The sequence below is a fragment of the Bufo bufo genome, chromosome 1 (genome assembly GCF_905171765.1).
Source record: "Bufo bufo chromosome 1, aBufBuf1.1, whole genome shotgun sequence".
Classification (NCBI taxonomy): Eukaryota; Metazoa; Chordata; class Amphibia; order Anura; family Bufonidae; genus Bufo; species Bufo bufo.
In genome coordinates, this window is record NC_053389.1 from 152014831 (window position 1) to 152086919 (window position 72089).

Below are 72089 nucleotides of genomic sequence, written 5' to 3' on the forward strand. Positions count from 1 at the left end.
GTAGCGTTCCCATTACGTACTGTTTTTTGTATATTTTTAACTGATATACCATATAATGTTTTTGGATATCCAATAAAGGAAATAATTAAATTATAGTGGTTCTCTGTGTGGTTGCTCTTTGAGCTGTGTAGGTGGTAATACGAATAACTCCATGCGAGATATTTATGATACAAGTGTTTTTTTGGTGTTTTAATTAATATATTGTCTTATATTGTATTCTTTCTCATCCACAGGGTTGACAAATGATTGGCATTTCTTCACGAGGGGACAAAAAACACTGTCCCCGCAAGGGTAAGTATCCACCACTTTTGATGCTAGCCAGGTTGTATTAGGCGGTGTGGGCTGATAAAAACTGTGGACCAAGGTGTCCTTGAGGTTTTTTCCTCTACGGTAGGTGACACTTGGTTTCTTGGTAATTACTGTCCTCAAGCCATTATCAGCCCACAAGACATGCCAATGTTTGTTCAGGATTTGATAAATTTGGTTATTTTGGGCGTCAAAAGTGCCAATACATCTGACAACCTGTTCAGTAGGATTTTTGGGCTTAGTTTGTAGTAATTCCGTCCGGTTGGTATTACTTGCCCTAGCATATGCTTGATGTAGGACTTTTTTGGGGTAACCCCTAGCCCTAAAACGTTCATATAGTGTTTTGCACTCCTTGGTAAATCCTGCATCATCAGAGCAATTCCTACGGGCTCTGATATATTGTCCCACAGGTATTCCCTTTTTGAGTGGTTTTGGGTGGTAGCTCTTCCACTGCAAAAGGTTGTTGGTAGCTGTGGGTTTTCGATAGATCTCAGACTGGATGTGGCCACCAGAGTCCATTGTGAGCCTTAAATCAAGAAAAGTGATGGTTTATGCACCTTGGGGATAGCATAAATAGTGGCCGTCGTGGGGTGCTTCTTGAAAAGGAACTTGAACTCATCTTTAGAGATGAGTCCAGAGTCCTTAGCTGCGGACAAAATCAGTTTTAATTCAGCCAGGAACTTTTCGGTTGGATTGTGGTCTAACTGCTGGTAAGTGTCAGTCTGTTTCACTAGATCTTCAACCATTTTTTTATAGTCGGATCTGTCCATAAGGACAACATTTCCACCCTTGTCCGAGGGTTTTATTACTAGCTCGTCATTTTTCCTCAATTCTGTGAGTGCCTGTTGTTCATCGGCCTCCAGATTAAGCTGTGAAGTTGGTACCCTAGTATTAAGGGTTTTTAGATCTCTCGTCACAAGTTGCACGAAAGTGTCTATGTTCCCATATTGGGAAAAAGACGGCGTATATTTTGATTGCGGCTTTAAAGAGCCCCAAACAGTAATAATGCCCCCCCCATAGTGGCTCCAGAAGTAATAATGTCCCCTATGGAGGCCCATAATGTCCCCCATAGTGGCTCCAGCAGTAATAATGTCCCATATGAAGGCCCAAAATGTCCCCCATAGTGTCCCCATCAGTAATAATGTCCCCCATAGTGGCCTATAATGACCCCCATAGTGTCCCCAGCAGTAATAATGTCCGCCATAGTGTCCCCCAGCTGTAATGTTTCTTTTTAGCAAATAAAAAAAATCACTCACCTCACTCCATTTGCATACGCAGAGGTAGTTGCTCCTCTCTGGATTGTGAAGGACCTGCACTAAGTGTGGTCACATCAATGCACCCTCGCAGAATGATCACGTTGTGACGTCTAGCGCTGAGCACATGATCCTTCGGCAGGTCCTTTTCAATCAAGAGAAGAGCGACTGCCTCTGTGAGTGCAAATGGGTGAGGTGAGTGATTATTATTTTTTTACTCCATAACCATATTGCACTAGAGTACCCATTTCTAACGGCCATTAGACAGGTGCACTCTTGTCTAAGCAACCATTGAAAACGGTCCCATTGAGAAGCGTTAAGTGTAAAATTACAAATTTTCGCATAAAACCTGCTTGCGTCAAAGTTTGTGACTCTTAGTATGCCAGAAAACTAGTACAAAATAAATCCTCCAATTAGGTAGTTATCCATCCACTAGTGATATCTCCCAACCCTTAAGGATATGTGCACACGGCCTTTTTTAGACATAAAGCATATATTTGGCATGTATTACGTTGCAAAATCCAACTGAAATCCACCTTCCAAAGTTTTCAATGGGAACTCATGCTGCCGAATTGCATGGGGCACAAAGGAGGACATTATTATTGTATGGGGCACTAAGGAGGAAATTATTATTGTGCATGAAGGGGGTATTATTCCTGCATGAAGAGACAAAAGGGACGTAATTTTTGCTTTTGTGTACAAAAGGAGACATCATTATTTCATTGTGCACAAGGGTGGATTATTATTGCATACCTCCCGACTTTTATAAAGCCCAAGCAGGGAGAATATTAGCGGCACGCAAAGCGTGGCATGAGAAATTTGTTTTACACTAAGTCTTACCTCTAACTGCACCCAATGCCTATATTTACACCTACACAGTATAATGCACCCTTAGTACCCCCCACATCGTTTTTATGCCTCCTTAGTGCCCCCACACAGTAGAACGTCTTATTGACCCTACACAGTATAATTCCCCCTTAATGCCCCCATAGTATTTATGCCTCCTTAGTGTCCCCATATTAGTGTGACAATCTGCAACAGTCCTGTATATTACACTGCACCCCATGTATAGTCCTGTATATTATACTGCACCCCATGTATAGTCCTGTATATTACACTGCACCCCATGTATAGTCCTGTATATTACACTGCACCCCATGTATAGTCCTGTATATTATACTGCACCCCATGCATAGTCCTGTATATTACACTGCACCCCTTGTATAGTCCTGTATATTACACTGTCCCCAATGTATAGTCCTGTATATTTCACTGCACCCCATGTATAGTCCTGTATATTATACTGCACCCCATGTATAGTCCTGTATATTATACTGCACCCCATGCATAGTCCTGTATATTACACTGCACCCCATGTATAGTCCTGTATATTTCACTGCACCCCATGTATAGTCCTGTATATTATACTGCACCCCATGTATAGTCCTGTATATTATACTGCACCCCATGCATAGTCCTGTATATTACACTGCACCCCTTGCATAGTCCTGTATATTACACTGTCCCCAATGTATAGTCCTGTATATTTCACTGCACCCCATGTATAGTCCTGCATATTACACTGCACCCCATGTATATTCCTGTATATTACACTGCACCCCTTGTATAGTTCTGTATATTAAACTACACCTCATGTATAGTCCTGTATATTTCACTGCACCCCATGCATAGTCCTGTATATTTCACTGCACCCATGTATAGTCCTGTATATTACATTGCACCTCATGTTGTATAGTCCTGTATATTACACTGCACCCCTTTTATAGTCCTGTATATTACACTGCACCCTGTGTATAGTCCTGTATATTATACTGCACCCCATGTATAGTCCTGTATATTATACTGCACCCCATGTATAGTCCTGTATATTATACTGCACCCCTTTTATAGTCCTGTATATTACACTACACCCCATGCATAGTCCTATATATTACATTGCACCGCATGTATAGTCCTGTATATTACACTGTACCCCATGTATAGTCCTGTATATTATACTGCACCCCATGTATAGTCCTGTATATTACACTGTACCCCATGTATAGTCCTGTATATTATACTGCACCCCATGTATAGTCCTGTATATTATACTGCACCCCTTTTATAGTCCTGTATATTACACTACACCCCATGTATAGTCCTATATATTACATTGCACCGCATGTATTGTCCTGTATATTACACTGCACCCCATGTGTAGTCCTGTATATTATACTGCACCCCATGTATAGTCCTGTATATTATACTGCACCCCTTTTATAGTCCTGTATATTACACTACACCCCATGTATAGTCCTATATATTAGATTGCACCGCATGTATAGTCCTGTATATTACACTGCACCCCATGTGTAGTCCTGTATATTATACTGCACCCCATGTATAGTCCTGTATATTACATTGCACCCCATGTATAGTGTGGCAAATCCAGCCACATTGAGAACCTATTCAAGTGAATTTTGGATATGTTATCCTCAAGTTATACTGGTTAAATTGATATAAGTTTTATGTATGTAACCTGTAAACTCACAAAGTTGTAAAAATGTATAAGAGAAACTTTCCAGCTTAGGAGATAGTTGAGAAGATACAGTGATTGACTCAATTAGCTCCAAACAGAGGGGAGGAATATGTGTAGGGTTGTAACTACAATGTTATTGGTTAATGTCTGATACTGTGTGTGTCCCTCTCCTTCATGGGAGGAGGTAATAAAAAGGGCTGCAAGCTAGCAGCCAGTTAGTTCACCTCCAAGCTATGTGTCGTCTAGTTCTTGGAGGGATGGGATATATACACGCTACCTGCATTTCATTCTGATTGTTCCTGTCTACCAGCGGAGATACTGCACTTCACCCTGCCTCTCCGCTACATATATCCTTTGTATAGTCCTGTATATTACACTGCACCCCATGTATAGTCCTGTATATTACACTGCACCCCATGTATACTCCTGTATATTATACTGCATCCTTTGTATAGTCCTGTATATTACACTGCACCCCATGTATAGTCCAGTATATTACACTGCACCCCATGTATACTCCTGTATATTACACTGCACCCCATGTATAGTAATGTATATTACACTGCACCCCATGTATAGTCCTGTATATTACACTGCACCCCATGTATAGTCCTGTATATTATACTGCACCCCATGTATAGTCCTGTATATTACACTGCACCCCATTTATAGTCCTGTATATTATACTGCACCCCGTGTATAGTCCTGTATATTATACTGCACCCCTTTTATAGTCCTGTATATTACACTACACCCCATGTATAGTCCTGTATATTACATTGCACCGCATGTATAGTCCTGTATATTACACTGCACCCCATGTATAGTCCTGTATATTACACTGCCCCCCATGTATAGTCCTATATATTATACTGCATCCCTTGTATAGTCCGGTATATTATACAGCATCCCTTGTATAGTCCTGTATATTACACTGCCCCATGTATAGTCCTGTATATTACACTGCACCTCATGTATAGTCCTGTATATTATACTGTACCCCATGTATAGTCCTGTATATTACACTGCGCCCCATGTATAGTCCTGTATATTACATTGCACTAAAAGTATAGTCCTCTATATTATACTGTACCCCATGTTATCCTGTATATTACACTGCACCCCATGTATAGTCCTGTATATTACACTGTACCCCATGTATAGTCCTGTATATTATACTGAACCCATGTATAGTCTTGTATATTGCACTGCAATCCATGTATAGTCCTGTATATTATACTGCACCCATGTCCCATCCTGTATATTACACTGCACCTCATGTATAGTCCTATATATTACATTGCACCCGATGTATAGTCCTGTATATTATACTGCACCCCGTGTATAATCCTGTACATTACACTGCACCCATGTCCAGTACTATATATTACATTGCACCGCATGTATAGTCCAGTATATTACACTGCACCCCATGTATAGTCCTGTATATTATACTGTGCCCCAAGTATAGTCCTGTATATTATAGTGCACCCCATGTATAGTCCTATATATTATACTGAACCCCATGTATAGTCTTGTATATTGCACTGCAATCCATGTATACTCATGTATATTACACTGCACCTCACCTAAGTATAGTCCTGTATATTATACTGCACCCCATGTGTAGTCCTGTATACTTACACTGCACCTCATGTATAGTCCTGTATATTATACTGCACCCCATGTTATGTCCTGTATATTACACTGCACCCCATGTATAGTCCTGCATATTACACTGCACCACATGTATAGTCCTGTATATTATACTGCACCCCATGTTATGTCCTGTATATTACACTGCACCCCATGTATAGTCCTGCATATTACACTGCACCACATGTATAGTCCTGTATTTTACACTGCACCCCATGCATAGTCCCTGGCTCGGACTGGCCCACAGGGTTACAGGTGAATCCCCCGGTGGGCCCCTGAGCAAGGTGGCCCCTAGTTTCTCATTCCCTGCACAAGTGGCACATAACACAGTAGACTTACTGCACTACATACATATATTCAATGTACAGCACCTCAACCAGTCTATGTTCATATAAAACATTTGATAGATTATTAAAGAAACTCCCCAGTTTATTATTATAGACACGATCAGAGATGAGATGACTTCTAGGTATAGGGGAAAGCTGCTAGTGTCCTCTTCTCCCCAGGACCTACCTTCTCAAAGTTGCTGCAGGGACCCCCATATTCAATCATCTGGTAGCATCTTGCTGCTGTGTGAGCAGGTAATATTTGAATGTATCCATACGGTGGGCCCCCAAAATACAATTTACTGGTGGGCCCTAGGCACCCCAGTCCGACACTGATAACAGTAGGGGGCATTATAAATTCTGGGGGCACTGTGGGGGCATTTTAAATCCAGGAGACATTAGACGTTCTTATTACTACTGGGGGCTCTAAAGGAGGGACTTATAAATCCGCATTATTTCTACTAAGAGCACTGTGGGGGTCTTATTACTACTGAGGGGTCAGTAGATAGCTTTATTACCACTGACGGAACAATAGGTGGGCCTTATTTCTAATAGGGGCTCTGTAAGGGCATTATTAATACTGGAGGGCTTTACAACTAATGGGGCACTCTTGGGGAGCATTATCACGGTTGAGGGCACTGTAGGGGGCAGTATTACTAATGAGGGCATTCTAGAAGGGAATTACTATTGGTGGGACTATGAGGAGCACTATTACTATGGGGGGCACTCATTTTTCTTCAGGATAGTATTTGGGGTACAGAAAAATGAGGAAGCTAAGATGTCTGTGTGTCACACTCTGTAGAGACAAGGCGCGGCTGAGAGAAGTTGTCCGGACGGAATGGAGAAGATGATAACAGAGAAGATCTACATCAGAGGAGACGTCACCTGGGAGGAACTGGATGTGAGAGGTACGTGCTGCTGTATAGCTATAGAGGGCTTAGGGGTTGGTTGGTCGACTTAGAGAATTGGGCCATATGCATTTGGGCTTGGGCCCTGGATCTTTTGAGACTCTAGCAATGCCCCTGCCAAGGACAGACAGCAGCAGCGGGAGTAGGAATTCTTTTCAACTAAGCCATGCCTCTAGCTGCACCCAGTGCTCCACCTAGTACCGCCACACAGTAGAATGCCCCCTTTGTGTCTCACACAGTAGAATGCCACCAGTAGTTATGCCATCTTATTGCCTCCACACAGTAGTGATGCTCACTAGAGACCCCTTCAGAGTAGCTATGCCCCCTTAGTTCCCCCTCGCAGTATGAATGTTAGTGCACAGTAGTTATGCACACCATTCAGTACTGCCTCATTATAATGTTGACCCATTAGTGCCCCCATTACATTAATGAAGCTGCTGTACTGTTAATAAAATTGAAAAAAGTGATACCCACCTAGCCCCATTCCCCCCATGAACAAAGCACATAAAGCCCTCCCCAGCAACAGGTGTGAGGTAAATGCGCCTGCTGAGTTAGGCCTCCTGCACACGACCGTATGGCTTTTTCAGTGTTTTGCGGTCCGTTTTTCACTGATCCGTTGTTCCGTTTTTTGTTTCCATTGTGTTTCCGTTTCTGTTCCGTTTTTCCGTTCTGTTTTTCCGTATGGCATATACAGTATACAGTAATTACATAGATAAAATTGGGCTGGGCATAACATTTTCAATAGATGGTTCCGCAAAAAACGGAAACGGAAGACATACGGATGCATTTCCGTATGTGTTCCATTTTTTTGCGGACCCATTGACTTGAATGGAGCCACGGAACGTGATTTGCGGGCAATAATAGGACATGTTCTATCTTTAAACGGAACGGAAAAACGGAAATACGGAAACGGAATGCATACGGAGTACATCCCGTTTTTTTTGCGGAACCATTGAAATTAATGGTTCTGTATACGGACCGTATACAGAACGCCAAAAAACGGCCAGTAAACGGGAGTAAAAAACGGTCGTGTGCAGGAGGCCTTAGGCCTAGTTCACACGAACGTATAGCTTTTATAGTTTTTTGCGGTCCGTTTTTCACGGATCTGTTGTTCCGTTTTTGTGTTTCCGTTCCGTTTTTCTGGTCCGTTTTTCAGTATGGCATATACAGTATACAGTAATTACTTACTAAAATTGGGCTGGGCATAACATTTTCAATAGATGGTTCCACAAAAACGGACCGGATACGGAAGACATACGGATGCATTTCCGTATGTGTTCCGTTTTTTTTGCGGACCCATTGACTTGAATGGAGCCACGGAACGTGATTTGCGGGCAATAAAAGGACATGTTCTATCTTTCAACGGAACGGAAATACGGAAACGGAATGCTTACGGAACACATTACGTTTTTAATGCAGAACCATTGAAATTAATGGTTCCGCATACAAAACACAAAAAAACGGCCCGTACACTCGCAAAAAAAAATGATTGTGTGAACTAGGCCTTTAGGAGAGCACACAGGTCAGTTTTCCTGGCAGGGGAATGATCCCCGGCCTCAGCCTGTGCTCTCTCCTCCACAGCTCGGCAGTCGTGATGACATCACCACATCGTGCCTGCTGCTGGGCGGTAGGGAAATGATGGAGCAGAGAGCTGATGGCTACATTCAGATGTATCTGCATCCTCAGGACACAAAAATAGGGACGTACCTCAGACGTTGTGGGACAGCTGCTGAAATCCGGGACTGTTCTGCTGAATCCGGTCAGGAGGCATGGTAGTGATGCCCCCACAACAGATCTGATTGTTGCAGAAGATTTTTCCCTTCACTCATGACAGCACCATAGTGAGATGGATCAGCCCCCACAACTGGACAGGAAGCCCCAGAGCAATCAAAAAGGGAACACCCACTTCCTCCCTCAGTGTGGTGTCCTGTCCTCCAGACAGAGGAGCCTGGAGCCTCCAGGGCTGTGAAACAAGGAACATCTTATGGATTGAACTTAGGTTATACAGCGAATATTTGTGTGTGTTCCCCCCCCCCCCCACCATCTCTTAACCCCTTCCCAACACATAACATACTATTACGTCATGGAAGCCAGTGCGTTCCCGCATCATGACGTAATAGTACGCTATGGTTAACTCCGGTCACCGCGCTGCATCGCGCGGTGACCGGACTGAGATAGCTAAACTAATCGGCAGGCAGCCATCTTAGCTGAGGGCGAGAAAGAGTTTTCTGCCCCCTGCAGCCCCGATCTCAGCGATTGGCCGGTTAGTGAAGACCGGTCCATCGCAGCGCCGGCAATGTATGGTGCTGCAGGGGGGCTTGGCTAGAGGTGGGAGGGGCTGATGATATCAGAGTATGTCACCTCCTAGGTCAGGGAGGGGACACCAGACACAGGTGTCCCTTCCCAGCGCTGCGATTGGCTGGAGCAACGCTTGAGCGGCGCGATATGGCTGCGCGGCCGGCCCACCCGCGCCACTTAGACGTAAGGGAACAATGACTGCAGGGGCCAGGGGGGTCCACAGGCGGCCGGGCCCCTGGAGTGCCGGGCCCGGTTGCAACTGCGACCCCTGTATGTACGCCACTGCCCATGTTACGTCTGAGGTTAGGGAGGGGACATCAGACACTGATGTCCCCTCCCAGCTCTGCGATTGGCTGGAACAACGCTCCAGTCAATGGCAGCGCTATATAGCAGAAAGAACTGTTGGTGCCTCTCTGCAGACAGCCATTCTGGCTTGGTGACTGCTTGCAGAGAGGGCTTGTTCCCCACTGTGCTGCTGGTTGTCGGCTGGGACTTGTGGTACTACCACATAAATCAGTGCTTTTCACTCAGTGCTTTTCAGAATAAGAACATCTGGATCAGCTGTAGTGATCTTTGGCTTTTTTTTTTTTGCTTTTCCAGCTCTGCACCAGCTCTGCACCACTTTTTCTGTGTGCGAGCTGTGACTGGCAAGTGCTGATCAGCACTTGTGTTTCTTTCAGTGCCAGCTAGCTCTCTATCTCGCGCTCTCTCTCTATATATTTATATATATATATATATATATATACAGTACAGACCAAAAGTTTGGACACACCTTCTCATTCAAAGAGTTTTCTTTATTGTTATGACTATGAAGGCATCAAAACTATGAACTAACACATGTGGAATTATATACATAACAAACAAGTGTGAAACAACTGAAAATATGTCATATTCTAGGTTCTTCAAAGTAGCCACCTTTTGCTTTGATTACTGCTTTGCACACTCTTGGCATTCTCTTGATGAGCTTCAAGAGGTAGTCCCCTGAAATGGTCTTCCAACAGTCTTGAAGGAGTTCCCAGAGATGCTTAGCACTTGTTGGCCCTTTTGCCTTCACTCTGCGGTCCAGCTCACCCCAAACCATCTCGATTGGGTTCAGGTCCGGTGACTGTGGAGGCCAGGTCATCTGGCGCAGCACCCCATCACTCTCCTTCATGGTCAAATAGCCCTTACTTTCAAAGTTTTCCCAATTTTTCAGCTGACTGACTGACCTTCATTTCTTAAAGTAATGATGGCCACTCGTTTTTCTTTACTTAGCTGCTTTTTTCTTGCCATAATACAAATTCTAACAGTCTATTCAGTAGGACTATCAGCTGTGTATCCACCTGACTTCTCCTCAACGCCACTGATGGTCCCAACCCCATTTATAAGGCAAGAAATCCCACTTATTAAACCTGACAGGGCACACCTGTGAAGTGAAAACCATTTCAGGGGACTACCTCTTGAAGCTCATCAAGAGAATGCCAAGAGTGTGCAAAGCAGTAATCAAAGCAAAAGGTGGCTACTTTGAAGAACCTAGAATATGACATATTTTCAGTTGTTTCACACTTGTTTGTTATGTATATAACTCTACATGTGTTAAATAATAGTTTTGATGCCTTCATAGTCATGAAAATAAAGAAAACTCTTTGAATGAGAAGGTGTGTCCAAACTTTTGGTCTGTACTGTATATATAATAAAAATCTTTTTTCTATTTTATATATATATATATATATATATATATACATCCATATATATGTAAATTTTTGTTAGTACTTGGTTCGATTTTCAAACCCACACACATGCCGTCTGCATGCGTGGGTCCTGCACCTGCTGGGCACTGGTCAGTTGTGTCAATCACTTCCCCTTTTTCTCTTTTCCTTCTTTCTCTTTTTTTCTTTATGGTAAATATTATTTTAAATTCATTACAAGCCCCCTCAAGTGTTAAATCACTACTTACACCCCCTGACACTTTTCATTTTACACACATCAATAAAAATAAAAATGTCCCATACGCCATCCTTGCCTCTGAAACGGAGTCTGCAAGTGAGGGAGAAGAGGATGCCACATTCCTCTACTCCTTCATCATCATCATCGTCATCCGGTGATGAGGGACCCTCAAGGAGACGCCCCAGGAGAGATGAAGTAGGCCTTCCCCCTCCAGTGATCCCCTATGGACCACACTGCCTGAGGATTATGAGCCCCAAATTCCAGAGTTTGTGGGAATCTCTGGAATTCAGATTGACTGCACGGGCTTCACAGTAATAGATTGGTAGGTGACAGGTCTGTGCGGCGCATTGCTTAATGACCTGTCACTTACCAGTAGGAGGAGCTCCCGGCCGGACGCAGACATCGCAGCTCGCAGGTAAGTATAATGGTTCTACAAATTGCTAAGTAACCATGGCAACCGGGACAGCAGTAGCGTCCTGGTTGCCATGGTTACCGATCGGAGCCCCAGCGATTAAACTGGGACTCCGATCGATACTCTCCGCTGCCACCAATGATAGGGGGGGAGATTTTAATTAGGAGGGGGAGGGAGGGGAGAAGGCCCACTGGCCACCAACGAGTTAACTACAGGGGAGGGAGGGGGGGGCCCACTGGCCACCAACGAGTTAACTACAGGGGAGGGAGGGGGGCTGGCCGCACTGGCCACCAACGAGTTAACTACAGGGGAGGGAGGGGGGCCCACTGGCCACCAATGAGTTAACTACAGGGGAGGGGGGGGCGGCCGCACTGGCCACCAATGTGTTAACTACGGGGGGGATGCCCCCTGCTGCCTGGCAGCACCTGCCAGGCAGCAGGGGGCAGTCATGTACACAGTTCTTTTAGTATATTCTAACCTGAAGCGTCCCCATCACCATGGGAACGCCTCTGTGTTAGAATATACTGTCGGATCTGAGTTTTCACGAAGTGAAAACTCAGCTCTGAAAAAGCTTTTATGCAGACGGATCTTCGGATCCGTCTGTATTAAAGTAACCTACGGCCACGGATCACGGACACGGATGCCAATCTTGTGTGCATCCGTGTTCTTTCACGGACCCATTGACTTGAATGGGTCCGTGAACCGTTGTCCGTCCAAAAAATAGGACAGGTCATATTTTTTTGACGGACAGGATACACGGATCACGGTCTCGGCTGCAAAACGGTGCATTTTCCGATTTTTCCACGGACCCATTGAAAGTCAATGGGTCCGCGAAAAAAAACGGAAAACGGCACAACGGCCACGGATGCACACAACGGTCGTGTGCATGAGGCCTAAAAGGGCTAGTCCACACCTGACACCCCAATCATTCACATGTCCTGATTAAACTGACTCAGAACATGTGTCAACCATGAAGGGAGGGCAGGGAGGAAAAGACACACTTGAAATACACATGAAAAGATACACATTAAATATATTGAAAAACATAATGACAATGTTTAAAATTGGCAATGTGTAAAAAACATCAATGGCAGGCAAACGTGAAATTAATATTGTAATATGAGATCATGTCTCTTGTTCAGACCTTCAGGATATCGCGTGGCTAGTAAAAACATCCAATGAGCCTCTCTATTAAGCAGCTTTCTCCTCAGGTCGCCACCTCTGGCTGGAATAAAGACCCTTTCAATGCCTTGGGCTCTCAAATGGGTCACTTCACCACCATGTATAACTGCAAAATGTTCACTAACTGCAGATACGTTGCGATCTCTGTAATGGGGAATATCCGATATGTGTTTACGGATTCGCGATTTTATTTGGTTGAAAGTGCAGCCTCCATATTGCAACCTGCACATTTGGCAGGTCACTAAGTAGATGGCATTTTTTGTGTTGAAATTCAAGTAGCTATTAATACAATTTTTTTTGCCATTAGCCATAGAATAAAAGAACTGGCTTACTTGAAAATAATCACAACAAATGCATCTATTGTGCCCGCACTTATAGCTCCCCTTCGTTGAAAGCCAGGTCAGTGTCACATTACTTTTCTCTTTGTATAAACTGGGACTGATGAGACTGCCTAATGTGGGAGCTTTTTTTGCAGCACATCTAATACCTCCCGCTATTATTTCTGACCACTTTTCATCAAAGCTGAGGACTGGTAGATGTTTTTTAATAATTTTGCATATTTCCCTGTATTCGCCACTGTACTGAGTGACAAACGTAATGGGAGTGTGGCTATTCACTTTGCTGTTGCCCGCTGTATCCGTGGAGTTTGTATCAGGAAAGATCAAAGATTTGCGGTCCAAACTCTGAATGATTCCGTGAATAGGCTCTAAGAGCCAATCTATTCACAATCTTATTACTTTCCTGTTCAAAAGACGAAATGTCCGAACAGTTACGCCTGGTACGGATCAGCTCGTCTTTTGGAATGTTGTATATTACATGTGGCGGGTGACATGATGATGCATGCAAAATAGTATTGCCAGCTAGCTCTTTCCTAAAAGTGGAGGTGTTCACACTAGAACTAGCAGAATCACTGCTCAATTTTAGATACAAAAAGGAAACCGACCTGGTGTCAAAATGCAACGTGAAAGAAATAGAGGGTACACATGAATCAATGTATTCGCCAAACAGTGGTATGGACGCCACATCCCCAGACCATACAAACAGCAGGTCATCGATGAAGCGCCCATACCACTGCAAGCGATCGCAGAAAGGGTGGGTGTCGATGAGGAGGAAGCTCCTCTCCCACCATGCCATAAATATATTAGCAATGGAGGGAGAGAACTTAGCCCCCATCGACACCCCCGATACCTGCAAATAATAACATCCATTGAACATAAAGAAATTATGTTTCAAGAGAAAGCTGACCGACATCTCCAAAAATTCTTGCAATTCACAGGTATAGTTGCTATAGGTATTAAGGAACCAACACAGAGATCTCAGCGCCAATTCATGTGGTATATTCGTATAAAGTGACACCACGTCTGCAGCAATCCAAACATAATCCTCTCTAAATTGGAAAGACGACATGGCCTGTAACACAGATCCAGTGTCTTTTATGAAACCAGGGATGAGGGGAATGAGAGGTTGCAATAGCGAATCTACCCATTCAGACAAACGTTCTGAAAAGCTACCTATACCCGCCACAATGGGCCGCATTGGTGGAGGAAACACATCTTTGTGGATTTTCGGCAGAGCATGAAAAATAGGGCTGACCGGGCAGGTAACATAAATATAATCCTTTTCTTTTTGCAATAAACAGACAGAATTAAGGCCAATGGATAATAAATCTGCAAGTTTCTTCTGAAAAGAGTGGAGCGGGTTGTCCTGGAGTGCCCTATATACAGTACAGACCAAAAGTTTGGACACACCTTCTCATTCAAAGAGTTTTCTTTATTTTCATGACTATGAAAATTGTAGATTCACACTGAAGGCATCAAAACTATTATTTAACACATGTGGAATTATATACATAACAAACAAGTGTGAAACAACTGAAAATATGTCATATTCTAGGTTCTTCAAAGTAGCCACCTTTTGCTTTGATTACTGCTTTGCACACTCTTGGCATTCTCTTGATGAGCTTCAAGAGGTAGTCCGATGAAATGGTTTTCACTTCACAGGTGTGCCCTGTCAGGTTTAATAAGTGGGATTTCTTGCCTTATAAATGGGGTTGGGACCATCAGTTGCGTTGAGGAGAAGTCAGGTGGATACACAACTGATAGTCCTACTGAATAGACTGTTAGAATATGTATTATGGCAAGAAAAAAGCAGTAAGTAAAGAAAAACGAGTGGCCATCATTACTTTAAGAAATGAAGGTCAGTCAGTCAGCCGAAAAATTGGGAAAACTTTGAAAGTAAGGGCTATTTGACCATGAAGGAGAGTGATGGGGTGCTGCGCCAGATGACCTGGCCTCCACAGTCACCGGACCTGAACCCAGTCGAGATGGTTCGGGGTGAGCTGGACCGCAGAGTGAAGGCAAAAGGGCCAACAAGTGCTAAGCATCTCTGGGAACTCCTTCAAGACTGTTGGAAGAACATTTCAGGGGACTACCTCTTGAAGCTCATCAAGAGAATGCCAAGATTGTGCAAAGCAGTAATCAAAGCAAAAGGTGGCTACTTTGAAGAACCTAGAATATGACATATTTTCAGTTGTTTCACACTTGTTTGTTATGTATATAATTCCACATGTGTTAATTCATAGTTTTGATGCCTTCATAGTCATGAAAATAAAGAAATCTCTTTGAATGAGAAGGTGTGTCCAAACTTTTGGTCTGTACTGTACATCCGGATCACTCAGCATTAGCAATATTTGGGACTTATAAACGCCACTATCCAAAATGACAACCGCTCCCCCCTTCCCAGATAAACCTGGCCTCTGCATAAATGATTGTTTCCGAATTTACCACTCATCCATGGATTTTTAATTTTATCCTTTATGCTCCCTGTAATATTTCCACTTTATATCCCTGATTTAGTCCACCTCGCTTGCATATCCACTTTCCAACAGCCACTACATATTCTTTTCTTTGAGACAACTGTTAGGTCAAAAGTGCCCTTACCACCCCTTAAAATATTCGTACAGGGGTGCTCTTTCCAAAATGGGGTCACTTCTTGGGGTTTTTCATTTATGGGGACCTCAGGAAATTTATTTATTGCCACATGGCACCTAAAATCCATGTCTGCCAATTCAGGCCTGCAAAAACCATATTTTGCACTTTGCCTGTAGAGGCCTGCTGTGCGCCAATACAGCAGGCTACAAGCACATATGGGGTGTTTGCGAAAAGGGGAGAAAATGGGGAACATATACTGGGGTGCATTTTCTCCTTTAACCCCTTGTGAAAGTGAAAAATTGGGGTCTGCTAGTAATTTTTCATTTTTACAAATGAGTGGTTTGAAATGCTTTCTCAAGTATATCTGTCTTTTGTGAGACACCTGTTTGCTGATAAGTACCCTTTCTACCACTTAAAATGTTCGTACGGGGGTGCTTTTTCATAAGTGGTGTCACTTTTTAGGGTTTTTCATTTCTGGGGACCTCAGGAATTTATTTAATGCGACATGGCACTTAAAATCCATGTCTGCCAATTCAGGTCAGCAAAATTCATATTTAGCTGTTTGACTCTAGAGCCCTGCCATGCGCTCATACATCATTTTTTGAGCACATATGGGGTGTTGGCGTATTGGGGGGGAAATGGGGAACAAAATGTGGGGTGCCCTTTGTCCGGTTACCCCTTGTGAAAGTGAAAAATGTGGGTGTAAAGTAACTTTTTGGGGAAAAAATGTAAATTTTTCATTTTCACAGCCAAGCGTTTCCTAATTCTGTGAAACGCCTGATGGGTCAAAGTGCTCACTACACACCTTGAAATATTGAGGGGTGTAGTTTCCGGAATGGGGTCACTTTTTGGGGGTTTCCATTGTAGGGCCACCTTAGGGTGTTTTCATATGCATCCTAGCTCCCAATTACCATTCCAGCTAAATCCGCTCTCCAAAAGCCATATGGTGCTCCTTCCACTCTGAAGCATGTTGTGCGCCCATACATCAGTTTTTGAGCACACATGGTTTGCTTCTGTAAACTCCAGATTCAGGGTAATTTATTTTGAGTTTTGTTAGGCTGTTAACCCTTGATGTGTTGAAGAAAAAATAGATTACAATTTAAAATCTGCTAAAAAAAATTTAAATTTTGAAATTTCATTCCCATTTTACTTTAATTCTCGTGGGGCACCTAAAGGGTTAACATAGTTTGTAAAAATCAGTTTTAAATAGCTTGAGGGGTGTAGTTTCTAAAATGGGGGTAATTTATGGATGGTTTCTAATATGTAAGCCCCAGAAAATGACTTCATAACTGAACTGGTCCTGAAAAAATTTGGTTTTGGAAATGTTGTTAAAAATTTAAAAATTTGCTTCTAAACTTCTAAGCCTTCTAATGTCCCAAAAAAAAAAAAATGTAATTTTCAAAATGATCCAAATATAAAGTATACATATGGGGAATGTAAAGTAATTACTATTTTTGGAGGTATTACTATCTATTATAAAAGTAGAGGAATAGAAATTTGCTAAAATTTTTGATAAATTTGGTATTTTTTTTTAGGAATATGACATTTTTTTTACTCATTTTTACCACTGTCATGAAGTACAATATGTGACGAGGAAACAGTCTCAGAATGGCCTGGATAAGAAAAAGTGTTTTAAAGTTATCAGCACATAAAGTGACACATGTCAGATTTGCAAAAAATGGCCTGGGCAGGAAGGTGAAAACTGGCCCGGGGTAGAAGGGGTTAATGAACTGGGGTATTTTATTTTTGGCTATGACTTCGGCAAATGGAGGGGAATTAGATTTCTTCCAGTAGCTAGCTATTTTTAATCTGACAGCAATTATTACATAAATAATCACCGTTCTGATCTCGTATGGAAACGGAATCTAATGGTACTTTCACACTTGCGGCAGAGGATTCCGTCAGGCAGGATTCCGCCGGATCCAGCAATACGGACGCAAACTGATGGCATTTGCCAGACGGATCAGGATGCTGATCCGGAAAAACGGATCCGGCATTTATTTTTTTCACATTTTTTTTTCGGTCTGAGCGTGCGCAGACCGCAATGCCGGATCCGTTTTGCCGGAACACTCAGGGCCGGATCCGGCATTAATGCATGTCAATGGGAAAAAAGTGTTCCGGAATTTTGGACGGAGATAAAACGGCAGCATGCTGCGGTATTATCTCCGTCCTGAAAAGGCAAAAAGAATGAACTGAAGACATCTTGATGCATCCAGAACGGATTGCTCTTCATTCAAAATGCATGGGGATAAAACTGATCAGTTCTTTTCCGGTATTGAGCCCCTAGGACGGAACTCTATGCCGGAAAAGAAAAACGCTAGTGTGAAAGTACCCTAAGTCTACTGACAAAAGGGCTTGTTGTACTGAGAGAGATATATTGTAACTCCACATACCTGCGTCAGTAGCTAACCAAAGAGCTTTAATCTCTTTACAATCCCACCATACATGAATCATGTCTGCCTCCAACATTTATTAGACGTACCAGGATATAAGTTATTTAGCCTGGACGGAGAAAGATACCATCTGTATAGAATCTTTCTTGAGTTTTCTAGGTGGTTCATACACTTAGATAAGCTGGGTGCTACTGAGAAAGACGCTTGCCATTGATCTGGAGTGATAGAGCTGTTCATGTCTTTTTCCCATTTACGACGATATGAAGCTAAGGGGTCATCCATGGCTTCTAACATATAGTTATATGATAGGGACAATGTCCTGAGATGATGGGAAGAGTTATATAGTAAATGAGAAAGTTTTGAAGAATCAGGCAGTGGAGACATTTTCTTCGATAACAGGTGTCTTATCTGCAGGTACTTGTAAAATTCCTTATTGGGTATATCATAGTTATCTCGAAGTATACTAAAGGGTAATAAATCAGCATTTTCAAATAAGTCCTCTATATATTTAATGCCGGCGTGAACCCATAGTTTAAGATTCAAATCTGGAATACACCTCTCCAATACTTTTAGGTGGACCTTATAGAAATCCACATCGATGACTTTCAGTTTGGTGGTTAATAAGTTCCATAGTTCTAAATCTGCATCAGTTGTAGGGGAGAGGTGTGTTTTAGGCTTGAGTTCTGTCACTGAATGGAAGTAAAAGAATGATGATGGATTACATGTTCCCATTAGATGTTTCTCAATGAAGATCCACGGTCTGTCCTCCTCACCTTTCCATAGAAATCAAAGAGGTTCAAATATGCAGGCTCTATAATATCTCACAATAGACGGGCACCCTAACCCCCCTCTGGAGAGCGGTAAGTATAGCACTTCAGCTTGGACTCTCGGATTCTTGTCTAGCCATATATATTTAGATATAATAGATTGCAGTTCCTTTAGTATTTTCATAAGAAAGGATATTGGTAAAATACGGAACTGTTGTGGAAAACCACTCAGAAAATGCATTCTTCAGGAAGAATAAGGTTTATTGCGGCTAGCCGGGAGCATTAACAGCTTCAATCGCACAAAGGAAAATGCTCAAAGGGGGAGAGGCCCACACTCACCTTATACACATAACCTAAACTTTACATACTTGTCTTATCCTCATTGGATAGGTTAAACTCTCTCTACAACCCCATTGGACATCTCTATATATGGATAATGCGTGCTTGCTTCAGGTTCTTCTTGGCCAACATCTGTTATTCATTACCAATGCTTGCTTCATCTAATCTATAGCACCTCACCCAAGTGAGCCTACCCCCCATCTTAGGAATGTGTACACACACATAAGATTTGGGAATGTAGTGTCTGGTATAATCAGGCGCATTATACTATATATTTTTCATTTTCTCCTTCATTCCCCCCTGTTGTTGGTTTTCCCAACACATACACACACACACACAGATACTGACATTTATACTACGCACAATGTCTCTGGCTTTCTGCAATTCAATATATGATGTTCTCCTCATCCAATTAACAAACTTCACAATCCTGATCCTTGACTTCCTCTGTAGCAACAGGTGCGTAGGTGAGCATCATGGTGGCTTTCAAGAACAGATTTTTGCAACACAAAAACAACAATAGGCCTACAAGACACAATAACAGTACTGGAGCACATACAAGCATGACAGTCTTCAGTAATGGAAAGAACCAAGATGATGGAAGATTCAAAGATCACCCTGAGAACCAGTCACCTGTAGCTCCAGCTTCATCAATTATTTGTTTATTCAAGGAATGGAGGTGCTCGATGGCCCTAACAAGAGTCCCATTTTGCTCATCATTCGCTAGGATGAAAGTACAGCAAGAGTCTCCAATAACTGTAAAAACTCCTCCTTGAGAAGCGAGAATCATGTCGAGAGCATATCGGTTCTGTACCGTTGTCAATCTCAGACCTCTGAGCTCCTCCTTCATGGCATTCAAGGCCTCATCTGTAATATTTATAAACTCTAATAGCTCATATCTGTTTTTCTGGATCCATTTCGCATTTGCTGCTGCTTGTACTCCAGGAGTCAGCTAACTTGCAAAAAAACATTTTGGCTTTTGAAAAGATTTTAAAATCATCTGGAACCTCCTCTGGAGCGAAATATGGATTTCTCTTGATTCGCACACGCTCACCTGGAACTCATGCATGCTTAGGGATTACCAACAAGGGGTGGATTAATTTAACCATTGAGCACACACCTGACCAGTCTCCAGGGAGTCTGGTATACGCCAGACTACCACATTGCCAATATACATCCATTAGTACAGCAGTTCCTTGACTCAAATATCTCTCATATTTGACCAACTTACATTGTGTGTTTGTTCCCAACCTTTGCCCATTCCCATCATTAGAATAACATATTAAATTCCCTCTTTTCTGTGACTTTGAGACCTTTCTCTTCTGGATCTTCACTCCATGTTAATGAGGTTACAAAATCTCTCCATACTTTTTTTTACACAGATCAGTATTGTTTACCAAACTGGAATCGGAAGTGAAGTTCCAAAGAGTCTGGCCTGCACAACCACAATACTTCTACGAAACCTACTAATATTCCTAATCTATATGCAGCTAAACCTGAAAATACATATGTTATATAGACATCATTATAAATCAGTAACACTAATAAGCCTAACACCCACTTATTCACATTGTACAGTATAAAATTCCAGCAATATGGTGTCATCAGCTCCTCCTCAGTAACAGGAATAGAAAACATAATATTGGAATCATTGAACAATTTGTACATATCAAACAATCAAATTGATAATTTTTACAGTAGCCATGTGAAGAGTAATAAATGTATTGTCCTAAATGTCCTTTAACCCCTTAAGGACACAGTGCGTACAGGTACGCCCTGATGTCCCGGGACTTAAGGGCACAGGGCGTACCTGTACGTCTGTCACGCTGGACAGGATACAAGATACAACAGAAATCCACAAACGTGTCTAGGCCAGAAGCTGGGGATAAAGGTCACCTCCTTACAAATCCCTACCAGCTCTCCCTAGACTTCTGTGCCCACGTTCAGAGCCTAGAGGTGGGAATAAACGTGCCCCCGTGCCTAAGGCTGAAGATCCCCTAAAATCCCTAAGATGGGGACAGGGGGAAACAGACAGCTTGCTTCCTCAGACCTGGAGGAGGCAGGCGTCTCTCTAACAGCCTAGACAGGACACACACAAGAAAACAAAACCAACTTATCTTGTCACAGAGCAGATACAGCAAATCTTTCTTTCTTTCTTTCCCCAGTGCACCTGAAGGGAGGCGATACAGCTCAACTCCAAAACCAAAAAAACTACACACGTATAACCTGAGCAGGGCATGACAACGTCCTGTGTAGTTCCGATCACCGCGGTGGGCGGTGATCGGAACCCGGTGCCTGCTCAAATCATTGAGCAGGCACCTTGGCTAAATGCGTGACCCCCTCGTGTCGGCGATCGCTGCAAACCGCAGGTCAATTCAGACCTGCGGTTTGCAGCGCTTTCGGGAGGTTTCTGATCCTCGCGGTCAAAGACCGCGGGAATTAGAAACTTCAAAATGCCTTTATTTTATGTTTAACCCCCCCCTGCATCCCTCTGTGTTATGTGCCGGCGGGTGCAGCGGGGGGTGGGTGCGATCATCAGGGCGGTTCTGGGGGGGCGGGCAGGCACGCGATCATCCGCCCGCCCCCTCTCTCAGGATGGCCGAGCGGTTTGCAGAGTGTCAGCACATTGCTTACACTCTGCTTGAAACGCCTGACATCTGTGTTGGCACAGATGTCAGGCGTTTAACCCCTTACATGCCGCGGTCCGTAGGGACCGCTGTTGCAAGAGGTTAACAGGGAGGGAGCTCCCTCTCTCTCACATCGGGGGCTGCTGTGCCTTTTCAGCCCCCAATGGGAGAGGGAGTGGGCCCCCCTCCCTTCCCATCACCCACTGCTCTGCTGTGGCAGCGAGTGATGGTTACAATGGCAACCGAACGCCTTCACAGGTGTCCGGCTGTCCATGGTGCTGATCAGACTTCTGCTAAAGGCAGAAATCTAATCAGACTTTGTAAAGTGAAAATACAGTACAGTACACTATATAGTGTACTGTACTGTATTATACAGACATCAGACCCACTGGATCTTCAAGAACCAAGTGGGTCTGGGTCAAATAAAAGTTAAAAAAAATTAAAAATAAAAAAACACATTTATCACTGATTAAAAATGAAAAAAATATAATTCCCTACACATGTTTGATACCACCGCGTCCGTAACGACCTGATCTATAAAACAGTCATGTTACTTTCCCCACACGGTGAACGCCATAAAAAATAAAAACTATGATGAAATTTAAATTTTGCCCACCTTACTTCCCAAAAAAGGTAATAAAAGTGATCAAAAAAGTCGTATGTACGCCAAAATAGTACCAATCAAACCATCACCTCATCCCGCAAAAAATGAGCCCCTACATGAGACAATGGCCCAAAAAATAAAAAATAAATATGGCTCTCAGACTATGGAGACACTAAAACATGTTTTTTTCAAAAATGATATTATTGTGTATAACTTACATAAATAAAAAAAGTATACATATTAGGTATTGCCGCGTCCGTAATAACTTGCTCTATAAATTATCACATGACCTAACCCCTCAGGTGAATACCGAAAAAAAAAAAAAAAAAAAAAACTGTGTAAAAATTTTTTTTTTTGTCACCTTACATCACAAAAAGTGTAATAGCAAGCGATCAAAAAGTCACACACACCCCAAAATAGTGCCAATCAAACCATCATCTCCTCCCGCAAAAATCATACCCTACCCAAGATAATCGCTCAAAAACTGAAAAAACTATGGCTCTAATACTATGGAAACACTAAAACATGATTTTTTTTGTTTCAAAAAGGAAATCATTGTGTAAAACTTACATAAATAAATAAAAAGTATACATATTAGGTATTGCCGCGTCTGTAATAACTTGCTCTATAAAAATATCACACCTAACCCCTCAGGTGAGTACCGTTAAAAAATAAAAACGGTGTAAAAAAATCTATTTACATCACTTACATCACATAAAGAGTAATAGCAAGCGATCAAAAAGTCATACGAACCCCAAAATAAAGCCAATCAAACCGTCATCTCATCCCGCAAAATATGAGACCCTACCTAAGATAATCGCCTAAAAACTGAAAAAACTATGGCTCTCAGACTATGGAGACACTAAAGCATGATATTTTTTGTTTCAAAAATGAAATCATTGTGTAAAACTTACATAAATAAAAAAAATAGCATACATATTAGGTATCGCCGTGTCCGTGGCAACCTACTCTATAAAAATACCACATGATCTAACCTGTCGGATGAATGTTGTAGATAACAACAACAAAAAACTGCCAAAAAGCTATTTCTTGTTACCTTGCCTCACAAAAAGTGTAATATAGAGCAACCAAAAATCATATATACCCTAAACTAGTACCAACAAAACTGCCACCCTATCCTGTAGTTTCTAAAATGGGGTCACTTTTATGGAGTTTCTACTCTAGGGGTTCATCAGGGGGGGCTTAAAATGGATCATGGTGTCAAAAAACCAGTCCAGCAAAATCTGCCTTCCAAAAACCGTATGGCATTCCTTCCCTTCTGCGCCCTGCTGTGTGCCGTACAGCAGTTTACGACCACATATTGGGTGTTTCTGTAAACTACAGAATCAGAGCCATAAATATTGAGTTTTGTTTGGCTGTTAACCCTTGCTTTGTAACTGGAAAAAAAATTATTAAAATAGAAAATCTGCCAAAAAAGTGAAATTTTGAAATTGTATCTCTATTTTCCATTAATTCTTGTGGAACACCTAAAGAGTTAACAAAGTTTGTAAAACCAGTTTTGATTACCTTGAGGGGTGTAGTTTCTAAAATGGGGTCACTTTTTTGGAGTTTCTACTCTAGGGGTGCGACAGGGGGGCTTCAAATGGGACATGGTGTCAAAAAACCAGTCCAGCAAAATCTGCCTTCCAAAAACCGTATGGCATTCCTTTCCTTCTGCGCCCTGCCGTGTGCCCGTACAGCGGTTTACGACCACATATGGGGTGTTTCTGTAAACTACAGAATCAGAGCCATAAATATTGAGTTTTGTTTGGCTGTTAACCCTTGCTTTGTAACTGGAAAAAAAATTATTAAAATAGAAAATCTGCCAAAAAAGTGAAATTTTGAAATTGTATCTCTATTTTCCATTAATTCTTGTGGAACACCTAAAGGCTTTACAAAGTTTGTAAAACCAGTTTTGAATACCTTGAGGGGTGTAGTTTCTAGAATGGGGTCATTTTTGGGTGGTTTCTATTATGTAAGCCTCACAAAGTGACTTCAGACCTGAAGTGGTCCTTAAAAAGTTGGTTTTTGAAAATTTCGGAGAAATTTCAAGATTTACTTCTAAGCCTTGTAAAGTCCCCCAAAAATAAAAAAAATCATTCCCAAAATGATCCTAACATGAAGTAGACATATGGGGAATGTAAATTAATAACTATTTTTGTAGGTATTACTATGTATTATAGAAGTAGAGAAATTGAAACTTGGAAATGTGCAAATTTTGGGCAAATTTGGTATTTTTTTATAAATAAAAAAGATTTTTTTTTTACTCCATTTTACCAGTGTCATGAAGTACAATATGTGACAAAAAAAACTATCTCAGAATGGCCTGGATAAGTCAAAGCGTTTTAAAGTTATCACCACTTAAATTGACACTGGTCAGATTTGCAAAAAATGGCCTGGTCCTTAAGTTGAAATATGGCCGTGTCCTTAAGGGGTTAACCCTCAGAAGTCCAATAAGCAGCACAATGCAGAGACTGAAGATTCTCATTGTGTTTCCCTTTAGTTACAGATGTATTCGTATTGGTCGGTGTGCCTTCATTTGGTTTCTCCTTCAAACGCTTCACTAATTTTGAAATGATCAAATCAGTAATTCAACATTTTCCTTATGTCTCTTAACACCTGCCCAATCATCAATAGTTTGTGGAAAGGTAAAGCCACTGAATTCACATCTGGAAGGGAATCACACACTTAGTTATCTACAGCAATTAGTTGGTTTTATAGGACTCCCATACAGATGTCACACTAGCAGCTTGTCTCCTCTGCTCCTCTCTAAATGAACTATAAATTCTAGACTGTATTACAGATCTCCACAAACTTGTCCAAGACCACAACCTCTCTCCTGATTACTAGTACAGCCTGTATCTTGTACGAAGTATAGCCCACTTCCCCACCTTGGTGTCTCTGATCCTCATGAGTCAGAAGCCACATACCATAACAATAGGTAGTAGATATCAGAAATACAGTATCTGGGCCTGTTGGAGATAATACTGTATAGCCCTGTCCTAGATAATATAGCCCAAGAATATCTCATACGGTGACAAGAAGATATTCTTCTGAGGCATGATCCTTCCTGAATACAGAACTATCATTGCCCGCAGACCTGTTGCTTAGCTTTGGGAATGAGGATCTGTGTTTGACCTCATTCCCAGGGCGGCTTTACTAGCTGGGTGGCTCCCTGCTCCTAGTCTGCCTTGAGCGCCGAGCTGATCACTCGGTGCTCGACTGGTTGGTCTGTCAGTCATGTGACGCTGGCCACGTCACATGACCCTCACTCCCCACTATAAATACAGGCAGCCTGCTGGTCACAGGTTGCCTGTTAATTGCCTGTTAATTTAGGTTCCACCTGTGATTTGGTCTTTCCTGGCGTACTTACCTCCTGCTGAATTCCTGACGATCCTCTGCCTGCTCCTTGTGTACTTTGCTGCTATCCTAGTATTCTGACCCCGGCCTCCTCCTGACGTTCCTCTGCTGACTCCTTTGGTACTTCACGTCTCTCCTGGTATTTATGACCCCGGCTTCTCCTGACAATTCTCTGCTTGCTCCATTTGTACTTTGTAGCTTTCCTGGTATTGACTCGGTCCGTTCACGTCCTGTTGTTTGTCTGTCTGTCATCCCTGCACTTATTCCAAGTTAGGGATTGCAGTCCAGTTGTCCCCTGTCATTAGGACTCGTGAGACAAGTAGGCAGGGCCAGGGGTAAGGGTGGAGCTCAGTGGTCACTTCCCTCCCCCCTGTGTGTGTGTACGCGACCGTTACAGAATAACAGGCCCAATAACCACTGTATTATGAATCCTCTGGTGACCCTGACTGACCATGTCTCTAATTTGACGCAGAGGGTGCAGGAGTTAGGGGAAAAACTCAGTTCTTTTGAGTTAGGGCAAGGTTCTTCCACTCCTCAGGCCTCCAGTCCGCATTTTGAGCCCCAGATTAAGCTCCCAGAACCCTTTTCTGGAGACCGGAAGAAGTTTCTCTCTTTTAAGGAGAGTTGCAAACTTTACTTCCGTTTGCGCCCCGTGTCCTCTGGCCCCGAGAGTTAACGCGTGGGCATTATCATTTCCCGATTACAGGGTGATCCCCAGGACTGGGCGTTCTCTTTACCTGCTGGCGCCAGTTGTTTATATTCTGTGGAGGGGTTCTTTCAGGCCCTGGGTACCCTCCATGATGAACCAGACAGGGCTCTAGTAGCCGAGACGGCTCTAAAGGCACTGGTTCAGGGCAATTTACCAGCGGACTTTTTAAGTAAATTTTTGCTCAGGGTCCAATCAATATTAAAGACGGCCCTGGAAGCATGGCACCCTATAATGGGGCAGAACCATTGCCATCTCCCATTGAAATGAATAGGAAGCTGAATAAAACCGCTCCATGTAAATGCATTGTTTGTGCATTTTTATGCACAGATCAGCTTTGTATTGAAGCGAACACTCATTTGTTAAAAAGAAAGATGCATCAAAAACCACACAAAAACCTTGTGTTTTTTGTGCTAAAAAAACCTTGTGTTTTTTGTACTAAAAAAAACACGCAGATTCTGCGCTGATTTTTTAACTTGTTCTTTAAAATCAGTTGTGTGAACTGGCCTAACACATTTGAATATTTTACCCACATAAAAGCAGCAACAGTCCTGCTGCAATGAACCTAGATGTGGGATTTTCACGTGTCAGATCAGAGCTCATGTTGATTTTGGCGCAGATTCTGCACCCACATCTGCGTGAAATTCATATACCAGACGTGTAAAGGGAGTTTGACACAATTCTGGAAATCCATGTTGTGTTGGGTGGAAACGCAGACGATTAGCCCTATTGAATGACAAGGGTTGCGTTCCTGCAGAAAATCCAAGGGTTCGATCCCAGAAATACATGTCTCATCTGTTATATTTCCAGAGCAACCAAAAAGTGGTTATTTGGTTTGATTTAAGATGTTATTTACATGAATTATCTATCTCTAACCGACCCCCTGATGAACACTAGTGGGGAAATGCGTCGGGGTTAGAAAATACCATTGACATCATATTTAACATATAGGGTTCTACAGGGCTAGACAGGGCAGGTACGGGGACAGGGAGATCCCACCATAAGGGATTATCCCTGGGCAAAGGTGTATCTAGGGCTGGCACAGGGAGAGAGCTACCCCCAGCACCTATTCAAGTGCCCCAGCCTTCCCCTAACCTATATCTATTACCAATCTCATAAGTGCCCGTGTGGAATCTGTTCTATCTATACGGCATCAAACTCACCTATTCACGGTGGTAGCTGGGCGGCATCTTGTCCTCACTTTCCTAAGGTCACCCAGATATCACAGGGTGATTTATTATCTTTTTAGATAGAATTAATAAAAGCTATATTTTAAAAAGGGTCCAATACTCTAAGATAATACTAAATCAGATACACTCCTCAGCACTAAAATTGACATGTAGGGGAAGGGCATAAAAGTCAGATTTAGAGCAAAGTTTTTTTTAGCCCCATGTAACCTCAAAAGTCATGTGAGATGATTGTGCGTTGTCTCCTGTTCGTTGACATGCCAGTTAGGGACAAAATCTTTTGAACTGAGAGACTTTGGTTTATCACTCTGGCAGATCACTACACGCCTAGACTGTTCAACGTTGTGTGTCCTGTGGTTGGGCGAATAACTATGAACTGGAATGACAGCAAGAGGTGCACAGAGGTGAACCGCTGCACGGACTGATTGTCTTAAAAAAAAGGCATGTAGTGATCCATTCTGCAATGCCAGTGCAATTGGACATCACATCCCAAGCCTAGGGTGGCAAACAGTGTCTGCACAAACCATCAGAAGACATTTGCACGACATTGGGCTTGGAGCCAGACGTCCAGCTACAGGTGTTCCATCTTGCTACGCTCTCAAATGCTAGCATGGTGCACAAGAAGATGACAATGGAGCCTGGAATGGAGGTCTATCCTCTTCATTAATGAGTCCCACTTTTGTCTTGGAGGCAACAACAGCCTCTGGAAACCATGTGGACAATGCCATGAAGAGGCCTTCACAAGGGAACATCACACCAGTCCCACTGGTGATAATGATGTGGGGTGGCATAATGTATGGTAGCGGAACCCTCTAGTCTTCATTTCGGATACACCAACAGCTCAGCGTCACATAGATTTGGGTGTAGAACCAGTGGTGCGGCCATTTCTCCAAAGTGCCCCATGGGCTGTTTTTTGACAGGACAACACCAGGCCAAATGTTGCTCGTGTAGCAAATTTTCAGAGAGGATCCCAGCAAATTCTGGGTGGGATTTATGTAATCCACACCCAGAAGTAGCCATTCTGGACCTTGTTTGTGGTGTGTCTGTGCATAATGCCCCAAATCAAAACAAATGTTGGTAAGAATGCTTTACTCAGCAATTTTTATCAAAGTGTTACTATAAAAAGTTCCTGCATCACTACAGTGTGTTCTATATACCGGCTCTGATATTTACTCTCCATGTTTTGTAGAAGAATTGATGGTTTTATCTTCTCTTCCACTGTGTTCTTGTATCTCCATTATGAAGAGAGACAATTCTGTATAAATGTGACCTGGTTACTAACATCCTAGGTACATTATAAGGTGAATGTGAATGTGGCCCCTGCTGTGATCTGTAATAGTGATTATATTCATTCTTTACAGAAATCCTCAAATCCTACAGGTATTAAGTTTTTATCTTCTATACTGATGTCCTCAGTTAAAAAATTGCTGAATACAGATGAATATTGGATATTAACCACCTAACAGTTTTGCCTGAGCTCACATCGGGCTTTGGAAAATGCACTTGAAGGGGTTGTCCAGCCATTATTATTGATGACTTATCATCAGGATAGGTCATCAATATCTGATCGACACCCGGCACCCCCGCCCATCAGCTGTTAGAAGAGCAGGCGGCGCTCCATGTGAGTGCTGCTTCCTCTTCATTACACTGCACTTTGTCCAGTGTAATACAAGTACCCACTTCATTCAAGTGCGCTGTGAGCTGTGCGCTGCGATTGGCCAGCGCTGCAGCCTAGGAGAAGGAGACGCCCACAGGACAAAGGAAGACCCGCCTACTATAACTTAAGGAGCAAAGGTACCGAAGCCTATAACCGGAGAACGGAGCGGCGCCCGGGGATAATAGTAAGTGCAGTGAGATCCCCGGGCGCCGCTCTATATGGCAGCATACTCAGTTCACATAGTTTATACAAGTGAAAGGTCCTCTTTAACTCATTGGTGGCCAGTGCGGCCGGCCCCCCCTCCCTCCCTCCCTTGTATTTAACTCATTGGTGGCGGCCAGTGCGGCCGGCCCCCACTCCCTCCCCCCCCCTGTATTTAACTCATTGGTGGCCAGTGCGGCCGGCCACCCCTCCCTCCCCCCCCCCTAATTAAAATGACCGACCCCCCATCATTGGTGGCAGCGGAGAGTTCCGATTGGAGTCCCAGTTTAATCGCTGGGACTCCGATCGGTAACCATGGCATCCAGAACGCTACTGCAGTCCTGGCTGCCATGGTTACTTAACAATTTTAGAAGCATTATACTTACCTGCGATGTCTGTAAACGGCCTGGCGCTCCTCCTACTGGTAAGTGAAAGGTCTGTGCGGCGCATTGCTTATAGCACAGACCTTTCACTTACCAGTAGGAGGAGCGCCCGGTCGGTCACAGACATCGCAGGTAAGTATAATGCTTCTAAAAATTGCTAAGTAACCATGGCAGCCAGAACTGCAGTAGCGTCCTGGTTGCCATGGTTACCGATCAGAGTCCCAGCGATTAAACTGGGACTCCGATCGGTACTCTCCGCTGCCACCGATGATGGGGGGTCGGTCATTCTAATTAGGGGGAGGGAGGGGGGGCTGGCCGCACTGACCACCAATGAGTTAAATACAGGGGGGGGGGCGGCCGCACTGGCCACCAATGAGTTACATACAAGGGAGGGAGGGGGGGCCGGCCGCACTGGCCACAAATGAGTTAAATACAAGGGAGGGAGGGGGGGCCGGCCGCACTGGCCACCAATGAGTTAAATACAAGGGAGGGTGGGGGGGCCGGCAGCACTGGCCACCAATGAGTTAAATACAGGGGAGGGGGGGCCGGCCGCACTGGCCACCAATGAGTTACATACAAGGGAGGGAGGGGGGGCCGGCCGCACTGGCCACAAATGAGTTAAATACAAGGGAGGGAGGGGGGGCCGGCCGCACTGGCCACCAATGAGTTAAATACAAGGGAGGGAGGGGGGGGGCCGGCCGCACTGACCACTAATGAGTTAAATACAAAGGAGGGAGGGGGGGGTCTGCCCCCTACTGTCTGGCAGCACCTGCCAGGCAGCAGGGGGCAGTAATGTAAACAGTTCTTTTAGTATATTCTAACTTGAAGCGTCCCCATCACCATGGGAACGCCTCTGTGTTAGAATATACTGTCGGATCTGAGTTTTCACAAAGTGAAAAATCAGATCTGAAAAAAACAGTTATGCAGACGGATCCGTTCTGAACGGATGCAAGCGTTTGCATTTTAGGAGCGGATCCGTCTGTACAGACACCAGACGGATCCGCTCCGAACACAAGTGTGAAAGTAGCCTTAGTGACCAGCCTGTTTTGGGACTTACTGACCAAGCGTTTTTCTTCCTTTTTTTATTGTCGCGTTCCAAGAGCTATAACTTTTTTTATATTTTCGTCTATATAGCTTTATGAGGGCTTGTTTTTTGCAGGACAAGTTGCAGTTTTTAATGGCGCCACTTTTGGGTACACATAACTTTCTGATTAACTTTTATTAACTCTTTCTGGGAGGGAGAAAAACAGCAATACTGCCACTGGGTTTTTACATTATAAATTTTACGGCATTAATTTTTTGGTATAAATAACATAATATCTTTATTCTCTGGGTCAGTACAATTACAGTGATACCAAATACATATAGTTTCTTTTTACATTTTACTACTTTTCCGCAAAAAAAAGATATATATGTTTTTGTATTGCCGCTTCCCAAGACCCATAACTCTTTTATTTATTTTTCTTTCTATGGAGTTGTGTGAGGACTTGATTTTTGCGGACGACTTGTATTTTTCACTGATATAATTTTGGAGTAAATGGCGCTTTTTGATTGCTTGTTATTACGTTTTTTCGGTGGCAACTAAGAATAAAAAAGCATTTCTGTCATTTTCTTTTCTTTTACGGCGTTTACCGTAGGGGATAATTTACATGATATTTATGTAGTCCGGGTAGTTACGGACGCGGCAATACCAAACATATGGGGAATTTTTTTTTGTTGCTATTTTCTTCAATGAAAAGCGTTTTTTCAATAGAAAAAAAAAGCGTAATTTTTTTTATGGGATTTTTTAAATTGAATAAATGAGTTTTTTTTTTCTTTTTTTTACCACTTATGACTATAACAGACAGCTTCTTGATTGCTTTTAAAATGCAATGCACTATCCCTATAGTGCATTGCATTTTAATGGCAATGCTATTCTAACATTGACCAGCAGGCTGCGCCTCTCTGGCGCAGCCTTCTGGAAATTACTAAATGCTGGTCTGGGGTCTACATCAGACCCCAGGCAGCCTTCACACACATCGGCACCCCGCGATCGTATTTGCGGGGTGCCAATAGGAGACAGAGGGAGTTTGCTCCCTCTTACAGCACTTTACATGCGGCGGGGGCCATTACCCGCAGCATGTAAAGTGTTAAACAGCCCGGATCGGCACTCCTGCCGGTCCGGGCTGTTAGAGCAGGGCTGCAGCTTTCATGTGCAGCGTTCACCCGTGCAGCGCTTAGACTGTGCCCCCGTAAAAAAAAAAGCGGCGGCCCAGCCTAAGGCCCCTTAGTTACCGCCGTAAAAACATGTATGGGTGGTCACTAAGGGGTTAAAAGTTATGACTTCTGGAACACAAAGGGGAAAATGTTACTGGTCCTTAAGATTAAATGAATTATGTCACTAAGGGACGAAAAATGCAATTGTGTCCCATGAGTTGTGCGCCAACAGGATTTACTTCAGACACATAATAAAAATCTAAAATAAAAAAGTTACATTTTTGGGAGGGTTTTTCCAATTTTAATGTGACTGTTAGGAGGTTAATCTTCTTTACCTTGAACTCGTATGTTCTCTTTTTACTTACAGAAAGTAGAGCAGAAACTTAATATGTAATCATATGAGGAGACCAGTGAAATACAGCCCTGAGCAGCACATGGCTCGTCAGTGGAAATAAAACCAGGCACACAACGATATAGGGGGGAATAGAGAATTTTATTTTATTTATAATTTTATTAATGATGGGACAGATGATTTGGTGTAAATACCAAATCAAAGTCAAGGATATGTTAGATCCATTGATTTTTATTGATTCAGGGGAAGGCGAAAAAACCTCCTGTAGGGGGAAAAATTCCTTCCCGACTCCGCTTAGGGCAGTCAGACTATTTCCCTGGATCAGATATTATTAATCCAGAGGAAGGCGAAAAAACCTCACTGAGCCTCGGCCATCAGCTTCACATGAGGAAAAATTCCTTCCCGACTCCACGCATGGCAGTCAGATTAGTCCCTGAATCAATTACTAAATAATCTGTCCACAAAAGGTGGTCCGAATTGTACTTTTGATTAGGGGAATGGCTGAATTGGGGGAAGGGCAACTGTGTTGATCCACAGGAAGGTGAGAAAAAACCCCTTTATGACATTTGCCAATCTGTCCTGATCTAAGGGGAAAAACACTCCTTCCTGACTGCAAATATGGCAGTGGGGATATAGTCCCTGGATCAAATGCCCGTATACTTACTCACAGTCATCCAGCGTTGATCTGTGAGATCCAGGACCAGTGTCCTTTCTCATCAAGTGTCTTCTAGATGTTATTTTTCTTCAGCCCAGTGCCAATCGCAGGTCCTGTTGTCATAGTTCTTCATGGTCTTCACACTGTAGGATATATGACAGGATGAATCAATACAGATACCACAGGATGTGGTATAATATATAAAGACTGAGTGCTCATGTGAAGATGAGGGATTTTACACAACCATTTAAGGCACCAGGCACATGATTATATTTTTGGTCCACATCTGAATGTATTTTTTGCAGATCACAGGCGGATCCAATGCTTATGGGGCCACAAAAAATGCAGCCAGCACATGGATGTCATCCGTCTGTCCGCATCCATGCAGCCGTATGTAACCCTGCAAAAAATACAATAGAACATATCCTGTTCTTCTCCGATTTGTGGATAAGAATAGTAATTTTTACAATATGGCGGGACATACGGAACGGGAAAATGCCTGATGCACATGGCTGGTATCCATGTTTTGTGGACCGCAAAACACATTCGATCGTGTACATGAAGCCTAATGGTCAGAAAACTGAAGCTACACATTTGGAGCACCTTAAATCTTGAATCATTAGGAAATTCATACAGCTGTATAGGAACACCACTTATTTCCAGCTATATACCTGGGTCTGTTCTTCTGTCCGTCTCCAGGAGCTCAGGAGGACATATTGCTCTGATGACATTAGAGCGGGTGGAGGGTTTCCTGGGTGACAAATGCAAACCCTCTGAAAATGGCCTGATGTTTAGATGGTAAAGGTCCATTCTTGGCCGCTGCTGCCTCCATTCTGTCCAGGTAGAATTGCCTGGCACAGTGTTGAGGTGTAGATGGCTAAAAGCAAATAAATAGATGAAAATGAGGATATGATCATCACAAGCGGTCACAGACCTGATATGAAGCTTCTGGTGGTAGTATTTTCACATATAATATGATCACCTTATGTACTCATCCTCCACCATAATAAGATATAGTCTTTCTGGAGGAGTATAAAGCATCTTACATGCCATCTTACTCATTCAACAACTATCGATGTGGGCGTGGTTAATCGGTTTGGGGGCGTGGTGAGTGAGGTCCGGCTTTCTGAGGTGAAGCCAGTAGCCACCCTATATCAGGCCCCTGACATTGAGAATCCTATACAGTATATAACGTGTATGTAGAGCAGGGAAGAGCTTCTCTTCATTTACTTACTACAGGGATGTGTGGTGGGGCCATCCGAAGGGCTTCCACAGAGACCCAGTCAATATGCTGGAAGAAATGATGGCCTCGGATGTTCCCGTGGACTCCTAAGCGCTTGGCAGGATCTCTCCGGAGGAGCTGAAAATGAGGAATGTAATTATAACTTAGTGACTATAACGACTAATGAACACAATGACCAATCAGACTCCAGATCTTACATTTGCAGAGGCTAGCTGGGAAATGAAATCTGCAATCTGATTGGCTTCTTACATTTTCAGAGGCTAGCTGGGAAATGAAATCTGCAATCTGATTGGCTTCTTACATTTGCAGAGGCTAGCTGGGAAATGAAATCTGCAATCTGATTGGCTTCCCTGGGCGACTTCTCACTTGTCTTCTCTTGTAGTAGTTTTGATAAATTTTGCCTAATGTTTATTCTGTCTGAATGCTGGACTCAGGCTGTAGTGTCAGCAATGGGAGATTTTAGAAATCTGTGGCTTCTTGTTACATAAACTCAGAGGGGTGGACTAAGTGTGTAGACATGTCCTCAGTACATTAACTACACGTACCAGGCTCTTACTTTAAAGGGAAACTCTCATTCCAATTATCCATTAAGTCAGTAATTCCCAAAAATGTTACCATGGGAGAATAGAAATGATATTTTCCTGCTGCTCCTATGTAACCTGGCTCCAGGGCAGTCCTTGGAGCTCTTGGCAGACATTTGTGCTATTGCTGAGTCTGTGCTGGAGAAGTTGTGGCTCCAGCATCCTACTCGGCATCCTCTCTGGTGGAGACCAGTGTTGTCACCTTGTATACTACAGAAGTGCTGGTTGTGTATTGCTATCCTGAGGGGCGACCCCTCCTGAACACTACAGTGGTGAGTATTAGTGAAGGAGATCATGGTGCACTATGGGGCATTGTAGGGGGAGATGTCTCCTATCACAGGTTGTCATGTAACATTGTATACAGTACAGTAGTGTCATGTAGGAACATACTGACCTTTTTAATGATGTCTTTAGCGCCGGAGCGTGCAGGATGGTAAGTGCACTCACTGGTGATAATTTCATTTAAGATGACACCAAATGAATACCAGTCCACTCCGACGCCATACTCCTCCTCAGCCAGCATCTGCCAGAAAGGAGAGAAGAGTGACTACACGGCTTATACTATAAACCCGCACTGTAGGTGCTCAGGCTGTGGCCATTGCTGGCATAGCGTAGTATTGGGTCACACAAGGTGTTTAGCTGAATGAGGACAAGATGTTCTGCCTCCATTCAGCTGCAGATAAACTGTAACCACAAAGTCATCTGCTGCTGTAGGGGCACCTCATACACTCTGTAGAAAAAAGCATGAAAATAACTATTTGCAATAATACAGAAGCATTGCTGTTAAGAGAACACCATTAAAAACAAAAAAAACATCTCAACGCCAGAATTGCTGTTTTGTTTTTTGTCACAGGGGCATGGTCAGCCACCCATGAATAATTTATCTTTATCTATGACAGTTTTCTGGTACATTTGAAGCCAGAAATGTACGGACGCTCGGAGATGTCGTAAATTTTTGGTAAGGCACATGGACTGCAGGAGCAACACCGGAGATATCAAGACCGGCGCAGAAAGTGCGAGTCTTGATAACTCTTCCCCTGTGTCTGTAAAAAGGAATGAGTTAAGATGAGGCATTCATCAATACATAATGATCTGAAAATGAATAATTAATAATAATAATAATTACCATTATTAAATGGATTTCTGGGTTCAGAATATTCATTATCTTTCTTCAGAATAGGCCATCAGTATCAGATCAGTTGGGGTCTGACTCTCGACATCCCCACCAATCAGCTGTATGAAGGGCCGGGCGCTACCTGCAGGTTATTACAGCCTTGTCCCATTCACGTCAATGAGAAGAAGCTACAGTAGCCGGCATCAAGTAGATGGCGTGCAGTAATCAATGAGGTAGAGCTCAGACCATCAATGAGGACCCTTCAAACAGGTAATAGGTGGAGGTGCCAAGAGTCGGACCTCCACCAATGTGATATTAATGGCTGAAGCTGAGAATATGCGACCGATATTCCAAACCTGGAAAACCCCTTTAATACAAATGGAATGGTGGAAATGAGGAAACCCCCTTTTTCTCACCTCAGGAGCCACATAGCCCTTTGTCCCAGCATATTCGGTGGCTGTGCGGTCTCCAAGCATGTTGTCAAGTGCGAGACCGAAATCCGTGATCTTAATATGGCCCGTCTCAGCCACCAGGATGTTCTCGGGCTTGAGGTCTCTGTGGATGATTCCCTTCGAATGGAGAAATTGGATGCCACACACGAGCTCAGCGGCATAGAATCTGTCAGAAAAGTAACAAAATGAATATAATGCGAGGATAACACAGAAGACTGTTAGACATTCTTACCAATCAGTAAAATAAGAGGCAAAATATATATCTTATCACTGTCAACTGAGGAGGCAATTTCTTATTGCCAGGGCTGCATGGTGGCTTAACATCCCTCACCCCATTAATCAGCTCAGCTATTGGAGGAAACCAGTTCTAGTCACATTCTAGGACAGGTTGCTTGTGACCATTGACCATTCCCAGTAGAACCCCTTTAATACCTGGGAATGTGACTAAGGCTTCTTCACGTCACACGGGGGAGATCTGTTCTCCTGTATGTCTTTTAATATCAGATGGAGGATCAGAGCCCAAGGAAGAGGGGAAACATTCCCTAACATTTCTTCAATCCTTCTTTGGTAGAGAAGAAACGTGGGAGCAGATCTCATCAGTGTGATGTACATGAGGCAGGACGCTGTGTCTAACATTTCATGGCATCTTCTCACCGTTTAGCTGAGGTTTTGTATCCAGCCTTACCTTGCACTGGGGATGTCAAGCCGCCCCTTCACCCTCAGGAATTGATCAAGGTCCCCGCAGCTCATGTATTCCAGCCCAAGTAGAACAAGCATCTGTGACATAGAAGACGGCATTATTGAACCATCAGATCACATTTACACATTTACTGTACAGAATATAGCAGTGGCTTCTGTAATCCTTGAAGGGATATTCCAGTTTCATTAAGTAATGGTTATTCTTTGTATATAGTGAAAGATTATACAGTTTTATAATCTTTCTGTATCAGATTGTCAGTTATGATCTCTGCTTGCAGTTATTGAATAGGAACCTTCAATGGTTTCCTGTAGCTGCTATAAATCTGTCCTGGTCCTGTGATGGAGACATGGTGGACAACCCTTAGGTCCCATTCGCATGACCACATCCTTTTTTCCAGACCGCAAACTGCGGATTTGCGAAAAACGGACACCGATCCTCAAAAGATAGCACACATCCCCTCTTTAGCCGCATCTTGCAGATCGCGGAGCGTATGAGTACACACCCGGAAGCAGAGAGCACACAGCCATTGTATGTGTTTTAATGGAGTTTTAAATAAAGCATTGGTCATGTATGCAAACTACCTCTTCAGAGACCCCTGTTCTTCTTATAACTGGGGGTCCCTGCAGTTCTACCAGACCCATTCGCTCTGACATGGATAGTCATTCTGTCAGGTCTTACAGTGAAGGGTCTTGGGTTCTCCAGCGACTGCTGCTGGCCCCTTTTATACTGATTGGGTTATGAGTGGAGACATTTGATAAAAGTGAGGTTGTCAGTAGTGTACCTTGGTCTGAAATGCAAAGGCCGCGTGGACAAGGAAGGGGCTCCCAGATGCCAGCTGTAACACTCGGTGCTCCACCAACACATCCGCCTCATCACAGTCGGCAAGCATGGATCTCTTGCTGATGATCTTCACAGCATACTTCTGATGGTTAGAAGTGTCCTCAGCCAAGACGACCTTTCCATAACTTCCCAGCCCGAGCACATGATGGAATAATAATCTCCCCCTGATGTTCTCGGAGATTGTGCTTCTAGAGCAGGTTGGCCGAACACCACTGTCCTCAACTGGGGGGGAAATAATAGAAAAACAGGATAAGACATTTAAAGGGATATTCCTATCTGAGGCATTAAAGGGTTTCTACCACCAGAAATACTGTTATGTAGCTGACTGATATAGCGATGCGCTAATGTCAGCACTACATAACAGTGTGTTTCTAACATTAGTCCCTGCAGCCGTTTTTGTTAAAAAAGCACTTTTATAGATATGCTAATGAGCCTCTAGGTGCTATGTGGGCGTCATTAGCACCTAGAGGACTCTGTCCACTAACCATTTCAGCCGCCCATCGCGTCCCTCCAGCCCGCCCCGCTCCTGTTGATTGACGTGAAACTTCTCAGTATCTCGTACCAATTCCCGCGCCTGCGCCGTGCGCTTCTGTATTCGGCGCAGGCGCAGTGATTGAATGCCGCGCTCCTGGTGCCGGCTTCCTCATTGTAACGTAGTTGGTGCAGGCGCAGTGAGGAAGCCGGCGCCGGGAGAATACAGAAGCACAGGCGCGGGAATTGGTAACAAAAACGGCTGCAGGGACTAATGTTAGAAACACACTGTTATGTAGTGCTGACATTAGCGCATCGCTATATCAGTCAGCTACATAACAGTATTTCTGGTGGTAGAAACCCTTTAATACCACATCGATTGTCTTGGCCCTTTCTGTTACTCTCATAGACCATTGTTGACAACTGTAATGAATCAGCATTGCCAAACACAGAGCTGGGCTATCTCCAGCAGTTCCATAGACTTGGAATGGTGATAGGTGGGGGACTATATTATTCTATTTAACCACTTAAGGACCACAGGTTTATACCCCCCTAGTGACCAGGCCCTTTTTTACAAATCGGCACTTCACAACTTTAACGGTTTATTGCTCGGTCATGCAACTTGGCACCCAATTTAATTTTACCTCCTTTTCTTCTCACAAATACAGCTTTCTTTTGGTGGTATTTGATTGCTGCTGAGATTTTTCGTTTTTCTGATATTAATCAAAATAGACCGCAATTTTCTCAAAAAAGTGTATTTTTAACTTTTTCTGGTAAAATTGTTCAAATATAATTGCATTTCTATACAAATTTGTGTCAGAATTTATTGTGCTACATGTCTTTGATAAAAAAAAATCCAATAAGTGTTTATTTATTGGTTTGCGCAAAAGTTATAGCGTTTACAAACTATGGTACAAAAATGTGAATTTCCGCATTTTGAAGCAGCTCTGACTTTCTGAGCACCTGTCATGTTTCTTGAGGTACTAGAATGCCAGGATAGTATAAATACCCCCCAAATGACCCCATTTTCGAAAGAAGACACCCCAAAGTATTCGCGGAGGGGCATGGTGAGTTCATGTAGGATTTAATTTTTTTTCACAAGTTAGCGGAAAATGACACTTTCTGAGGAAAAAATAAATAAAATAAAGTTTCCATTTCTGCTAACTTCTGGTAAAAAAAAAAAAAATCTCCCACGGACTCATTATGCCCCCCAGTGAATACCTTCGGGGGTCTACATTCCGAAATGGGGTCGGAATACCTTGTAGGGTGTGTTTACTGTTCTGGCATTTTGGGCGGGGCTAAATAGTGAGCAACCCTGTAAAGCCTAAAGGTACTCGTTGGACTTTCGGCCCCTTTATGCACCTAGGCTGCAAAAAAGTGTCACACATGTGGTATCGCCGTACTTAGAAGAAGTAGGGCAATGTGTTTTGGGGTGTATTTTTACATATACAGGGAGTGCAGAATTATTAGGCAAGTTGTATTTTTGAGGATTAATTTTATTATTGAACAACAACCATGTTCTCAATGAACCCAAAAAACTCATTAATATCAAAGCTGAATATTTTTGGAAGTAGTCTTTAGTTTGTTTTTAGTTTTAGCTATTTTAGGGGGATATCTGTGTGTGCAGGTGACTATTACTGTGCATAATTATTAGGCAACTTAACAAAAAAACAAATATATACCCATTTCAATTATTTATTTTTACCAGTGAAACCAATATAACATCTCAACATTCACAAATATACATTTCTGACATTCAAAAACAAAACAAAAACAAATCAGTGACCAATATAGCCACCTTTCTTTGCAAGGACACTCAAAAGCCTGCCATCCATGGATTCTGTCAGTGTTTTTATCTGTTCACCATCAACATTGCGTGCAGCAGCAACCACAGCCTCCCAGACACTGTTCAGAGAGGTGTACTGTTTTCCCTCCTTGTAAATCTCACATTTGATGATGGACCACAGATTCTCAATGGGGTTCAGATCAGGTGAACAAGGAGGCCATGTCATTAGATTTTCTTCTTTTATACCCTTTCTTGCCAGCCACGCTGTGGAGTACTTGGACGCGTGTGATGGAGCACTGTACCACTGCTTGAAGAAGGTGTCTTCCAGAAACTGGCAGTAGGATTGGGAGTTGAGCTTGACTCCATCCTCAACCCGAAAAGGCCCCACAAGCTCATCTTTGATGATACCAGCCCAAACCAGTACTCCACCTCCACCTTGCTGGCGTCTGAGTCGGACTGGAGCTCTCTGCCCTTTACCAATCCAGCCACGGGCCATCCATCTGGCCCATCAAGACTCACTCTCATTTCATCAGTCCATAAAACCTTAGAAAAATCAGTCTTGAGATATTTCTTGGCCCAGTCTTGACGTTTCAGCTTGTGTGTCTTGTTCAGTGGTGGTCGTCTTTCAGCCTTTCTTACCTTGGCCATGTCTCTGAGTATTGCACACCTTGTGCTTTTGGGCACTCCAGTTATGTTGCAGCTCTGAAATATGGCCAAACTGGTGGCAAGTGGCATCTTGGCAGCTGCACGCTTGACTTTTCTCAGTTCATGGGCAGTTATTTTGCGCCTTGGCTTTTCCACACGCTTCTTGCGACCCTGTTGACTATTTTGAATGAAACGCTTGATTGTTCGATGATCACGCTTCAGAAGCTTTGCAATTTTAAGAGTGCTGCATCCCTCTGCAAGATATCTCACTATTTTTGACTTTTCTGAGCCTGTCAAGTCCTTCTTTTGACCCATTTTGCCAAAGGAAAGGAAGTTGCCTAATAATTATGCACACCTAATATAGGGTGTTGATGTCATTAGACCACACCCCTTCTCATTACAGAGATGCACATCACCTAATATGCTTAATTGGTAGTAGGCTTTCGAGCCTATACAGCTTGGAGTAAGACAACATGCATAAAGAGGATGATGTGGTCAAAATACTCATTTGCCTAATAATTCTGCACGCAGTGTACCCATGCTGGGTGAGAGAAATATCTCTGTAAATTGACAACTATTTCTCACGCACAGTATGGGTATATGTAAAAATACACCCCAAAACACATTGCCCTACTTCTTTTGAGTACGGCGATACCACATGTGTGACACTTTTTTGCAGCCTAGGTGCTCAAAGGGGCCCAAATTCCAATGAGTACCTTTAGGATTTCACAGGGCATTTTTACGTATTTGGATTCCAAACTACTTCTCACGCTTTAGGGCCCCTAAAATGCCAGCGCAGTATAAATACCCCACAAGTGACCCCATTTTGGAAAGAAGACACCCCAAGGTATTCCGTGAGGGGCATGGCGAGTTCATAGAAGTTTATTTTTTTTTTTCCTTACAAAGTCTCATATTCCACTAACTTGTGACAACAAATAAAATTTTACATGAACTCGCCATGCCCCTCACGGAATACCTTGGGGTGTCTTCTTTCCAAAATGGGGTCACTTGTGGGGTATTTATACTGCCCTGGCATTTTAGGGGCCCTAAAGCGTGAGAAGAAGTCTGGAATCCAAATGTCTAAAAATGCCCTCCTAAAAGGTACTCATTGGAATTCGGGCCCCTTTGCGCACCTAAGCTGCAAAAAAGTGTCACACATGTGGTTTCGCCGTACTCAGAAGAAGTAGGGCAATGTGTTTTGGGGTGTCTTTTCACACATACCCATCCTGTGTGTGAGAAATATCTCTGTAAATGACAACTTTTTTTCAATTTTTTTATACAAAGTTGTCAATTTACAGAGATATTTCTCTCACCCAGCATGGGTATATGTAAAAATACACCCCAAAACACATTGCCCTACTTCTCCTGAGTACGGCGATACCACATGTGTGACACTTTTTTGCAGCCAAGATGCGCAAAGGGGCCCAAATTCCAATGAGTACCTTTAGGATTTCACAGGGCAGTTTTACACATTTGGATTCCATGAGGGGGTATGGTGAGTTCATGTAAGATTTTATTTTTTGGCACAAGTTAGTGGAATATGAGACTTTGTAAGAAAAAACAAAAAAAAAAATCAATTTTCGCTAACTTGTGGCAAAAAAAAAATCTATGAACTCGCCATGCCCCTCAAAAGTGATCTTTATAGAGCCGCAGCGATTTTACGGTGTTTTTGCAGTGATCAGAAAAAAAAATATTTCTGTCACTGCGGTGGGGCGGACTGAACGCAAGTGTGCGCACAAGATCAGGCCTGATCGGGCGAACACTGCGTTTTTTGTAGAGCCTAAGGTGACCCTAATGTACTGATATAGATCTGATTGCGATCAGTCTTGATCACTTACAGATACTATATAGTACTAGTGCTGATTAGCGACAGTGATGACGCTAATCAGCGACTAAGGTGCGGTGGGCTGGGCGCTAACTACCTAACAAGTAGCTAACTTACTGGCGGTGATAATGGACCCTTAGGCCACATTCATACGTCCGCAATTCTGTTCCGCATTTTGCGGAACGGTTTTGCAGACCCATTCATTTCTATGGAGACAGACTTTGTCCCGCTCGGATCCGGAATTGCGGATCTGCACTTCCGGGTCTGCACTTCCGTTCTGCAAAAATATAGAACATGTCCTATTCTTGTCCGCAATTGCGGACAAGAAAAGGTATATTCTATATAGTTCTGGCAATGTGCGGATCCACAAAATGCGGAAAGCACATTGCCGGTGTCCGTGTTTTGCGGATCCGTGGATCCGCAAAACACATACGGACATCTGAATGGAGCCTTACAGGGGGGTGATCAATGACAGGGGGGTGATCAGGGAGTTTATATGGGGTGATCAGGGGTTAATAAGGGGTTAATAAGTGACAGGGGGGGTGTAGTGTGGTGATTGGTGCTACTTACAGAGCTGCCTGTGTCCTCTGGTGGTCGATCCAAGCAAAAGGGACCACCAGAGGACCAGGTAGCAGGTATATCAGACGCTGTTAACAAAACAGCGTCTAATATACCTTTCTGATGCGATTATTTTAACATCTACAGCCTGCCAGCGAATGATCATCGCTGGCAGGCTGTAGTATGACCTCCGAGCAGCGCGCGCGTTCACATGAAATCTCGGGTCTCACGAGATGACGCCAATAGGCGTCATTGAGACCTGAGAGAGCCGCCGCACTGACGCCTTTCGGCATTAGTGTGACGGCAAGAGGTTAATAGCATCTAGCACCCATAGATAAATACAGACTCCGACCAGACTCCAAAATAAATACAGAAAACAGACCCCCCTAAATAAATACAGACCCCAGTCCAAGTACCTTAACCCCCTAAAGGGGTTGTCTCACTTCAGTACAGTAAGTTGCATTTACCATGTAGAGAAAGTTAATACAAGACCCTTACTAATGTATTGTGATTGTCCATATTGCTTCCTTTGCTGGCTTGATTAATTTTTCCATCAAATTATACACTGCTCATATCCAGGGGTTACAGCCACCCTGCATTCCAGTATAGGTGGCCATGCTTGCACACTATAGGAAAAAGTGCCGGCCTATGCGCACTCCTGCAGTCCCAGCCACCAGAAAGGCCAGCACTTTTTTTCTATAGTGTACAAGCATGGCCACCTCTGCTGGATTGCGGAGTGGTCATAACCTCTGGATACGAGCAGTTATATTGAATAAACAAAAATTTCTTTGCATCAAGATTTTCTGACAGCCACAACTTTTTTATATTTTAGAGCTGTATGAGAGCTTGTATTTTACAAAATTAACTATAGTTTCTATTGCTACATTTTGTGGGTACATACAAATTTTTTGTCACTTTTTGTTAATTTTTTTGGGGGTGGCACAAGATGACCCAAAATGGTGAATTGGCTGTTTTTATTTTTTCTTGTTAAGACAATCACCTCTTTTGAAAAATATCTTGATATTTTAATACCAACCCCTTTAACCCTTCCTGACATGTGACATACATATTTCGCAGTGGAGTGTATAGGGCAGACGCCATACACAGTGTGTGTCAAATGTTTAATAAAAGGTTTCAAAACATTAAAAAAATATGAACAATGAATTTTTTTTCACATTTATCATATGAAAATGCAAACAATACCATATATTCATAACTGGTATCACCATGTCTGTAAACTTCCAACCTATTAAAATATCCCATACAGTGAACACTTAAAAAAAATACACAATGTAAGATTTGCTGCTTTTTGGTCACTTCACCTCCCAAACGATGGAATAAAAAGTGGTCAAAAAGTTGTATGTTTGGTACCAATAAAAATTAAAGGTCTGTTGAATAAATACAAAAGTTCTGGGTTTTAGAATATTTTATTTTGCACATGTAGTAAACACATATATTTAGTATCACCATGACTGTAATGACCGGCCAGATACAGATAACATCATTTTTACAGTGATCCCCATAAAAACAAAAACTTTGTAAACTTGCAGACCAGACCCCTGAATACGAATCCTGGAGTTCATACTCGCCCCATAATATATATAGACCTCAAACCACCTAAATAAATAGAGTTTTCAAAGCTGCTGCAGAACAGCATTACACAGCTCAGATGCTGCAGACCTCCTCCCAGTCCATTACTGGGGGCTCTTTCCCACTTACATATTAAGGTCAGTATTGGGGTCAGTATTTGTGATTCTAAACCCAGAGTGGAACCTACACAGAGAGGAAGGATCATGGAAAACTCTGCATTTCTTATGTATTTTCTGTTCCTGGGTTTGAATTACAAAAATCCTCATGTGAAAGTGGCCTAAAGAAAGAAGTTCTGCAGCAGCTACAGGGTGTATCACAAGGAGTAATGCACTTCCTAGAATACATTATTAAAAATATTAGAAGTCACCTTGGAGGTCAGTGAGGTGTAAACATGGGCTTGGCATGTGGCCTTGTACATTTCTATGGCCTTGGAGCTCCTGACCACTTCTAATCATTTCCATTAGGGGCACATTGCTCCATGTATCAGGATCACTCCTGTGCATGCAGGGTTGTTACAGTGTGTACTGTACACACTATGGGCTGCTGTTTATGACAGCCTGTATTCTGTCCATGCACAGGCTCTGCTGACAACTCATACAGGATACTATTGGGGGGATTAGAAATAATTGCTATAATAACATGAAATGCTTAAGATTGGACTGTGTATGACCTAATTCACACTTTACTGCCCCAGCCCTGTATCTAAATACCCTGACCAAGACAGAATGGCTTGTTGTCACTTCCATGGAACTGAGCACCCAGTATACATGGCGGCTAGTACCCCTCCCCCACCCCTAATAATCCCCCAGCTGTAAATGTGGAAGCCCCTTCCTTCTGCTTGTCTCAGGTCTCAGCGCTACAGATCAGATTAATGTAAAGTTATAACAAAGTGTCCAGGATGTATAACTTGTGTATTCCTGTATATGTGCATCTACCTGAGACTCTCTGGTCCTCCTGCCGGTCTTCTGTCTTCACGGTGTCGTCCTCCTTGATCAGGGACTTCTTTGCTCCTTTTGAAGAGATAAGGATGAGCTTTCTCTTCTTGGCACATTTGGGCTCTTTAGTCACATCTTCTTTCACTTGAATGAGCTGATCCTTAGGAGACGTCTTCTTGGAGGAGCTGGATGGTCTTCTCTTCTTCCTCTTCTTGCTCCTCTTGGGTGTCTCCTTCTCTTCATCCGCTGAGGTCAGGATGGTCCGTCTCTTCTTCCCTCCTTTCCTCCCGATGCGAGTCTCCTCTTCTTTCTCCATCACCTTCTGCTCATCAGCCGATGAGTCAGAAATTCCTCTTCTTTTCTTCGCTCCTCTCTTCCTCACAACAATCTCCTCTTCCTTCGAATCCATTGTAGCGCTTTCCATCAGGTCAGCAGATACTGGTATGTCCTCCGTCGCCAGTCAACTCTAACTGCCACTTCCAACTGCCACCTACCATTCAGATGCGGGCACCACAGTTGCCCTGGTTACACGGTTGTGATGTGAGCAGGAACTGACCAATAGCGTTCAGCCATTTCTGCCATCTTTTTTTTTTATTTTTTATAATACTTATTGAAAATACATTTCTTCTATGAATGTAATGGATTTAAGTTTCCATTTTTCTTTGATTTTTAGGGAACTCATTGGAAACTTATCAAATGAAATGTGCTGCAAAGGTGGAGCAATAATCTGCATTATAAAGATGGCCATAAACTACATGTGCCATATTTATGAAATAATCTGTCTCTAGGATAAATCTCTGTATTGTCCTGTTCTTCTGTTATTCCTCCTGGAAATCTATGAACAAATTAACCCTTTCAAGACCAAGCCATTTTTGACCTAATTTTGCAAATCTGACATGTCACTTTATGTGTTATTAACTTTGGATTCTTTTCTCGTGATACATTGTACTTCATGATAGTCATAAATTTGAGTCAATATATTTCACCTTTATTTATGAAAAAATCCCAAATTTACCCAAAAATTTGAAAAATTTGCAATTTTCAACATTTCTATTTCTCTGCTTTTAAAACAGGAAGCGATACCTCCTAAAATATTTATTACTTAACATTCCCCATATGTCTACTTTATGTTGGAATCATTTTGGAAATGTCATTTTTAATTTTTTAGGACGTTAGAAGGATTATAATTTTAGAAGCAATTCTTAAAATTTTTAAGAAAATTTCCAAAACCCACTTTTTAACCCCTTCAGGACCGGGCTCATTTTCACCTTAAGGACCAGGCCATTTTTTGGAAATCTGACCAGTGTCACTTTAAGTGCTAATAACTTTAAAACGCTTTGACTTATCCAGGCCATTCTGAGATTGTTTTTTCGTCACATATTGTACTTCATGACACTGGTAAAATAAAGTCAAAAAAATTATTTTTTTTGCACAAAAAAATACCTAATTTACCAAAAATTTGGAAAAATTTGCAAATTTAAAAGTTTCAGTTTCTCTACTTCTGTAATACATAGTAATACCCCAAAAAATTGTGATGACTTTACATTCCCCATATGTTTACTTCATGCTTGAATTATTTTGGGAATGATATTTTATTTTTTGGGGATGTTATAAGGCTTAGAAGTTTAGAAGCAAATCTTGAAATTTTTCCGAAATTTACAAAAACTCAATTTTTAGGGACCAGTTCAGGTCTGAAGTCACTTTGCGAGGCTTACATAATAGAAACCACCCAAAAATGACCCCATCTAAGAAACTACACCCCTCAAGGTATTCAAAACTGATTTTGCATACATTGTTAACCCTTTAGGTGTTGCACAAGAGTTATTGGCAAACGGGGAGGAAATTTGAGAATTTCATTTTTTTTGTCTAATTTTTCCTTTTAACCCATTTTTTCCACTAACAAAGCAAGGGTTAACAGCCAAACAAGACTGTATCTTTATTGCCCTGACTCTGCCGTTTACAGAAACACCCAATATGTGGCCGTAAACTACTGTACGGCCACACAGCGGGGCGTAGAGTGAAAGGTGCGCCGTTTGGTTTTTGGAGGGCTAATTTTGCTGGACTGTTCTTTTTTACACCATGTCCCATTTGAAGCCCCCCTGATGCACCTCTAGAGTAGAAACTCCATAAAAGTGACCCCATCTAAAAAAACTACACCCCTCAAGGTATTCAAAACTGATTTTACAAAAGTTGTTAACCCTTTAGGTGTTTCACAAGAGTTAATGGAAAATAGAGATTCAATTTCAAAATTTCACTTTTTCGGCAGATTTTCTATTTTAATATTTTTTTTCCAGTAACAAAGCAAGGGTTAACAGCCAAACAAAACTCTTTATTTATGGCCCTGATTCTGTAGTTTACAGAAACACCCCATATGTGGTCGTAAACTTCTGTACGGGCACACGGCAGGGCGCAGAAGGAAAGGAACACCATATGGTTTCTGGAAGGCAGATTTTGCTGGATTGTTTTTAGACACCATGTCCCATTTGAAGCCCCCCTGATGCACCCCTAGGTTAGAAACTCCAAAAAAGTGACCCCATTTTGGAAACTACGGGATAAGGTGGCAGTTTTGTTGGTACTATTTTAGGGTACATATGATTTTTGGTTGCTCTATATTACACTTTTTGTGAGGCAATGTAACAAAAAATAGAAATTCAGAAATTTCATCTCCATTTGCCATTAACTCTTGTGGAACACTTAAAGGGTTAACAAAGTTTGTAAAATCAGTTTTGAATACCTTGATGTGTGTAGTTTCTAAAATGGGGTCATTTTTTGGAGTTTCTACTCTAGGGGTGCATCAGGGGGGCTTCAAATGGGACATGGTGTCAAAAAACCAGTCCAGCAAAAACTGCCTTCCAAAAACCATATGGCATTCCTTTCCTTCTGCGCCCTGCCGTGTGGCCATACAGCAGTTTACGACCACATATGGGGCATTTCTATAAACTAAAGAATCAGGGCAATAAATATTGAGTTTTGTTTGGCTGTTAACCCTTGCTTTGTTATGGAAAAAAATTAATTAAAATGGAAAATTTGCCAAAAAATAGCTGTTTTGGCACTGTTTTTATTTTTTATTATTTACAACGTTCATCTGACAGGTTAGATCATGTGCTATTTTTATAGAGCAGGTTCTTACGGACGTGACGATACCTAATATGTATACTTTTTTATTTATTTAGGTTTTACACAATAATATCATTTTTGACACAAAAAAAAAACATGTTTTAGTGTCTCCATTGTCTGAGAGCCATAGTTTTTTTCAGTTTTTTGGCGATTGTCTCAGGTTGGGTATCATTTTTGCAGGATGAGATGACGGTTTGATTGGCACTATTTTGGGGTCCATATGACTTTTTGATCGCTTGCTATTACACTTTTTGTGATGTAAGGTAACAAAAAAATTGCTTTTTTGACACCGTTTTTATTTAATTTTTTTTACAGTGTTCACCTAAGGGGTTAGGTCATGTGGTAATTTTATAGATCAGGTTCTTACGGACATGGCAATACCTAATATGTCTACCTTTTTATAATTTATCAGGGTTTTACACAATAATATCATTTTTGAAACAAAAAAAAATCATGTTTTAGTATCTCCATAGTCTGAGACCCATAGTTTTTTTATTTTTTGGGCCATTGTCACATGTAAGGGCTCATTTTTTGCGGGATGAGGTGACGGTTTGATTGGTACTTTTTTGGCGTACATGCGACTTTTTTGATCACTTTTATTCCCTTTTTTGGGAAGTAAGGTGGGCAAAATTTCAATTTCCTCATAGTTTTTATTTTTTTATTTTTATGGCGTTCACCGTGCGGGGAAAGTAACATGACCGTTTTATAGATCAGGTCGTTACGGACGCGGCGATACCTAATATGTGTAGTGTATTTTATTTTTATTTTTTTTATTCAGTGATAAATGTGTTTTTTTGAAACTTTACTTTTTTAACTTTTTTTAACTTTTTTTTTGACCCAGACCCACTTGGTTCTTGAAGATCCAGTGGGTCTGATGTCTGTATAATACAGTACAGAACAATATATATTGTATTGTACTGTATTTTACACTTGTCTGAACAGATCTATGCCTTTTAGCATAGATCTGTTCAGCACCATGGACAGCAGGATGCCTGAGAGGCGTCCTGTTGCCATGGGAACCTTCCCCGTCTGCTCAGTACTGGTCAGAACTGCGCAGACGGGGAAGGGTAAGCACAGGGCTGAGGGGGGCTCTCTCCCTCTCCCATCGGGGAGCTGCAAAGGCACAGCAGCCCCCCGATGGGAGAGGGAGGGAGCTCCCTGCGCTGTTAACCTTTTCCATACAGCGGTCCGCTGTATGGAAAGGGTTAAACGGCTGACATCGCAGATGTCAGCCGTTTATACCAGGGTGCCAGCAATGTGCTGGCACCCTGGTATACCCACTAGACACCAACGATCATTGAAATTTTTCATCACATTATGCACTGCTCGTTTCTATGGTTGAGACCACACGGCAATCCATCAGTGGTGGTCGTGCTTGCACACTATAGAAAAAAAGCGCCGGCCTCTCTGGTGGCTGGGACCATGAGTGCTGTATACCACTGAGGCCAGTGATTGGTTACAGCAGTCATGTACGGTATACAGGCATGTCACTGCAGCAGCTAAAACATTATGAGGCACATTTATTAAGACCCGCATTTTAGACACCGGGTTTTAATAAATCCCATAGCTGGCAGTGGCGAAGAGGCGCCGGTGTCTTCATAACGTCGACAGATCCTCAGTCAGTTGTTAATGTAAGACAGCCTCCCGCCCACACCACGCCCACTTTCTTAGACCTGGCGTGAGCAGGGAGACGTCACAGACTGCGGCGCAATCTGCACCTGAAATACGCCTAATAAAGGCATATATTTAAGCTTAGTAATGACCCACTATGTCCCAGCTGCAGCGTGGTGGACAGGAGAGAGCAGTGGTGCTGGATCAAATAGTGGTCAGGAAAGTGAGTTTAAGTGTTTTTTTTTTTTTTTTTTTCATTTTTATTTTAACAGCCTCCCTGTAGTTTGCCCTTAAAAATTTGAACTTGGGCACCCACTTTCAAGCTCAATACCAAGATACAGTAACAGAACCAACCTGTGTGTAATAGTATATAGATACCATAACAGAACCAAGCTGTGTGTATACATATTGTAACAGAACCAAGCTGTGTGTGTATAGATACAGTACCATAACCAAGCTGTGTGTATACATATTGTAACAGAACCAAGCTGTGTGTGTATAGATACAGTACCATAACCAAGCTGTGTGTATAGATACAGTAACAGAACCAAGCTGTGTGTATAGATTTAGTAACAGAACCAGGCTGTGTATGTAACGCCCCACTACATACACTTTTTTTGCCCACATCACTATGGTTGCCCTGGTGTCATCATGTGTATTTATTCCATATCCTACAAAGATGTGTATCTCTATTTCCTATGAAACTGTTATGTATAATGTAATGTGCCTGGTTCACCAGCAGATGGCGGCAATATATTGGCAGAGCTAGTTTATCTGGAATGGAACCTTTTTGTCCATTCCAGCCCTCTCTAGAGAGAGAGAAGTTTAGTTAGTGGAAAGTCAGTCTAGAGGATCCCCTGCAAGAGGGATGTTGTGCAGGAGGGAGCTCGTCCCTTCTGGGGGAGCCCTGCCTAGGCTAGCAGAGCAGCAGAGCACCATCAGCTCTGCTGGAACCAGAGAAAAGTCCCAAGAGTCTCAAGAGAAGCCAGGAAGTGTAGTCCCCTGGATAAAGAGAAGAATAAAGAGAAAGAGAGAGACAGAGTCAGACTACAGCAAGTAAAGTTCAGCAGAAAGGAAAGGTTTCTATTTAATCCTGTCAGCACAGAAGAGTCAAAGAGTGACAGATGTAGCAGAGCTGAATGTGCTTGCCTGCCAAGAGTTAAGCCAAAACCTGCTGATGACCAATACAAAGTTTGAAGATTGTTTCTGATGCAAGTTTGTTAAAGCTATTGTTCAACACTATACCAAGGCTGGACTCAATTCTTTTCATCACTCTCATCATTCAACTACCCTTTTCTGCAGTGGACGACCACACCTGGGGTTCCAGTGAATCCAGGTAGGAGCACCGTGACACATGCTACACCACCAAGGGACATTAGGCCACCCTTACACCACTCTGGCATTCCTATCCTGGGTACCACCATTCCTACTAAAAGGGGGACCCTGTCCCTCGTTGCTGAAATGCAACAGGCGTCATGACAAACACATTCCCTTTAAGGGACCCCTGGCCAATCCCGTACTCCGCTGCATTTATATAGATACAGTAACAGAACCAAGCTGTGTGTATAGATACAGTAACAGAACCAAGCTGTGTGTATATATATAGTAACAGAACCAGGCTGTGTGTATAGATACAGTAACAGAACCAAGCTGTGTGTATAGATATATAATGCCCCAGAGTGGCATTACCACCTTTGACGCCTCTATACTATCTCATGCGGTTAACCTAATGTCATTCTATGCACTTATTTCCAGATTCTGCAAAATGTGTATTTATTTCTATGCAACTGTTATGTTAAAGAGGACCTTTCACTTGTAAAAACTATGTGAACTAAGTATGCTGCCATGTAGAGCGTCGCCCGGGGATCTCACTGCACTTACTATTATCCCCGGGCGCCGCTCCGTTCTCCCATAATGCCCTCCGGTACCTTTGCTCCTTAAGTTACAGTAGGGAGAAAAAAACCTCCCAGGCTGTGAGCTGTGCGCTGTGATTGGCCAGCGCTGCAGCCTAGGAGAAGGAGACGCCCACACGACAAGGGAAGACCCGCCTACTATAACTTAAGGAGCAAAGGTACCGGAGGGCATAACGGGAGAACGGAGCGGCGCCCGGGGATAATAGTAAGTGCAGTGAGATCCCCGGGCGCCGCTCTACATGGCAGCATACTTAGTTCACATAGTTTTTACAAGTGAAAGGTGCTCTTTAAGTGTAATGTACCTGGTCCTTTAGCAGATGGCAGCAATAATGGCAGAGCTAGTTTTGCCTAGAATGGAGCCTTTCTGTCCATTCTAGCCCTCTCTAGAGAGGGAGGAGTTCAGCTAGTTAGAGGCGAGCCCTGCCTTGGCCAGCAGAGCACCATCAGTTCTGTTGGACCTGGAGGCCCAAGCTACAAGCCTCAGAAACCAGGAAGTATAGTTCCTTGGATAAAGCAAGACAGAGACAGACCAGATGATAAAGTTAAGTTACAGCATACAGCAGAAAGGAAAAGTTCCTATTTAAAGAGGACCTTTCACTAGAACAAAACATCTAAACTAACTATACACTCATATAGAGCAGCGCCCAGGGATCCCCCTGCACTTACTGTTATACCTGGGTGCCGCTCCGTTCGCCCAGTATAGCCTCCGGTATCTTCATAGTTAGGCTCCACCCAGGGGAACCTACCGGCGTCTCATTCTCCCATGCTGTAGCGCTGGCCAATCGCAGTGCTCAGCTCATACCTGAGAGGCTTTTTTTTCTCTCAGGCTATGAGCTGAGCGCTGCGATTGGCCAGCGCTACAGCATGGGAGAATGAGACGCCGGCAGGTTCCCCTGGGTGGAGCCTAACTATGAAGATACCGGAGGCTATAACGGGAGAACGGAGCGGCGCCCAGGTATAACAGTAAGTGCAGGGGGATCCCTGGGCGCCGCTCTCCATGTCTGTATAGTTAGTTTAGATGTTTTATTCTAGTGAAAGGTCCTCTTTAATCCTGACAGCACAGCAGAGCTAAAGAGTAGCAGATGTAGTAGAGCTGAGAGTGTTTGCCTGCCAGAATTTATGCCAAAGCTCGCTGGTGACCAAGATAAAGTTGGAAGATTGTTGCCTGATGAAAGTTTATTCAAGTAAAGCTGTTGTCAAGTTCATTACAAGGTCTGGATTCAATTTATTTCTTCATACCACCATTCAACTACCCCATTTTCACTGCAGCGGACGGCCACACTTGGGGTTCCAGTGTATCCAGGTAGGAGCACCATGACAAGTGCAACACCTTTAAGGGACATTAGGCCAACCCTACACCACTCTGGAATTCCAATCCTGGGTACCCACCATCAGCACCATCTACTTAGGGGGACTCCGTCCCTCGTTGCTGAAATGCAACTGGCGTCACGACAAACACTTTAACGTTAAGAGACCCCAAGTAGTGAACACCACCACCCGTCTATTGCATAATTTGGCGTCACGAACAGGATCCGAATCGGTTAAATTTGTGTGCCTATGAACTAGCCTATTGGATTTACAAAGATACTTTTAAAAATGACTTTGTGTTTACTGCGGAGCGACAGGCGCAGCAAAGTGCGTGTTGGCATCCGAAGGGTTAGTCAGCCATCTTTGACTGTGATGGTGCAGCTTCTTCATGCTCAGCTAAAGCGGGAAAGTCTAGCAACGCCCCCAGTTAGAACAGGAGAATCTAGCCCTGCCCACCGGGAGCGATGTTACTGCAAGAAGAGAGGAAGTGGAAGCTCCTCCTCTGAAAACCCTCCTTCATTTCCTGTCTGTACCAGCCCTGAAAAAGACAAGATGGTGCGTCAACTGCAGCCAGACTGGGGCGGCATGTGCTGGAGTTATGAGGACCCGGAAGCCAAGCCGGAACCCGAGGAGATCTCTGTCTTGCAGGTACAGCGATCCTCTCCAAGGGTACTGCGGGCATTCCCTATGCCAGCTGCCGTGGCGGAGGCGGTCGGAGTTTCCACTCCGCTGCCCAAAATACATGGGTCGTTCGATGGACTTAATTCTATCGTCCCCAAAGAGGTCACCGCCCACGCCTATAACATGTGGGATTATCATAAGGCCATAGAGAACTGGGCCATTAGAGTGTGGGACCGGCCTCAGCCCAGAGACCCAGTATTTAAAAGGAGAAAGAGGTACGTAGTCTGATTCTCCGTTGAACGTGGGTCTGGATTCGTCAAAGACGCCAAGATCGGACGGGAGCACTATGTAATTAGGCGCTCCGTGAAGCGGCTTTATCTCCCGCAAGAATGCCATAGCTTGTACAAGCGGGACACTGTTGAGTTCACTCCCATGGAGTCCCTGCAAGGACCCTTCGCGGTGGCGGTAGTCTGCCTGCCCAAGCCTCTCGTACCTCTCACTGCACCTGAAGAATGGCAGGATGATCCCCAGGCCACAGGCAGAGTGAGATGCCTTCAGGAGTCTAATGATGGTATTAAGGGGGATATTAATTATTGATATTTATGCAAATATCAATAATTAATATTCATAAATAGGCATAAACCGTCTAGTGATGACTCCGCCTATTTATGCCTAAATCATAACATAAATAAACTACCTAACCTATTTAGCTATGTTAACTAGCTAACTACCTCTGTTACCTATACACTCCACTGAACTACACTACGTGCGACTATTGATGCAGCGGCGCCATATACTACAAAAGACTACACACTGTGCTTAAATAAAAGTATTTATTAACACACTATACGTAACAGTCTAATATTTGCCTATAAATATATATATATCTATATCAATGGAATATATATATATATATATTTATAGCAGCACACAGCAATAGAAGGAAACACACTATAACAACACACTACAATAATACACTTACAATACAACACTAAATATACGGTACTAAACTATACTACACAATCCCAAGTTCCACCCACAAACTAACTATACAATACACTCACACATTTATATTAGCAGCCCACCCACCTGGTTCTACTTACTGTACCTATGGGGTACGAGAAGGGTTAACGGTGGCACTGCAGGGGTGTATGCAGGCCACAGACACAAATACAGTAATAGGGGTGAGGTACAGTGGGGGGGTGATCAGGGCTTCAGGGATCGTTGGTGGGACAGGGTAGGTAAGGGTTGTACAATGGGGGTGTTCAGGGCTGTGCAGCAATGCAGGGGTTAATACCATACAAGTGTACAGTGAGGAGGTGACCAGGGGTTATTCAGGGGAGTAGGGGTTTGGATTTGCAGGGGTTAACCAGGGGGGATAACCGTACAATGGTGGCACTGCAGGAGTTAATACATACAGGCCAAGGTACAATAATACAAGTCTAATTCCACCCCACACTCTAGCTGTACAATACACATACATACATTCCTTAGCAGCCCACCCAAAACACACACTCAGCTGCTACTGGGGTAAGCAGGCAGCAGTGAAGGGCTAAGATTACAGGGCAGCTACAGGGGTATGAGTTGGTGGCAGGGAAGGGGTGAATCAGGGCAGGTGTATTAGGGGTCTGGAGGGAAAGGGTTACTCAGCCATCTTCAGGGCCATGTGGCCTGTCTTCCTTCAGGGAGCAGTCCCCATGTGTCTCTGATTGTAGTCCAGGTTCCAAGAGCCTCACCTCTGTCCGGCTTGGGCTAATATAGCCCAAAAGCAGCCCACTCCTTCTTTAACAGGAGGGTGATGACATCATCGTGGGGGCGTGTGACGGAATGCTAGAACTGAAACAAAGGACTTCCTGCCCAAGCTGTAAGCCTTTCCCCCATCTGCTACAACATAACATCACACACTCCCACGTCATAAACGAACCAGGCTGATCAATATATATATATGTACAAATATACACACTACACAACCTGGGGATCATATATATCCACCCAACCTGGGGGCACTTAGGTATATACATCCATATAGATGTTTGGGGCACATCTACATGCATGTACATATACACAATATCATAAATGGGCAGTAATAAGCCCACCTGCATATGGATATATTATACATAGAGATGTATGCCGACAAGGGGGCATACATAAATCTCCATGTATACACCCATACCACCTGGACCGGCCCATGCAAAAGGGCCAATATACATGCATATATGTAAGGGCATATATACATATATATTTAAATCCAACACGTCCCTCAACAGATGGCGTGCTCCGATGTAGGGAAAGACCCCAGCCAGAGCCGGAGCTCCTCATACCAGGCTTACCAGCGACCCCAACACTTCTCCCACAGCAAGCGTGTGTGGCAATAGCGTCGGTAACCATCAATACAACGGTCATCAATTGCCAGATGCCGAGGAGGAGGGAGACCGCGGCCTGTGGAATCGTGCAAGAATCACCCCCCAGAGAGGAAGACTACTTGCCGAGCCCTTTACAGCCAGAGGTACTGGATCCCTTCGGGATGGCCAGAACATCCGCCGTAAGGAAGTAGAGCCAGTCCGCCCTGGTGCGACATAAATATATGTACAGTGGACGTTGGGGTATATAGATATATGTACAGTGTATGTGTGAGTATATATATATATATATATACAGTGTATGTGTGAGTATATAGATATATGTACAGTGTATGTGTAAGTATATAGATATATGTACAGTGGACCTGTGAGTATATAGATATATGTACAGTGTGTGTGTGTGTGTATATATAGATATATATACAGTGTATATGTGAGTATCTGGGGCGTTGCTAGGTTAAAACATTCGGGGCCTGGGCCCCTAGATGTTTTGTCCCAGGCCCCGAATGTACTGCCTGCCTGCTAGATACAACTGTATTGCCATCTTCAGGACAGCAATACAATTGACTCTAATGCCCTGCAAGAGCTGAAGGACCTGTGATGACATCACAGGTCATGTGATCAGTGCTAAATGCAGTAGCTGAAAAGGACCTGCGATAATGTCACCGTCATGTGACCAGTGCAGGAGAGGACGACTCATCAGTGAAGAGAAGTCCTGGGAAGAAGCTGTGGTGAGGTCTGCTACATGAGGAGAGGTAAGTAAAGGGGTAGATTACTCAGTGTGAGAGGCAGAGCAATGTTGGGAGTTGTAGTTATTTAACTGGGACTGTATGTTAGGGCTGAAGGGAGGGAAGTTATTTACATGAGACAGTGGGGTGGAGTGATGTTATTTTCATGGGACTGAAAGTTGAGGGAGTGATGCTATTTACATGGGAATGCATGTTGGAGGTGGCTGGGGCAGGGTGATGTTATTTATATGGGACTATATGTTGAAGACGGCTGTGGGAGGAAGTGATATTATTTACATGGGACTGAATGTTGAAGGGTGTTGTGATTTACATGGGACTTCATGTTGGAGGTGGCTGGGGAGGGGGTGATTTTATTTACATGGGACTGTATGTTGAAAGTGACTGGGGGGAAAAGTTATGTTATTTACATGGGACTGAATATTGAGGGGTGGTTATTTACATGGGACTGTATGTTGAAAGCGGCTGGGGAGGGGGTTATGTTCTTTAAATGAGACTGTATGTTGAAGACGGCTGGGGCGGGGGTAATGGTATTTACGTGGGACTGTATATTGAGGGGGCAGGAGAGATGGTGTGATGTTATTTACATGGGACTGTATTTTAGAGGGGGCTATAGATAGAAAGGGATGTTATTGACATGGGACTGTATATTAGAGGGGGCTGGAGAGATGGTGTGATGGTATTTACATGGCACTCTATGGCGGAGAAGGGAAATAATGTTATTTACATGGAACTGTATGGTGGAGGGGCTGAGGAATTATAATTTTTGAGGACAGTAAACAGGCATATAACTACAGGGGGCACTGCAGGGGGCATTATAAATACTGGGAGGGCTTCAGGGCGAGCGATATAACAGTAGGGGGTGATATAAATACTGGGGCACTTCAGGGTGAGCATTATAACAGTCAGGCTCGGACTGGCCCACAGGGTTACAGGTGAATCCCCCGGTGGGCCCCTGAGCAAGGTGGCCCCTAGTTTCCCATTCCCTGCACAAGTGGCACATAACACAGTAGACTTACTGCACTACATACATATATTCAATGTACAGCATCTCAACCAGCCGATGTACATATAAAACACTTGATTGATTATTAAAGAAACTCCCCAGTTTATTATTATAGACACGATCAGAGATGAGATGACTTCTAGGTATAGGGGAAAGCTGCCAGTGTCCTCTTCTCCCCAGGACCTACCTTCTCAAAGTTGCTGCAGGGACCCCCATATTCAATCATCTGGTAGCATCTTGCTGCTGTACGCTGCTGTGTGAGCAGGCAATATTTGAATGTATCCATACAGTGGGCCCCCAAAATACATTTTATTGGTGGGCCCTAGGCACTCTAGTCCAACACTGTATAGTTCTGTATATTACACTGCCTCCCATGTATAGTCCTGTATATTACACTGCACCCCATGTATAGTACTGTATATTACACTGCACCCCATGTATAGTACTGTATATTACACTGCACCCCATGTATAGTCCTGTATATTACACTGCACCCCATGTATACTCCTGGATATTACACTGCATCCCATGTATAGTCCTGTATATTACATTGCACCCCATGTATAGTACTGTATATTACACTGCACCCCATGTATAGTCCTGTATATTATACTGCACCCCATGTATAGTCCTGTATATTACACTGCACCCCATGTATAGTCCTGTATATTATACTGCACCCCGTGTATAGTCCTGTATATTACACTGCACCCTATTTATAGTCCTGTATATTACACTACATACCATGAATAGTCCTATATATTACACTATAACCATGTATGGTCCTGTATATAGCACAATAATCCACTGTAAACTATCGGAAATATCTTTAAAATGTTTTATTGTGAAAATGTAACATTATAGATAACTATCTGTAAGCACTCCAATCATCTCACAGTTTATTACTCCCATCATGTCACACACAATGCATCTTTTCCATCTTATACATAATTTGTCACTCCCACCATCTCCATCTCATACACAATATATTAGAAACCATCATTGCACAATGTATTTCTCCCATCATCTCGCACATTGGGTCAGATCAACAGTAAAACTGTCCTTGTTGCCCCTAGCAACCAATCACAGAACTGCTTTCATTTTTCCAAAGCAATTTTAAAAATGAAAACTGAGAGGTTGAGAGATTTAGATACAGTCCTGATCAAAAGTTTAAGACCACTTGAAAAATGGCAAAAAATCATATTTAGCATGGCTGGATCTTAACAAGGTTCCAAGTAGAGCTTCAACATGCAACAAGAAGAAATGGGAGTGAGACAAAAAAAAATTTGAGCATTCAATTTAATGAAAACAACGAATAAACGAAAACAGGCTGTTTTTCAGCTGATCAAAAGCTTAGGACCACACCTCCAAAAAAAAAACTAAACCCCCCCCAAAACAGAAATCCAACTTCCAAACATGAACTCAGTAATCAGTAGCTCCGCCGTTATTGTTTATCACTTCAAAAATTCGTTTCGGCATGCTCGATGCAAACGTTTCCATGAGGTGAGTGGGAACATTTCTCCAAGTGGTGAAGACGGCCGCACGAAAGCCATCTACTGTCTGGAACTGTTGTCCATTTTTGTAAACTTCCCTTGCCATCCATCCCCAAAGGTTCTCACTTGGATTTAGATCAGGGGAACACGCAGGATGGGCCAAAAGAGTGATGTTATTCTCCTGGAAGAAGTCCCTTGTCCTGAGGGCATTGTGTACTATAGCGTTGTCCTGTTGAAAAACCCAGTCGTTACCACACAGACGAGGGCCCTCAGTCATGAGGAATGCTCTCTGCAACATCTGGACATAGCCAGCGGCCGTTTGACGCCCCTGCACTTCCTGAAGCTCCATTGTTCCACTGAAGGAAAAAGCACCCCAGACCATTATGGCGCCCCCTCCACTGTGGCACGTAGAAAACATCTCAGGTGGGATCTGCTTGTCATGCCAGTAACGTTGGAAACGATCAGGACCATCAAGGTTAAATTTTTTCTCAGAGAATAAAACTTTCTTCCACCTTTGAATGTCCCATGTTTGGTGCTCTCTTGCAAAGTCCAAACGAGCAGTTCTGTGGCGTTCAAGGAGACGAGGTCTTTGAAGATGTTTTTTGTTTTGAAGCCCTTCAGTCTCAGATGCCGTCTGATGGCTATGGGGCTGCAGTCAGCACCAGTAAGGGCCTTAATTTGGGTCGAGGATCGTCCAGTGTCTTAACGGACAGCCAATTGGATCCTGATGAAATTTTTTTGGGTCTTTCACTTGACTTTTTTGTTCCATAGCCCTCAGGATCATTTAAGAAATTCCAAATGACTGTCTTACTGCGTCCCACCTCAGTAGCGATGGCGCGCTGTGAGAGACCCTGCTTATGCAGTTCAACAACCCGACCACGTCCAAAAAGACGTTTTTTTGCCTTTGCCATGACAACGTGTGACTACCTGACAGAAAATGACAATGAATCCACATCTTTGCACAGATTTTGCCTTTTAAAGGCATGTGGTCCTAAAATTTTGATCAGCTGAAAAACTGCCTTCAGTTTAATCGTTATTTTCAATTAATTGAATGCTCAAAAAATGTTTTGTCTCACTCATTTCTTCTTGTTGCATGTTGAAGCTCTACTTGGAACCTTGTTAAGATCCAACAATGTAAAATAAGATTTTTTGCCATTTTTCAAGTGGTCTTAAACTTTTGATCAGGACTGTAGCAATGGGGCAGATGTGGTGAAGTGGGCAAAAATAAAAAAAGTTTTTTGTTGCAACAAATTGCAGCGCAGATTTTATCTTCCAAGAGCAGAATATGAAATGAAACCTGCGCTGTTATTGGCTGCTACAAGGACCAAAGTTCTACTTTTAGACATGTATATAGATGCTGTGTTATTAAAAAATTATCCCAAGAACACCCCTAAGTGCAAAGTGTGACCCCATTACATTCAATAGGGCCACTCTCATGCTAAGGCACTTCTTGTGATGTCATCATTAGAATGGCAGGCATGGGCGTGCTTAACCCCCCCCCCCCCCACTTGCTATGACCCCTTTACTTGTGATGTCATAATAGGGGCATGACTCACCTACTTATGACATAATAATCAGGGGGTGTGGTCTAATCCTATAAATCGGGGTCACACCCTGACAGCAGTGTCAGTTTCTCTAGCTGTCTGTCACCATGGGGAAATCTAGGAAGAGGAGGAGGTTGGTTCCAAAGACTGTTCCTGTGGTGAATGCTGTAGAGAGCATGGATGTCGGCCCTCGCCAGTATCCAGATGATGAAGAAATGAAATCTGTTCCCAGCGATGACGACAAGATGGATATTGGCCCTCGCCAGTATCCTGATGATGTCGAGATGGAGGATCTTCAGGGGGTCACCACCAACATCAGGGCCTCTTACCCCCGGAAGTGAAAGCGGCCATCTTGTTCCTTATGCCGCCGGCTATAACATCTGCCGATAGGCCCTCCAAATAACATCTGCCCCAGGGCCATCAAAATAACATCTGCTGCTTGGTTCCCATTTACTATCTGCCGCCTAGGGCCATTTACCATCTGCGGCTTGGGGCCATTTACCATCTGCGGCTTGGGGCCATTTACCATCTGCGGCTTGGGGCAATTTACCATCTGCAGCTTGTGGCCCATTTACCATCTACCCCTTGGGGCCCACTTACCATCTACGGATGGTTTTTACCATCCAAACCATCTGAAATTCCCATGAAGATGAGAAGAGCACCACTAGGCCTGGTAAGTTTGGCCCCTTCCCTCCGTCTTCTCCTTGTTTTTTTGCAAACTGTTTTTCTTATTTGGATATTTTCTCTTCTAAGATCTGACTACAAAACAACATGAGGAACCTCTCGTGACACTATTTCGTCCCTGAAAATCTGGCAGAAGTTCGACCCCCAACCTCCTCTCTACAAGTTAGCGGACCTGAATCCAGCCAATCCTGGTGACGGAGCTACTGCCTCCCTTAAAGAGCGCCTCAGAAAATGCGCTGAAAACCTAAACTGTTTTATAATAAACATAGTTTCTTTTAAAAGAAAAAATGTTTTTTTATTTATCTTAATTATCAAATTGCACAAATTGTACTCAGCCCTATTTTCTATGGGTATCCTAAGGGCATTGGTTCAGAGCTGGAGCCTGAAGGGATGAGTTAAGAATTTTCAAAAGTGCATTATGTAAGCTCGCAAATTTTTGTTTGTGCCTTATACTATACCAGAAAACTAACACAAGTTTCAAAATAAATTATCCCCCCAGGTAATACTTTATGCACTAGTGATATCTCCCTTAACGGTATGTTCACAAAGTGTGAGCCCAGTACATTCAATATGGCCGCTCTCATGCTAAGGCACCATTTGTGATGTCATCATTAGAATCCTAACATGGTTACACTTCTTGTGGTGTCATCATTAGAATTCTGGCACGGTGACTTTTGTTTCCTTAGAAACACTATTTGTGATGTCATCTGCTAGAGAATATAAGGCTACATGCACATGACAGTGAAAGGAAAAAAAAAACGCCATTAAAACACACTCCATTTTTCATGGCCATTTTTCAACCATTTTTGCATCCTGGTCATCAGTCTTTTTTTAATGGCCGTTTTGCATCCGTTTTTCATAGTCTTTCAAAATGTCCATTAAAAACAGATGAATGTGATTGGCTTTTATTTTATAAAAATATCAACACCTCCAGTGCCCTGAGTATACAAAATTAACCGCCTCCGGACCGCCTAACGCAGGATCGCGTTCCGGAGGCGGCAGCCCTGCGCACAGTCACGCATATATGCGTCATCTCGCGCTGTCGGATCACGTGGTGAGGCATACACCAGCAGCGCAGCCCTCCCTGGACCTAGTACCAGCACTGCCGTACAACATGGTGACGTGGCGAGCACCAGAAGGGCAGTTGAAGCTGGTACGGTGGCACGTGCAGTAGTTACCCCGTCGCAGCCACCGCACAGACAGGCCCGTAGAGCCCCTAGAGTCCCTGAGGTGCTGGCAAATCCTAATTGGCAGTCCCCAACTTCAGCCGCACCTGTAGTTCCCCCTTTCACCGCCCAGTCTGGAGTTCGGGTTGAGACAGCTCAGATCGGTTCGGCCCTGGGATTTTTTGACCTGTTCGTGACTGCGGAGCTCTTGGACTTAGTCGTGGCAGAAACAAATCGGTATGCCACTCAATTTATATCCGCCAACCCGGGAAGCTTTTATGCCCAGCCTTTCCGGTGGAAACCAGTCCAAGTTTCCGAAATTAAAATTTTTCTGGGCCTTCTCCTCAACATGGGTCTAACCAAAAAGCATTAATTGCGGTCATATTGGTCCACGAACCCGATTCATCACATGCCCATGTTCTCTGCTGCTATGTCCAGGGCACGATTTGAGGCCATCATGCGTTTCCTGCACTTTAGCGACAACACCACCTCCCGTCCCAGAGGCCACCCAGCTTTTGACCGGCTCCACAAAATTCGACCCCTCATAGACCACTTCAACCAGAAATTTGCAGATTTGTATACCCCAGAGCAAAACATCTGCGTAGACGAGTCCCTAATACATTTTACCGGGCACCTTGGCTTCAAATAATACACCCCAAGCAAGCGCGCCCGGTATGGGGTCAAATTGTATAAGCTCTGTGAAAGGGCCACAGGCTATACCCACAAATTTCGGATCTATGAGGGAAAAGATCAGACCCTGGAGCCGGTCGGTTGCCCTGACTACCTGGGGAGCAGTGGGAAGACAGTCTGGGACTTGGTGTCACCCTTATTTGGCAAGGGGTACCATCTTTATGTGGACAATTTCTACACAAGTGTGGCCCTCTTCAGGCATTTGTTCCTAGAACAGATTGGCTGCTGTGGCACCGCGCGAACTAGTCGCGTGGGCTTCCCCCAACGGCTCGTTACCACCCGTCTTGCAAGGGGGGAGAGGGCTGCCTTGTGTAACGAAGAACTGCTCGCGGTGAAATGGAGAGACAAGCGTGACGTGTACATGCTCTCCTCCATTCACGCAGACACGACAATACAAATTGAGTGAGCAACCCGTGTCATTGAAAAGCTCCTCTGTGTCCACGACTATAATTTGCTCATGGGAGGGGTGGACTTCAATGACCAGATGTTGTCTCCGTATTTAGTTTCCCGACGCACCAGACGCTGGTATAAGAAGGTGTCTGTATATTTAATTCAATTGGCTGCATATAATAGTATTGTTCTCTACAGTAAGGCTGGGAGAACACGATCCTTCCTCAAATTTCAGGAAGAGATCATCGAGAACCTCCTGTATCCAGGAGGTTCCGTGGCCCCAACCACCAGTGTAGTTAGCCGTCTACACGAGCGACATTTCCCCAGTGTCGTTCCTGGTACCTCAACCCAACCGTCACCCCGAAAAAGATGTCGTGTCTGTAGCAGGAGTGGAATAAGGCGTGACACCCGCTATTTCTGTCCTGACTGTCCTGACCACCCTGCCCTATGCTTTGGTGAGTGTTTCCGGAAGTACCACACACAGGTACACTTAGCATAGGGATTGCATCTCACAGGACAGGCACACAGGGCTATTAGGGCCCTTTTACTCACAGCTGCTGCAAACCTCTCCTTTCACCTGGGATAAAGTGCATAATGTACTTCGCCACATCTTTGGGCGATTTGCGCTTTGCACATTGTCCCATGGGGAAGGAGAGGTTTGTCCTATAAAAGGTAAAAAAAAAAAAAAACACCAGTAAGCAAAAAAGTTAACTTTCAGTTAAAAAAGTTAAAAAAAGTTTATATGTTCTGTTCAAAAGTTATTATAAAGTTACAATATAACAAAACAATAACAAACATAGGTGCACTCTGCAGTCTCACTAATTCTCAAACTGATTTTAAAATTGAGAGATTAGTCAACATGTCCTACGGTGTAGAACATGTCTTAAGCCCGGACACCACGACAAGGTTTCTCAAGTAGCCCGGGACCCTACACTCTCCTACCTGAGCCATATGGGCAATACCAGGAGCCAGTGGGCAAATTACAGGAGCATAGGGCCGACTCGCAAACAACTCACCAGTTACCTCCAGCATGTGGCCATGCTTGCAATGGGAGGAGGGAGGAGTCTGTGAGTCCCACTCAAGACTTGCTGATATAGCCCAGGCTTCACAGGTGCACCTAAATGTGACCTGTAGATGGAAAACAGGCACATTTAAATAGGAGTTTATACACCTCCAGGAATCTATATATACAAACTAAGAAGACAGGTTGGCATCAGCAGGAGCTGCTCAAACCCACATGCAGTTGTGCATATATATAGGGGAGCAAATCCTGCACTTGTGGCCCGTTGCTAATGGCAATCCCCAGCAAAATGCATACAATGGAGGATGCCCGCGGCGAACCACAAGTACCACAATAGACATCCTACACAAGGTAACAAGTGCGGATGTGATAATTAATATAACAATATAACAAAACAATAACAAACATAGGTGCACTCTGCAGTCTCACTAATTCTCAAACTGATTTTAAAATTGAGAGATTAGTCAACATGTCCTACGGTGTAGAACATGTCTTAAGCCCGGACACCACGACAAGGTTTCTCAAGTAGCCCGGGACCCTACACTCTCCTACCTGAGCCATATGGGCAATACCAGGAGCCAGTGGGCAAATTACAGGAGCATAGGGCCGAAAGTTATTATAAAGTTAATAAAATTTATTGCGTTGCGGCCTGGTTTTTTCTTTTTTGTTTTGTTTTTTTTTACCTTCCAGGTGGACCCAACCGATCGACTAGCTGCAGCACTGATGTGCATTCTGACAGAAGCATTGCGCTGCTGTCAGATTACACACAAGTCGGTGTATGCGGCGCTGCAAGACGAGATTTCTCCTCTGCAGTAAAAGATACGTTTGCCGAGGCATATGAGCTGAGGAGGTGGCGGTGTTCATATGCTTTGGCAAACACTTTGTATATATAAAAAAAAATAAAAAATCCCGGCAATGATTTATTCATCCACATCGATTGATGTGAATGGATAAATCTGGTTTGCCAGGGCATACGGGCTAAGTGGGTATGGATGTTGGGCGGAGCTCCTATGTCCTGGCAGACGCCTTTCCCCTCCTTTTTTTTTTTTTGGCAGAGATTTTTTCATCCACATTGATCGATGCGAATGAAGAAATCTGGGCCGTTCATTTTTTCTTTCAGCCCAGAGGCTGAACGGAAAAAAAAAATCTCATTACCCGTATGCTCAATATAAGGAGAATAGCAGAAACTCCTAATGCTGGCCATACATGTAATGATTGCGGAGACCCTCAAATGCCAGGGCAGTACAAACACCCCACAAATAACACCATTTTGGAAAGAAGACACCCCAAGGTATTCGATGAGGGGCATATTGAGTCCATGAAAGATTGACATTTTTGTCTCAAGTTAGCGGAAAGGGAGACTTTGTGAGAAAAAACCCCAAAAAATCAATTTCCGCTAACTTGTGGCAAAATTTTTTTTTTTCTATGAACTCGCCATGCCCCTCATTGAATACCTTGGGGTGTCTTCTTTCCAAAATGGGGTCACATGTGGGGTATTTATACTGCCCTGGCTTTTTAGGGGCCCTAAAGCGTGAGAAAAAGTCTGGGATCCAAATGTCTAAAAATGCCCTCCTAAAAGGAATTTGGGCACCTTTGCGCATCTAGGCTGCAAAAAAGTGTCACACATGTGGTATCGCCGTACTCAGGAGAAGTTGGGGAATGGGTTTTGGGGTGTCATTTTACATATACCCATGCTGGGTGAGAGAAATATCTTGGTCAAATGCCAACTTTGTATAAAAAAATGGGAAAAGTTGTCTTTTGCCGAGATATTTCTCTCACCCAGCATGGGTATATGTAAAATGACACCCCAAAACACATTGCCCAACTTCTCCTGAGTACGGAGATACCACATGTGTGACACTTTTTTGCAGCCTAGGTGGGCAAAGGGGGCCACATTCCAAAGAGCACCTTTAGGATTTCACCGGCCATTTTTTACAGATTCTGATTTCAAACTACTTACCATGCATTAGGGCCCCTAGAATGCCAGGGCAGTATAACTACCCCACAAGTGACCCCATTTTGGAAAGAAGACACCCCAAGGTATTCCGTGAGGGGCATGGCGAGTTCCTAGAATTTTTTATTTTTTTGTCACAAGTTAGCGGAAAATGATGATTTTTTTTTTTTCTTACAAAGTCTCATATTCCACTAACTTGTGACAAAAAATAAAAACTTCCATGAACTCACTATGCCCATAAGCGAATACCTTGGGGTGTCTTCTTTCCAAAATGGGGTCACTTATGGGGTAGTTATACTGCCCTGGCATTCTAGGGGCCCAAATGTGTGGTAAGTAGTTTGAAATCAAAATCTGTAAAAAAATGGCCGGTGAAATCCGAAAGGTGCTCTTTGGAATGTGGGCCCCTTTGTCCACCTAGGCTGCAAAAAAGTGTCACACATGTGGTATCTCCGTACTCAGGAGAAGTTGGGCAATGTGTTTTGGGGTGTCATTTTACATATACCCATGCTGGGTGAGAGAAATATCTTGGCAAAAGACAACTTTTCCCATTTTTTTTATACAAAGTTGGCATTTGACCAAGATATTTCTCTCACCCAGCATGGGTATATGTAAAATGACACCCCAAAACACATTGCCCAACTTCTCCTGAGTACGGCGATACCACATGTGTGACACTTTTTTGCAGCCTAGGTGGGCAAAGGGGCCCACATTCCAAAGAGCACCTTTCGGATTTCACCGGCCATTTTTTACAGATTTTGATTTCAAACTACTTACCACACATTTGGGCCCCTAGAATGCCAGGGCAGTATAACTACCCCACAAGTGACCCCATTTTGGAAAGAAGACACCCCCAGGTATTTCGTGATGGGCATAGTGAGTTCATGGAAGTTTTTATTTTTTGTCACAAGTTAGTGGAATATGAGACTTTGTAAAAAAATTTAAAAAAATCATCATTTTCCGCTAACTTGTGACAAAAAATAAAAAATTCTAGGAACTCGCCATGCCCCTCACGGAATACCTTGGGGTGTCTTCTTTCCAAAATGGGGTCACTTGTGGGGTAGTTATACTGCCCTGGAATTCTAGGGGCCAAAATGTGTGGTAAGTAGTTTGAAATCAAAATCTGTAAAAAATGGCCGGTGAAATCCGAAAGGTGCTCTTTGGAATGTGGGCCCCTTTGCCCACCTAGGCTGCAAAAAAGTGGCACACATGTGGTATCGCCGTACTCAGGAGAAGTTGGGCAATGTGTTTTGGGGTGTCATTTTACATATATCCATGCTGGGTGAGAGAAATATCTTGGCAAAAGACAACTTTTCCCATTTTTTTTATACAAAGTTGGCATTTGACCAAGATATTTATCTCACCCAGCATGGGTATATGTAAAATGACACCCCAAAACACATTGCCCAACTTCTCTTGAGTACGGAGATACCACATGTGTGACACTTTTTTGCAGCCTAGGTGGGCAAAGGGGCCCACATTCCAAAGAGCACCTTTCGGATTTCACCGGCCATTTTTTACAGATTTTGATTTCAAACTACTTACCACACATTTGGGCCCCTAGAATGCCAGGGCAGTATAACTACCCCACAAGTGACCCCATTTTGGAAAGAAGACACCCCAAGGTATTCGCTGATGGGCATAGTGAGTTCATAGAAGTTTTTATTTTTTGTCACAAGTTAGTGGAATATGAGACTTTGTAAGAAAAAAAGAAAAAAAAATCATAATTTTCCGCTAACTTGTGACAAAAAATAAAAAGTTCTATGAACTCACTATGCCCATCAGCGAATACCTTAGGGTGTCTACTTTCCAAAATTGGGTCATTTGTGGGGTGTTTGTACTGTCTGGCCATTGTAGAACCTCAGGAAACATGACAGGTGCTCAGAAAGTCAGAGCTGCTTCAAAAAGCGGAAATTCACATTTTTGTACCATAGTTTGTAAACGCTATAACTTTTACCCAAACCAATTTTTTTTTACCCAAACATTTTTTTTTTATCAAAGACATGTAGAACAATAAATTTAGAGAAAAATTTATATATGGATGTCGTTTTTTTTGCAAAATTTTACAACTGAAAGTGAAAAATGTCATTTTTTTGCAAAAAAATCGTTAAATTTCGATTAATAACAAAAAAAGTAAAAATGTCAGCAGCAATGAAATACCACCAAATGAAAGCTCTATTAGTGAGAAGAAAAGGAGGTAAAATTCATTTGGGTGGTAAGGTAATGACCGAGCAATAAATGATGAAAGTAGTGTAGGTCAGAAGTGTAAAAAGTGGCCTGGTCATTAAGGGTGTTTAAGCTAGGGGGGCTGAGGTGGTTAAATTAACTAATGCCACCAAGGCAATGAGACCTATCTTGACCCAGGTGTTACTTAAAACTTCACTTTTATTTTTAGTATACTAAAACCTACATCACAATAGGTAAATGAAAAAGGATGGGGTATCTTTATTAATTTTCTACAATTCAAAGATCCTAAAGTTAAAATTACAGTCTCAACTTCACAGGACTGGACTTTATCATTGAGAGGGACCAGGAGAGTGCACTATCTCCCACCCTCTCACTGATAGGTAACAGTGTCGCCGTCTGCAGGACTGATATTGGCTCAATACTGCTATCCGTGGCAGTGTAAAGCAGAGGGGACTAAAGCGACATCAGCCCTCTATAACGGGAGAAAAGAGTCTCCCATACACACAGCTAATCAGCTTAGAGTTGAACTATTAGCCAAAGCTCCACAGTTCCGGCAAACACTGTAAACGGTGTATCAAACTTGATTGATAGATAACTGTGCTAGTATGCTGGTCCTTTCGGACAGCCACAGTTCAAACACTATGAGGAAGGAGACCGCACATTAAAACAGGAAAAAGTGCCCCCCGACTTGTTTCGCCAGTTAAACTGGCTTCTTCAGGGGAAATGGGCAGCAATGGGTGTGGCCAAAAAGACGGCAGGTTAAATGCCCTAGGGGCTGATTGACAGAGCGCTCGTCCACTCATCAATGAAGTAAGCCTAGTTATTGACCTGTCACCTTAAAGCAGGAAGCAGGGTTCAAAGCAGGTCATCCCCCGGTATCAGGCGCCTGCCAATTACGTCATCAGATCGCGCCGTACACTTAAGAGATGCGCCGGCACTTAGACTAAATCCAGATCGCATGTGTGCAGTGCGCATGCGCTGCGCCAGCACAAAGATACGCATACACTCCGTCCAGGTACAAAGGCATTGGAGCTAGATTAGACCCAGACATTGGGCTTGCGCTGCGCAGAAAAGAGGCGCAGACCACTTCACATATATTAGTGAAGACTACTTGAGCAATCTAAATACAGGGGGAAGTGACTACTATAATGCAGATTGCATTTGGTCTAAACTAATATAACAAATGCAATCTAGATGGAAAGATGGCAAAGAGTGCCTATTAAGTTTGTATATCATACTTGCCTATTATTATTATTAAAGGTGGTACGAGCCTGTTACTAGATAGTGTATATGTCCAGAAAACCATAAGGGCAAAAGGATATATATAAGCCATAAACACCAGAAAGTGTATACAGGTGTGCAAAATTATTTCTTTATAAGTGCTGACAGTGAAATGTCAGAAAACTATGGGTGAATGGGACACAGAAATAAGACAGCAGGGCTCACAACCCTGAGCAGTAGAGCTATATCATGATGAGAATGAGTGCCATATTTGTGAATTTAAAACCTTTATTACAGAACCCTGGATCCTACTAGCAAAAAGGGGGGTGACCACAGTAGATGTAACTATTTGAATAGGTCAAATATCTCCCTAAGAGATCTACAGAAGCCCTCAAAGGTGGTTATAAAAAACCAATACCGTCCTTATGGCAACCCAAAAGTTTCAAAGAAAAGTAGAGTATAATCCGAAAAGTTGAAACATATGTCAAAAAATACAATTACTGCAGTACTAAGCGAAATTAGTAGGACTGCAATAGTTGAGAAAACCAACAAGTGGTAGTACCTCTCCCTATGGCTTTTAAAGAAAGGCTGTGAAGGCAAAACCTTCATTGAGACCATTGGGGCTAAGGCTATCAAGCCTATATATCCACCTGGTCTCTTCCTGTAAAAGGATGGAATCCAGGTCTCCTCTCCTGGCACCTAAAGTTTTCTTGCAAATGCCCCAAAATTTTAAGGCCTTATGGTCACCAGAATGGTGGGACCTAACGTGTCTGGAAATTGAAGTGTCAGCTCCTGTGTTAATGCTACTAAGATGTTGTGAAATTCTCCTCCTAAACTCCTGGGACTTCTTGCCAACATAGATTTTGGGGCACGAGCATTGAATGGCATAAACAATGCCTCTTGTTTTACAATTAATATATTGTCTTATATTGTATTCTTTCTCATCCACAGGGTTGACAAATGATTGGCATTTCTTCACGAGGGGACAAAAAACACAGTCCCCGCAAGGGTAAGTACCCACCACTTTTGATGTTAGCCAGGTTGTATTAGGCGGTGTGGGCTGATAAAAACTGTGGACCAAGGTGTCCTTGAGGTTTTTTTCTCTACGGTAGGTGACACTTGGTTTCTTGGTAATTACTGTCCTCAAGCCATTATCA

The 72089-nt window shown here is 43.2% G+C and overlaps 1 protein-coding gene across 1 annotated transcript; it reads right to left on the minus strand.

Moving 5' to 3' along the window:
- Nucleotides 1–33893: 33893 nt before the first annotated feature.
- Nucleotides 33894–37255, minus strand: LOC120996407 (protein kinase C delta type-like). Its single transcript, XM_040426332.1, has 5 exons — nucleotides 37239–37255; nucleotides 36518–36719; nucleotides 35382–35510; nucleotides 34398–34523; nucleotides 33894–34040 (listed from the first exon to the last, which is right to left on the minus strand). The coding sequence occupies exons 2-5, from the start codon at nucleotides 36575–36577 to the stop codon at nucleotides 33894–33896; spliced, it is 462 nt and encodes a 153-aa protein (XP_040282266.1). The 5' UTR covers nucleotides 36578–36719; nucleotides 37239–37255.
- Nucleotides 37256–72089: the final 34834 nt, after the last annotated feature.

What these genes read in the sequence shown, in the direction of transcription:
- LOC120996407 (XM_040426332.1), bottom strand. Translation starts at nt 36,577, where the DNA reads ATGCTTGGAGACCGCACAGCCACCGAATATGCTGGGACAAAGGGCTAT. An exon ending in AGGGCTATGTGGCTCCTGAG is followed by an intron (nt 35,511 to 36,517) that starts GTGAGAAAAAGG and finishes CCTTTCTGGCAG; the next exon opens with ATGCTGGCTGAGGAGGAGTA. An exon ending in CCCCACCACACATCCCTGTA is followed by an intron (nt 34,041 to 34,397) that starts GTAAGTAAATGA and finishes ATTTGCTTTTAG; the next exon opens with CCATCTACACCTCAACACTG.